Below are 70,291 nucleotides of genomic sequence, written 5' to 3' on the forward strand. Positions count from 1 at the left end.
TTAGGAGGCTAATGTTAGCCCAAATGAGAAATGATGACTTTTTAAAAATAAGTGCCACCTACAATCATTTCAAGCCTTATTTAAACCTTCCCCAGCTTGAGATGTGTCAAAAAAAAAGTGGTACCCAAGTGCCTTTAAAATTATGTTACCTCTAGCACATTTCTTTTGTACAAACTTGGTCAGGTCTAAGTACTCTTCTAGAGTTAATTAACTCTGTTTGCCTCAGTTTCCTCATCCGGAAAATGAGCTGGAGAAGGAAAAAGTAAACCATTCCAGTATCTTTGCCAAGAAAATCCCAAAAGAGGTGATGAAGAGGCAGATATGACTAAAACAACTGACCAACAACATGACCACTTTGCGGATTTGTTTTGCTTGAATATGTTTATTTGTTTTAAAAGGGTTATTTTTTTCCTTTTTTTGAGGGAGTATAGGAGATTATCAATCCTAATTTTAAATTAAAATATGGCCTCTGTATTCCTTTTTTAAAATACATGTTAAAAATAAAAATAAAATAAAATGCACTTAAGAAAACAGAAGGAAGTTCAGAAGAAAGTGCAGAAAAGGACAGTTTTAAAAGTAATATGTGGGTTTATTATATTCTCCCTTAAAAAGCAGCATGAAAAAAAGATTCACAGTTTTGTATATAGTTGTATACAAAGCTTGACTGTAATGTCTTATCATCGCAAGGAAATGATCTCAGGTTCTCAAAATCTATTCCAGCAAAAGTTCTCAAAAAAGTACAAAAAAGTACAAAAGTTCTCAAAATCTATTCTGAAAGGTCCTATCAAGCTGTGAATGTTATGGCCCATATATGAGGCCAACCTAGGTAAATCTGAACAGGTCCATGACCAGATTGGCTGCCATATGATGAATGTTAGTTGTAGCAACACTTAAAAAGAATTTACTAAGTTGTAAGTAGATTACAGTCTGTGTTTGTTGAGAGTTCCAACATTCATAAAACCACAGATCCTTGAAGTAGTGAATAATAATGTTGTAAATAATGTTGTATAAAATAATGTTGTAAAAAGTGTTGAATAATAATGTTGTAAATATAAGACTTACTTTTCCTTTAAGGATCCTTTCGTAATTGACTAGTGATGAAAAGGGCAGAGTGCTTTTGTGTAAAGAAAAAGATTTATAATAATTGTCAAAGGATGCATGAATTATAAAACAGAGGAACATTTTTATAACTAAAAGGAGTAAGAAAAGAATTTTGTGTGAGGAAACTGCTTTCAGACAGGATTTGAACAGTTTTGGATAGAAAATAGTTTATGGCATAAATATAAAAACTCAAATCCCCTTGTGAATGATGTAGAATGAAGCCTCACTTGTGCAGAAGCAGTTTGACATTTTAAAAAGGAACAGAAAATTTTTTTTATAAAATGGAAAAGCATCAGTATAAAGAAACACATTTTCAAGGGCACAAGAGAGATAGAGAGCCCTATGGAAGCATTCAGAATTGCAAGCATGATGTGTGCCCCAGCTCACTTTCATATACATGTTTTATGACAAAACAAAGTAAATCTACAAGAGAGACAGAGACAAAGAGATAAATCATACAAATACTCAGAGGCTGAGATATGATTAAAGAGGACTATTAACTTGATAGGGGAAACTTAGAGTGATTTTTTTAAGTGAAGAGGAACCACTGAGTAGTAGTTGAAGCATACGTATGCATGTATGGGTTTACATGTATGTATAACACTTATATATACAGATATATGTATGTATGTTTATGTAAACATACACACAAAAATGCTATTTGTCATTCAAAGCCCTTCATAAACTAGCCCCCTCCTACTTTTCCAGCTTTTTTACACTTTACTCCCCAAAAGGTACTATGAACCAGTGACACTGGCCTCTTGGCTGCTCCACAGAAAAGACACTATCAGCTCCAAGTATTCTCTCTGGCTGTCCTCCATGCCTCATCTACTCCAATTACTGACTTCCCTGGCTTCCTTTAATTCCCAAGTAAAACCCCACCTTTCACAGTAAGTTTTCCCCAACTCCTTTTAATTCTAGTGCCTTCCCTCTGTCTAGAAATATCAAGAATTGAGCATTCCACAAATGCAACAAAGTGCTTATAAACACACATCAGGACCTTGAAAGAGGCATGGTACTGACCAGACATGCTTCACAGTGCTCAGGTGCCTAGACCTCCAAGATCCCTAGCATTCTGATATGAGATACTAGAGAGGATCATGAAGATCCAAAACTATGAACTTCAAAGATCCAGGGGACCTAAAGCCAGGAGGTAAAAGTAAGTGCAGGAATCTAGGAGGCCCAGTGCTATATAGCAAACAAGATGTTGGTTTTACCTACAATTGTAAACCATCTTACCCACAAGAACAGTAGGGAGATGGAGCCTGGTCCTGACATAAAGCCCCCAATTCAGGAACTAAAATTGGAGAGACGAGTAAATCAAAGAAAATATCAGCCAAATGAAAAATTATTGCAAATCTAGAGAGCTTCCAAAAGAAGAAAGCAACTCTGTAGCAACTGTAAGCAGAAACTCAAAGGAAAAATGAATTTTCCATAAGAACTACATGGATACCTAGAAGAAATTCAGTAAGACATAAAAAATAAAATAAAAATCTCTGGAGGAAAGAACTAGAAGGAGAATTAATAGATTAGAAGAGAAAGAGGTAAACCTTACCCAAGTGATGGACTCCCTGAAACTAGAATAGACCAAATAAATCAATAATGATGCAATAACAATAAATATTAGAACAAATTCAAAAGATTGAAGAATTAGACAAAAATGTAAAATGTTTGATAGCAAAACACCTGACCTAGAAAAAGTGATCATTTAAGAATCATTGGATTCCCTGAAAACCATCATTTAAGAAAAACCAAACCTGGACACTGTATTCAAGAAATCAAAAATGAAAACTGCCCAGTTCTGTTAGAATCAGAGGGCAAAGTGACTATAAAAAGAATCCATCTATCAACTTCTGAAAGAAACTCCAAAAGCCAAAATCCCATGAATGTCATAGACAAAATATAGAACTCCCACATCAAACAAAAAAAATACTGCCAGCATTCAGAAAGAAACAGTTCAAATGCTATGTGGATCCATAGTCAAGCTCACATAAGTTCTGACAGCTTCTACTATAAATGAAGGGAGATTTTTCAAATAAAAATATTACAAAAGGAAAAAGAGATGGACTTGCAAGCAAAAAATAACTTACCCTGAAAAGCTGAGTATAAATATATAAGGGGAAAATTGATTCTTTAATGGAAGAGAGGACTTTCAAGCGTTCCTGATGAAAGGCTATAGCTGAGTAGGAACTTTGATAGGCAAACACAATAGTCAAGAGAAACCTATAAAGGCAAATTTATTTGAGCAAATTGGAAGGAACTCAATGATGATGTAGTGCTAACATCCTAATGGGAGGGAGGGAAAGTGTCTCTCTCTGGAACCTTAATGTCTTCAAAGGGTATTGAAAGATATAAATAAGAAAATCAAAGGACCGGAAGTTGAATTGGTTCTGTTATGAGGTGACAAGAGGTTTTTAAAAGGGGAAAGAGATGAGAAAGTAGAAGAAATCTACCTGTATGGAAAGGAGGAAGAAGAGAATAGAACTTCCTATTGGAGTGCATGAAAAGAATATGCAAAAATGGAGGAATGGTTAGGGAGAGCGAGCATTAGATAAACCTCACTCTTATCTGAAATGAACAAATAAGGATTGAATACACACATATATACATATACATATACACACACAAAGAAATACTTTGGTGTCATAATATATCAGATTTAACAGATAAACAAATGAGAATGGGAGGGTAGGTAAGAGGGAGGATATTGCCAGGGAAGGGAATAGTAACAAGGAAAACAAACCTCCTGATCCTGAAGGGAAAATTTAGAGGAAAGAAATAAAAAGAAAGAATTAGAATTTAAGGGGGATGCCCAGCAATTATGGTATATGAATGTAACATAATATTATTGCACTATAAGAAATGACAGGGGAGAAATTTTAATATTTATGAAATGAATGTTGAAAACTGAAAAAAAATAAATTAAATATTAAAAAATGACCAAAAAAAGATTATTTCAAAGACTCTTGAGTTAGTACGAACTGAATCAGAGTGAAAAGAGCAGAACCAGGAAAACAATTTATACAAGGACAACATTATAAAGAAAAACAACTTTGAAGAACTCTGATCAATGCAATGACCAACCATATCTCCATAAGAACCATGATGAAGCATGCTATCTAACTCTTGACAGAGAGGTGATGGTCTCAGGGTACCGAAAGAAACATACATTTGTGTGCATGGCCACTGAAGCAGCAGATAGAGTTGTGGTACAGTACATAGAGTGCCAGGCCTGGAGTCCTAAGTTCAAATCCAGCCTCAGAGATTTACCAGCTTTGTGACCCCGGGCAGGTCACTTAACCTTGTTTGCCTCAGTTTCCTCATCTGGAAAATGAGCTGGAGAGGGAAATGGCAAACCACTCCAGTATCTTTGCTGAGAAAACCCTAAATGAGGTCACAAAGAGTAGGACACAACTGAAATGACTGAACAACAACATGGCTGATTTGCAGATTTGTTTTGCTTGACTATATTTATTTGTTAAAAATGATTTTTTTCCTTTCCTTTTTTTTGAGGGGAGATAGGAGGATATTATCAATCCCGACGCTAAATTAAAAGATGGCCTCTGTTTCACTTTTTCAAAATACACATTACAAATAAAAATAAAATGCACATAAAAAACAGAAGGAAGTCCAAAAGAAAGCACAGACAAGGAAGACAGTTTTAAAAGTAATATATGGGATTTATTATATACTCTTTGAAAAAGAAGCATGAAAAGGAGATTCACAGTTTTGTATACAATTGAATACGATTCTCTTTTTGTGTTCTGCTGTGTATATGGATATGCTCTCTTTTATGTGCTTAAGTTTTAAAAATTAATTTTAAAAAAGATGTCACATGAGGTGAACCTTGAAGGAAGAGAGGTATTTTAGCAAAAAGATAAGAGGAAGGAAGATATTCCTAAAATGACAGACAGTTTCTACAAAGGCAGGAGATTGGTATTACCTTAAGTGTCAGGAAATACTCCATAGAACAAAAGAGAAATCATAAGTTTTAAAGCTGAAAGGAGATTTAGAAATTCTCTAGTTTTACAGAAGAATAACCTGAGGCTCAAAGAGGTGAAAGATTAAGAGACCTGACCAAGGTCACATCATAGGTTAATGTGAGAGACAAAACTAAAGTGCCCGTATGCTCCTAAAAACAGAACAGGCATTTCCTGAACTGCCTAAATAAGGTTTCTCTAATCGATCGCATCTCGTGATAGTATCATTAATGCTTTATAACCAAACAGTAAATGCCTAGCTGTAACCTCCTTTGGCCCAATGCCCATTTATAATATCATTCCTCTGGAGCTAACTACCCTAAAAATGTTGTTTCCACTGACCAGTTAATGATGTGAGATGGTCTATGCCTAGAAAAATAATTACTCCTATTTTATAGCACTTAAAATTTTATTATTTACATTATATCATTTTGCAATTATGATTTCTTCATAACATCTCTCTGAAGTAAGCAGTTAGTATGAATGTTATGCTCTCTACATTTTTAGGCAAGGAAACTTCACAGCATGCTCCAGTTGTTGGGATTCTTTCCTGACTCAAATTACCTTTTATTTTATTTTCTGAATATCAGTTGTTTCTTCAAATAGAATGCAAGCTCCTTGAATGTGGTAATTATTTCATTTTTTTTCTTTATATCCCCACTGCCTAGACCAGTATAGGTCTTTGTATGTAGTAGGCACTCAGTGTTTATCGCGTTGAGCTGAATTGAATCTGGTGAGCCATAATGCTATTTTTAAGAAGCCTAAACCTAAAAATGGTGAAGGACAAACACAACCCGCGAGTAGACCCAAAATTTGTTGGCCAGAAGCTGCTCACTTAACTTGGGGTTCACTAGCTAGATCTCTCTCAATATCTCTCTCTCTCTCTCTCTCTCTCTCTCTCTTTCTCTCTCTCTCTCTCTCCCTCTATCTCTCTGTCTCACTGTCTCTTTCTCTGTCTCTATCTCTGTCTGTATGTCTCTCTCCCCTTTCACAAAACCCAGCTCACTCTGAAGCTCATAGATTGGACCACAATAGGCCCCTGCCCAAGCTCCACTTAATGGTTGTATTTTGGGCCCACCTGGCTTAGAGTAAATGTCAATGGTAACTGTTTCCCTTTGGAACAGCAATCCTGAGGGTCTTCCTCTCCCAGTTTGATTTTTTTCCTTCTTTTCTAATTAAAGGGCTATCCCTTGACTCATTTCTTAAAGAGGCCTTTTCACTGAATAGGCTTTACCTCACTCTAAGTGAGTACGTGAAAAGGCTTTAGCCTATGTGGTGCTAATGTGATCAAAGATCTTTCCCACCCATTCAATAGGCCTCAGGTGGAGCTAGTTAAGGGGAGCTTGATTAGGAGAGGCTAAAATGGAAATGATATCTTCCAAGGTCCCTTCCAGATCTAAGTCTATGAATCTTTTTTGAATGTACCACCAGTATATTGTCTATAAACTCTATAAAGTTCTATTTAAGTAATGTGTGGCTGAATTTCTATTTCTTGGGGTCTAGAACTAGACCAATTAAACACTTTACAAGGTTGTTGTAAGAATCAAACAAGATGGAAAGGATTCTAGGAAGATGGTGGAGTAGGACAGAAAATTCCAGGCTCTCAAGATTTTTCCCCACAAAAGAGATAACATAACTCCTCAGGGCAAACACAGAGCAGTGAAAATAAATATGTGTGGGGACAGAACAGTGGTCCTCTTGGGACAATCAGAGAAGATCTGGAGAAAAATCCCAGGGTAAAGTTTGGTCCCTGTGAAGAGTTAATACCTCCACGCTATGCTAAACAACAAGGAGCAAGCCCTGGGGTTAGATGAGCTGGGAGGCTGCCTTAGCCCCAGCTAGGGGAACTTTTATCCCTATGACAGGAAGGGAGTGTGTTGGTGACTATGAATCTGTATTGGGTCTGTTTGTTGATGTTTATAATTTGTTTGTATGTTGCTCTGAAGTTCAGGGTGCTGGCCTTCTGCCCTGAACTAAGTGACTGATATTTGTATGCTGAATTAAAGTGAACTTGTCAACCCCTTCCACTTGCTTTCCTTCATTAAGCAGATCAAAAGAACCTGTGCTGTTGGCAGCTTTCTGGGTGCTGGCTGTGGGTGGATCTTATACCCCCACAGAAGCTGCTAGCCAGATTGTTGAAACAAATGGTGTAGTCGGCAGGATTTGGCAGGAGGGGCTGGTGAGGAGAAAGAAGAAGCAGACAGCGGCTGCTGAAATATTGATCCAGACAGAGCATGAGACTGCCTGCATGGGAATTTTGGAAAGTTGAAAGCGCTGAGCTGCCTTGGAACTGACTTCGGAGAGAGGACCAAAATGGTGGAGAATTGCTTACATTCCAGAAGAAGCCAGGTGAGGCCAGCTAGAGTTGGAACCCAGGAGCTTGGAGTCCAGCCCTGGGGCAAGATGGAAACTTTGCAGCAAGACACTGAGTGTGCTTTTTCCCTGCCTTCCCCAGCCAGAGCAGAGAACTTTGAGGTGAGCAAAAAGGTGGAGAATCACCTACATTGCAACCCATATTCTGGCAGAAGCCAGGAGGGGCCACCCAGAACTAGACAACCAGGAACCCAAGGGCTTGGAATTCAGCCCTGGGGCAAGATGGAAACTTTGCAGCAAGGCACTGAGTCTGCCTTTTTGGTCCCTTCAGCTTGGGCTGCTTGGGATCCAGAAGTGAGACATGGATTTGCTTTTGTTGGGGTGAGGGAAGTGCCTTGGACCCCCCAGGGACCCCACCCCATTGGCTTTTATCGTCTAGTCACCCCTCAGGACTTGGAACCGGGGACTGGAACATAATGGGGAGAACAGACCCTAAAAGAACTTTGTTTGACCTCTTTCTTTGAAATTGGGACTTTGGGTGCCATGTGGAAGCCTGCAAGGGCAGTTTGGGGAGGAAACATCCCCAAGAGAACTCTGTTTGTTTGTTTGCTTTAGGACTTTACTAACTAAAGCATGCCTGCACCTCAGGGTACTGGGAAAAAGCCTGCACAGTGTGCTGCTGAAGAAGTACTTTATTTGGACACTTTGTATTAGCTAAAGAGATTAACTTGCTTTGACCTAGGGGTGGACATTTTAATTGTTAACAAGTATTTTGGGAATGATTAATTGAAGAGATTATCTTGCTGGGACCTAGGGGTGGGTCACATTTGAATTGTAAACCAATATTTGGGTATGTCACTGAAAGATATGTTTTGCTTTATTATGAATGATATGTTTTAGTTTCCTTCGTAATTGGATCACAATGTATGTTCTAGGATACATGACTGATTAGATTATGTATCCTACAACAATGGGTGGAGTGTGTTGGTAGGCAAAATGGGCTCCTTAGCACTTAGTTCAACAAGTGCCCTTGAATAGTTTGGCTTTTGTTCCATTTGAGTAATTTAGTGTATTTCATTGAGCCTTACTAAGTGCTAAGTCCCAGGCCCAAACCCCTATTAGGTGTAAAACCTATGTGGGTGTGGATTGGCAACTAAGGTGGGGCTCAAGGTGGGGCTAACTCCAGGGAGGGCCTAGTTTACATGTCTGGGACAGCAGAGGCTTTTAGACCACGTGGGTTTAAGTCTCCTCTTTGTGACGATTTTAGGTCACGTGGGTGAGTCGCATGTGTGACTCACCCCTGATGCTGAAAAAGATATAAAAACCAGGGGTTGGCTGTCTCTTCCTTGGAGCTCCTCCTTACAGCAGTGGTGGCGCGTGACTCTGGGCCAGCCCTTGTTCTGAACTCCTGGGCTGAACCTAGATGTTGGTAACCATGAATCTGTATTGGGTCTGTCTGTTGATGTTTATAATTTGTTTGTATGTTGCTCTGAAGTTCAGGGTGCTGGCCTTCTGCCCTGAACTAAGTGACTGATATTTGTATGCTGAAGTGAGCTTGTCAACCCCTTCACCTTGCTGTCCTTCATTAAGCAGATCAAAAGAACCTGTGCCGTTGGCAGCTTTCTGGGTGCTGGCTGTGGGTGGGTCTTATACCCCCACAGAAGCTGCTAGCCAGATTATTGAAACAGGGAGTTGGGTGTCTGAGCTGGGGAAAATCTAGGGAACCTCTGCTGACAAGGAACACCGGACCCAACTGTATTGCAGGACTTGGTGGGAAGGAACCAGCACACACTGGTAAGTAAAGAAGTGGTGGGGATGCTACTGGCTGTGGGCACTTACAAGAGGCTGGAGGTCTTGATTTCAATTCCAGGCTAAAGGGGAGAACTGAAGGAAGATTGAAGGCCAGAGGCACCCTCCTCCATACCCCAGGGCTAGAGATGATTACAAAAACTAAGCTATTACAATTTTTTTTTTAAAATGCACAAACAGAGGAGAAAGAATCCAGACATAGAAAGTTACTATGGGGATAGAGAAGGCCAAGGTTTGTCTTCAGAGGAGGATACTGAAGCAAAGAAACCTTCTTCTTCCCCAAAGAGTGACTTTAGTCATCTGCTCAAAAAGAATTCATAGAAGAATTTTTTTAAAAAAAAAACCTTTAAAATCAAATGAGAGAAGTTGAGGGGAAAAAAGAACAATCCAAGAAAAACAAGAAGATTGTGAAAAGAAAGTCAACCAATTAGAAAAGGAGATCCAGAATCTCAAGAAAGAAAATGACTCCTTGAAAATCAGAATTGGGCAAGGGGAAGCCAGCAGAGTTATAAGAGATCAAGAAATAATAAAACAAAATATAAAGAATGAAAAATAAAAGAGAATGTGAAACATCTCATAAGAAATAAAACTAATCTGGAAGAGAAAACATAAGAATAATTGGACTATCTGAAAGCTATGATCAAAAAAAGAATCTTAATGCAAGAAATAATTAAAGAAAATTATCCTGAAGCATTAGAACAAGAGGAGAAAATAGAAATAGAAAAAATCCACTGATCACCACCTGAAAGAAATCCTATGAGGAAAACCCACAGGAATATTATAGTTAAATTCCAAAACCCCCAGCTCAAGGATAAAATATTACAAGCAACAAGAAAAAAAAACAATTTAAATATGGGGGTGCTACAGTTAGAATCACATAAGACCTAGCAGCATCAACATGAAGAGATTGTAGCTCTCAGAACACTATATATCAAGGAGCAAAAGAACTGGGGTTTCAGCCAAAAATATCATACCCAGTAAAGCTAAGTATAATCCTGAACAAAAAAAAAAAAGGATATTTAAGGAATTGTCAGACTTTCAGGACTTTGTTTAAAAAAAAAACTTGAGCTTAATAGAAGATTTGACATACAAGAGCCAAGAGAAATATAAGGTACATACCAAAGACTAATTACAAAGGACTCGATAAGGACAATCTGTTTATTTTTTTTTGTACGTAAAATGTAAAACGTATGTCTAAGATTGTTATTAGCAATTGGGTAGTTAGTAAGAAAGATTGGGGTAGACCTGAGTATGACATGACTTTAAAAAGTAAAACCATTTAGGAACAGCTAAAAATAGTAATTATCTTATATAAACGAGGCATGAGAGGAAGAACCAACACAGAGGAATTAGATGGGGAAGAAGGGCTGGTAGTTGTGGAACCCTACTTTCATCAGGTATGGGTTCAAGAGAGAATAATACATACACATCTAGAAGAGTAGAAAAGTCATATAAATTCAGAAAGAAATAAAATGCTAAGGGGATAGGGAGCGGGGAGAGGATAAGGGAGGGATCTCTCACCCTCACTCTGGATTTCATGGATTGGACAACAATAGGTCCCTGCCCAAGCACCACTTCGTGGTTATTTTGGGGGCCCTCCTGGGTCAGAGTGAATGAAAATAGTAACTGTTTCTCTTTTGACCAGCAACCTTGGGGGTCTTCCCTTCCCAGTTTTTGTTTTTTGTTTTTCATTAAAGGAGCCTTCCCTTGACTCACTTCTTAAAGAGGCCTTGGGGAATGGATATTGCCTAACTCAAAGTGAGAACCTGAAAAGACCTTAGCTTAAAAGGGCCAAGGTCCCCCACTGCATTCTAGACCATCTCCAGTGGTCCTGATGAATACCTGGCCACTGGACCCAGATGGCTCCAGAGGAGAAAGTGAGGCTGGTGACTTTGCACAGCCCTCGCTAACTCAAATCCAATTCATTTGCAAGTCATGCCATCATCTCCCTAATGTTATGATTCTCTTGGAGAATGGAGGACAAAGCACAACCTATGAGTATTCCAAGCTGCCTGAATGGGGACCCAGCTGTCCAGTTCCAGTTGGGCAACTCAGTTCTTATTCAGCCTCCCTTCGCCTCCCTTCTCCTCTTTCCCCTCTCCCCTCTGCTCTCTTTCCTCTTCCCCTCCTCCGTTCCCCTCTCCTCCCCTCCCCTCCCTCTGCTCTCCTTTTCCCTGAGGGTGTTATGCCCAAAGGAAGGTAAATTTTGATGGCCAAAACCTGTCTAGTTAACTTGGGGTTTACTGGCTAGATTTCTTTCTCAAAGACCAAGCCTTAAACACAATTCAGCCTGGCTAAGCAATGAAGAGAGGAAGAATGAGCAGACTTCCCAGCAGGGTGCTCCCCCAAGCTCCCACGTGATGTTCAGCACAGTTTCCCTTTTTTTTAAATTACCCATACCCTCAGCTTTTTCCTCTTATCAGCTGTTTCCAAAGCTTTGTAGGCATTAAATACGATTAAACGGTCATAAATTTATGGGAAAAAAGCCCTACGTGGCTTTCTCAGGGAATGGAGAAACAGTGTATGAGTCTTTCTTCCTTCTTTTTTTCCTTCTATTCTCTACGGGAATAAAGAAGTCATCTCCCTAAAGGGAGCTACAAACCCCAAAGAGGAGTGAACATGTTCTCAAATACTTTCTCAGGTTCTGAAGGACTTGTAATATGTTCAGACTATTACTTCCCAACCCATTTAATTCCATGTCTCCCAAGAAAATTCCTAAATTTTCTATTGTGTGCCTGGGAGCATGTAGAGAAAATGCTATACTCCTGATGAAAACTGGCATGCATAGAATAGGTTATTTTAAAAGTACCTGACTATAATGATAAAGACAGAAGAAAAAGAAATTAAAAATAAGGAAGAACAGGGACCTAGCAGTGTTAAGGGTAGGGCAATCAAAACTTAGGTTGGGGAAGCTGGAGAATTTTCCCAAGAGCTGGGGGAAGGGAGAAGGGCAAACATCCTTCCTCTATCCCCCACCCCTACCCCAAGTAGTGCCTGCTGCCTGACCAGCCCAACCCCTCATCAGGCCGCTGGAAAGCCAGACTCCAGGGTTATGGTTATTCATACCCTTCTCCTAGGGTACACCTCTACAATTAGGTCACAGTTCCCCTGACCACACTACTAGCCTGGGGATCTGTACTACACGGGACACTGGGGATCAATGTGAGATCAATGTGGGGATAGATACTGAAGGCATTTGGTTGCTGTTGCACCTCCCCGTGCCCCTATCATAAACTCAGCCCTAGCTGTCTCCCATCTTACCCTCCTTTACCCTCCACTGTGAGCTCTGGAACTTTCCTCCATCATTAAGCTTGCTTTCATCCCAGATCTCCCCCTGTCAATTTCCTTCTATCTTCTGGTGCTCATTGAAACTAGCTTTATTGAAAACCCCAACGTCTCTTGGCATCCTTTCCAAGGCTGACTGCTCCTTCTTTCACATACCCTCAGTACCCAGGGCCGAGAGGAAGAGCTGGCAAATGCTTTGATCCTCACTGGCACTTTCAGACCTTTCCTTTGTCAACATCACTGAGGAACCACCTCTGCCTCCCTCAAAGTTTACTTCATCCTATCCAGATCCTTGCTGAGGTCATCTACAGGCCTCCAGGTCACCCTCCTTCTTCCCCAGGAAGTCTAGTACCTTTTTATCCACCCTAAGCCCCTGTGGTCATCATGTCCAACTCTCTCATTTTATAGATGAGCAAGAGGCTCAGAAAATTTTAGTGATTTACCCAGGGTTAAACAATTAGTAAGTGTTTTGGGCACAATTTGAATGTTCTTGACTCCTGACTACGGCATTGTGTCACCAAGCTGAGTTTCGTTGGCAAAAAGAAGGATAAATAAAGATTAATTCAATTATGTCTGCTTTGTTTTCCTTTGCACCCAGATGTATAGATCTGGTAAATATATATTTGATGTTTCCATTTATCATGTCTGGAAATCAGCTTTGGTCCCAGCATACCTATTTGAATTTGTCAATGGCAATTGTTTCTTTTGACTAGCAGCCCTGAGCGTCTTCCCCTCCCAGTTCGATATTTTTTTTTTAGTTTTGATTAAAGGGGCCATCCCTTGATTAACTTCCTAAAGAGGTCTATTCACTGAACGGGCCTCTCTCAATGTTACCTCCCTCAAAGTGAGAATCTGAAAAAGTCCTTAGCCTAAAAGACCCAGGGTCTCCCAACGCATCCTGAGTCATCTCTAGTCATCCTGGTGAATGTCTAGCCACTGGACCCAGATGGCTCTGGAGGAGAAAGTGAGGCTGGTGACCTTGCACAGCCCTCCCTTACCCCAATCAAAGTCAACTGCAAGTCATATCATCATTTTCCTGATGCCATGGTCTTCTTGGAAAACAAAAGACAAACACACAACAACCTATTTAGCAGTGACTCAGAAGTCTCTCATGCAGTTGGTTCCAAAGGATTTGTTTTTTTCACGTACATCTATCTGTATGGCCTGGCATAGAAGTCACTAACTTCTCAGTGCCCTAGACTTTCTCAATGCCCTCCTCAGTGTCTAAGACTTTAAGACACAGAGATAAGCTGCTGGTTTGCATAGATCATAGACCTAGAGCTGGGAGGGACCTAAAAGTTCATCTAACTCCAACTCCCTAATTTTACAGATGAGAAAGCAGAGGCCCAAGGAAGTTAAATGACTTGCTTAGGAACCCATTCAGGCAGCTTGGAATACTCATAGGTTGTGCTTTGTCCTCCGTTCTCCAAGAGAATCATAACATTTAGGGAGAGGGTGACATGACTTGCAAATAAAGGGGAGATTTGAATCCTGAACCTCTGGCTCACTCCACAGCCAGTATTCTTTCCATTAGAACAGGCTGCCTCCATGCTGATGATAGTTTCCACATTGGGAGTCTCTTGCATCAGTGAAGTCACAGGAAAGCAATCATTAGAGGTTTATTTTATTATATTTGATTGTAATGAAGGGAAATAAATATTAAACTTTTACAACTTTCCCATGGTTAAAAAGATGAGTTAAAAGCAGACATTTACAGCCTGAGCATTTACAACCAAGCCTGGAACACCATGATTTATTAGACCAAGATGAACAAACTATGGGCTGCTGTTGTTTAAACTGGAGATGGAGCTGGCTAGGTTCCACCTTTCCTACAGTCCTGACAAAGTTATTCATATACACTCCAACTGCAGGGAACTTGACAATTGCTATTTTATGATCCATTTCTTAGCGTACTATTGGGAAGTCAGGGTTATTTATTTTCTTCATTCTATAGCTGAGAAAACCAGGCATAGAGAAAAACAACATGACCTCCGCACGCTCAGTCTACAAGCCAATGGTTGGGAGTATTAAAACCTGTTGGCTGATTAGACCACAGACCCACAGTCACAGGCCATCCAAAGGTCTATATTACTTTCTAAAGAGTCTGTGTAGATCACATTTTTAATCTCACCTCTATTGTAAAATTACATTCACTATCTTTTCTAAAATTACTGTCATTGTGGTCCTGACTCAAAGCAAATTCTAGGGAGGGGTATATTTAAATCCAGCCCTTTTTGCAGCCTCAGTTTTCAGATTTATTTTTGAACTGGTTCAGTTAAAAAAGGATTTTTTTTAGTGACAGTTAAGTAATAACCTCCACTTCCTTCTTCCTTTGGAAACTTCTGCAAATAACAAAGCTGGTTCTGCTGCTTGCAAAGGAACTAATTTCTGAAAGTGAATTGGTTTGCTTTCTCTCAGTGTTCCTTCAGTCTTCACAATCCTTATCCAACAAGAAGCTCCAGGGATGTGAAAACATGTAAAGAACATTAAGGAAAAAAACCCCAACATGGTAAGTCTCCTCCTTTATTTCAATATTAGCAATATGCACATTGTAATTTCTTGAATGAAAATATGATTCTGTCATAATACAAACTATGTTAAAGATACATGGTGAGTGCTTAGACAAGAACAGTCTAAGTGTTAGGAAAAGTTAAGAAGATCTCAGTTCAAATGCTGTTCTTATAAGGTCTACCTACAAATTCTCTTTATTTTGTATGAGATCCTGAGACTAAATTTTGAAATTCAAAATGCTGTTGATTGTGGTCTTTTTGAATCAGGAAGACAGTAAAATTTGCAATAATGCGGTATGAATGAACTAGCCATTGCTAGTTTCATTTCAGCCTGGATAAGTGAAGATTTATGGGGGTACAAGGTGATGGCTGTCTTCAGGTGTCCGAGGAACTATCTCATGTGAGAGGGATTAGGTTTTTTCTCGACTCTAGAAGGCAAAACTGAAAACAGGGAGAAGAAGGGATTATGAAGAGGCAGATTTAGGATTGATGTAAGGAAAAATTTCCTAATGTTAGAACAAGCCGAAAGTAGAATGGAAGGTATATTCAAGAAAAGGCTGGCTGCTTATTGGATAAGCTGCAGAAGGAACTCCTGAGCAGTTATGAGTTGGAGTAACTGGCTTCTTTCTGACTCTGAGATTTTGTGGTTCTTTGAAAATTACAGTAAAGAAATTCAGCTTGATTCTGCCATTTTCGTTTCACAAGGTATAAGAACACCCCTTCCAGAGCCATGCAGGGGAAATTTTGTTATCCCTATGATAGAAGACAAATTCTCCCTACTCTTACTGAGATCTGACTAGTATGCCAAGGAACTTTAACTGAGCATGTAAGCCAGAGAATAAGGATAAAGGTTAACATTTAGCAATAGCATTCACCATTTATAAACTATTCATTTGATGCATACATGTTAAATGTTGATATCAATTCATTGTTTATGGTACCTTTAAACAAAATACAGTTTCCCCATTTATCTCTTCTAAAATCAAGTTTATTTTTGCTTTTGCTTTGTCTGAGGTAATGACTGCTACCTCTGCTTTTTGAGTTCATCTGAGGCACAATAGATTTTTCTCCACTCCTTAATTTTAACTCTGTGTGAGTTTTTGATTTTCAAGAGTTTCTTGTAAATAGCATTTTGCCTGATGATGCTTTGTAATCCATTTTGCTCTCCTTGGGGGTTTTCATCCCATTCCCATTCAGCTATGATCATGAATTGTTTGTTTTTCCTCTATCCTATTCTCTTAGATTTTTTTCCCTCTTTGCTCCCCATCTGCCTCTTTATCACAGATACTTGTCCTTCCTTCCTTTTCGTTAAGTCTTTCATCATAATTCACCTTCTGGGTTTAGAGTTTGTTTTATGACTAATCCCTCCTTAAGTCTTCCTTTTATTCCTTCCTTTCTCCTGTTCCTTTTAGTTAGTTTCTGTGATTAATTGAATGTATGTGTGTGTGTGTGATCGACCCCACTATGACCAGTTTAGATGAATGTGAGGTTCAAACAACACCCACTTTCTATCTTGTTCTCTTCATATAGACTTCAACTTGTACAACCTGATTATCCACTACTTTTCTTCTACTTTTATTAATAATAATAATCTCCTACTTTTCCTCCCCTTTTCATAATAATAATAATAATAATAATAGCTAGCATTTATATAGTGCTTTAAAAATATCTCATTTAATCCTCACAATAACTCAGGGAAGTAGGAGCTATTACTATATTGATTTTGCAGATGGAGAAACTGAGGCAGATAGAGTTTAAGTGACTTGCCCAAAGTCACACAACTAGTATGTGTCTGAGGCTAGATTTAAATTCAAGTCTTTCTTCCCTCCCTCTCCCTTCTTTCCTTCCTTCTTTTCTTGACCTCATCATCATTTCCCCCTTTGAGCAATGAACTAACACTAAAAGAAAATATTCTCACCATTTGACACTCTATCCACTGAGACCACTTTAGGAAGTTATGGGGAGAGGACCTGAGATTAGGAAGACCTGAATTCAAATCTAGTCTCAGATACATATTAGCTGTGTGACCTTGGGTAAGTCACTTAAACGCTATCTGCCTCAGTTTCTCTATAGTGAGGTCTATGTAATTTTAAAATAAGCACATTTAAACTGTAGGGATTTCTTAAACAAAATTGAGAGGTTTATTTTGTAGCAAGACAAATCTATGAATTTAAGCATAATAAAAATATTTTGAAAAATATGTCAGTGTAGCAACAGTCTGGCTAGTAGCTGCTGTGGCTGTGAAAGACCAACAGTAACCAGCACACAGAAGGCTACTAACACAGGTTCTTTTGATATGATTTACTAAGGAAAGTAACTTTATGGGGTTAACAATCTCAGTTTAATCCAACATACAAATATAACTCACTTAGTTCAGGAGGGAAAGCCAGCAACATGAACTTCAGAGCAAATACAAATTACAAACATACATTATAAAACAGACCAAATACAAACCAACATCTGGGTTAGCAAAGCTGGTGGGGCAGTTACAATGGCTTGCCCAGAGTCACTTGCCATTCTTCCAGTGAGTGAGAGCCCCAAGGGAAGATGCCAACCTCTTGAGTTTATATATTCTGTTCAGGCTCAAGGGGCATCACAACATGCCACTCATCCGCATGACCTAAAAGCATCACAAACATGAGACTTAAACCCACACAGCCTAGGCTTTCCCTTGAGGCAAGGAGGTCATCAAAGACTCCTGATTTAATCAAAGAAACAAAGGCCAGACTTTTCAGGGGCACTCGATTAAATAAGCAATAAAAGAGAAAAAACCCGTAAAAGAAAGTCCCACCTTAATTATTGCTACAGTCAGATTTCAATGGATGAGTACAATGCCTCTGAATCATGATTAGTCAGTGAAACTTGTGATATGTGTTAGCTTTCAGGTGGTTTTAAGTAGTTGTTTTTTTGTATATGAACTTTAAAACCAGTGTGTTTTAAGCTATACTCTTGAGATGAATATCTTTGTAGATTGAACAACCAAATCTGGTTAATTTAATCAATATAGGCAGGTAAAGTATATAGCATACTCCTCTTTGAAACCTAAATTATCTGGGAGATGGGGAGGGGTCCAGATTTATTATTTCATCAGTATAAGGAACTCTTGGTTTGAATACTAATCTTTGAATACTAACCCTGCTATGCAAATTGGCAACTTTTCCACAACTTAGTCTTAAAGAGTTGTCTAAGCATTGCAGTGAGAAATTGAATTCATATCACGGAAAGAATACATGTCCAAGGCAAATTTGAGCCTCGGCCTTCTTGACTGCACATCTGGGAATTTCTCCATTACTCCACATTACCTCTTATTTATCTAATAAGCTGGCCACTGCCAAATCTCTATTTTATTTAGCACCACATAAAGGTAGTTTGACTTTTGTGGAAATATTGTCACTGGACTCTAATGACTCCCCTCCTTGGATTTATCTCTTCTCAAATGCCCACGCATAAGTTCCAGCATCCAAGTGGCCAAACTGATCTATATATCTATATATCAAATGTCCCATGAGAATCACTTGCATGTTTGATAGATAAGGGTAAAAGGCCAAATAGAAGTCACATATCTAGCCGTCTGTTGCTATACCTAGTTCATGCCTAAACATTCAACTGGGCAGCACCAAAAAGGGGAATAGCAAGGGGGAGAATTCTGGAGGAGAGTCAAGCTTTCACTTGGCATCATATTGAGATGTGTCATGACACAGTAGATAGGAGGCTAGACATAGAATTGGGAATACTTGGGTTCCAATACCACTTCGGACACAGGCTGGTTGTGTGATCTCAGGCAAGTCACTTAATTTCTCTCAGACTCAATTTCTTTGTCAATATAAAGCCCTATATCACAGTCCTGGTGTGAGGACCAAACAAATACATAAAGTACCTTTTACAAACCCTAAAAGTGTGGAAGAATGTGTACTACTTCTGTACCAATCAGAACTATCATAGCTCCCAATACAGACTGGCTACTCTTCTATAACATACAGTTGCTGGAGAGCATTTGTTGGGGGATTAGGAGGCAGAAGGGTCTGCAACCTGGGTCTTCCTGACTCCAAAGCCACCTCTCTAGCCACTAAACCAGAGTGTCTCTCAAAGAATTGTTTATGTTGATAAAAAGTTTAAGGAAATTGTTTAAGAAAAAAGAAAGAAAAAGAAGAAAAAATAAGACAACTCAAATTAGGTAATAATTATATTTGTAACTAGTAGCAGCTATACAGCTGTATTTTAAAGAAGTTACAGGGTTTTTTCCCCTTTCTGTATGCATTATCATTTCCTGAAAAAAAAAATGTTTTCCTATGCATGCTAAGAGAGTCCCTAATGTGTTGAAACAGAACTTTGAAACCTTTGATTGTCTAATGTATTAGGACACTAAAGAAGTATAAGGTTTTCTTCTGGGGTACGTTGAAATGAACAAGATTTCCTGGTGGCTCTGGCTCCTTCCCTAAACTGTCTTTAAAAATTATACTATTTAGAGAACTAAAGAATCCCAATGAGCCACCCAGAATTACAGAATCTTAGAGCAGATAGGAAGGAAGGAGGGAAGGAGATAGGGAGGAAAGGAAAAAAGAGGGAGGAAGGAGGGAAAAAGTAAAGGAGAAAGGCAGGGAGAGGAAGGGAAGGAGGGAAGGAAAAAGGAAACAAGCTTTTATTAAGTGCCTACTATGTGTCAGGCACTGTCATAAGAGCTTTATAAATTTCTCATTTGATCCTCATAACTCTGGGAGGAAGATGCTATTATAACAATAGCATTTTACAGTTTACAGTTGAGAAAACTGAGGCAGGTGGTGATTAAATTATTTGCCAAGGGTCACATAGTATGTTGGTAAGCAAAATGGCTCTTAGCACTCAGTTCAACCAAGTGCCTTTGAAGAGTTTGGCTTTTGTTTCCTTTGAGTAATTCAGTGTATTTCATTGAGTCTTACTAGGTGCTAGGCCCCAGGCCCAAACCCCTATTAGGTGCTAAGCCTATGTGGGTGTAAAGCTCCCAGGGTACTAAGGGGAGATGCTAACTCAAGATCCAATCATAGGAGCCTAAGTTCTGGTCATTCACATGATGTTTGATGACGTCTACTATAAGAAGAGAAGACAGAGCCATTTGCGCAGGGCTCTCACTCTTGATGGCGCTCTAATGCATGATCTGAAGACTCCTTGCAAAGACTCCAGGCAGCTGTAGCTAAGAGCCCTCCAGCTTGTAAACCTGGGTGCTGGGTATGTATTGGGATTTGAATCAGACAAGGTCTGTCTGTTGATGTTCGTAATTTGTTTGTATTTATTCTGAAGTTCAGGGTGCTGGTTTTTTCCCCTGAACTAAGTGAGTGATATTTGTATGCTGGATTAGAGCAAGCTTGTCAACCCCTTAAACGTTGCTTTCCTTACTAAAACAGATCAAAAGAACCTGTGCTTTTGCAGCGTGCTGGCAGCGTTTTTGTTGTTGGGCTTGTGTTGGTCTTTCACCGCCATAACAGCTGCTAGCCGGATTGTTGAAACACATAGCTAGTAAAGTTCTGAGGCCAGATTTTAAATCAGGTCTTCCTGACTCCAAGCCCAGCACCTAGATACCTGAGGGGTATCCAGTTCAATCCAATCACCTCTGCTTGAAGATATCCAGGGTGGGAAACACCACAATGTCCCAAGGCAGGCCATAAACTTTAGGACACGTCTCCATGCATCCTGTATCCTTCCTTCTCTTCCATCTTCCTTTTCCCTCATAAACAATTCAATTCACCCTACATTTAACATGCAGCTGTTACATCTGCTGGGCAGCTAGGTGGCTCCATGGATAGAGCGCTGGGCCTGGAGTCAGGAAGACTTATCTTCCTGAGTTCAAATCTGGCCTCAGACACGTCCTAGCTGTGTGACCCTGGGCAAGTCACTTAACCCTGTTTGCCTCAGTTTCCTTATCTGTAAAATGAGCCGGAGAAGAAAATGGCAAACCCCTCCAGTATCTTTGCCAAGAAAACCCCGAATGAGGTCATGTGCTGGGCACTGGGGATACAGAGACAAAAAACTAAGTAGTGCCTGCCTTCAAGGCCCCTACATTCTATTAATGATATGCAATATGTACATAAATGAATAGAAGAAGGAATCAGGAAAGGATTTATGCAGGAAGTGACACCTGTGCTGAACCCCAGACTCTTAGCTACAAATTCTAAGAGGCAGAAATGAGAAGGAATAAATACATACATGGAGGAGGGCCTACATAAAGGCACAGCAATTGAATATCAAATTCAAGACACGCTGGTACAACTAACACCCTATCTTTTATTGTAAGCCTTCCTTCTCGTTGTTGTTCATTTTTCAACTCTTTGTGACCCTATTTGGGGTTTCCTTGGCAAAGATACTGGAATGGTTTGCCGTTTCCTTCTCCAGCTCATTTTACAGATGAGGAAACTGAGGCAAATGGGGTTAGTGATTTGCGCAGGGTCACACAGCTAGCAAGTGTCTAGGGCTGGATTTGAATTCAGGAAAATGAATCTTCCTGACTCCAGGCCCAGCACTCTATCCACTGAGCCACCTAGCTGCCCCAAGAAACACATAGTTCCAATTTCTTTAGGTGACTTTGGTTCTAGTTTACCTAAATAAGATCATTCACAGAAGAATATACACTAAAATTTTACTTACTTTTCAAGTTGCCCACTTATTTAAACAAATTTCTCTCTTCTCATGTTTGAGAGAAGAGTTAACAAACTACCTTCAGTTCCTCTTTTGATTTTCCCTAAAATAAACCGCAAATTTATTCACTTTGGAACTTCAGTTTCTTATCATTAAAATCACCTTGCTCCCTTTTACTAACACTTTCACAGAGTTTTATTCTTAAAAACAAATTCACTAAGATATTTTAGCATTTATAAAATTTGTAAATTTACAGTAGAGAATTTTCATTTCAGTCACAAATTTAATTTCTAATTAAATTAAAATGCCATAAATTCCTGAATACTGGGAACAAAGATTCTCTTCCTTCTTATCTGAGTGTCTGCTCGGCCCTTCCACCTAGATCAGAGTAAAAAAGGCAAAGAGAGAGAGAGGTTCCCTTTTGGGGGCTTTAAAAGTTCCTCAGAAAACAATAGATTCTTTTTCCTTTGGCCAATCAGGCCATAGAAAGAAGTTACACAGAAAATATCACGACAGACACATAGATGTTCTTGCCTGCCAAAGTTTTCCTTCTTATTTTCTGTTGAAAGTTTAATCAAAAGTAAGTGTATGGGGGCGGAGCCAAGATGGCGGCTGAAAAGCAGGGACTAGCTCCCCGCCGAGTCCCTCCAAAAACCTATAGAAAATGGCTCTGAACAAATTCTAGAACTGCAGAACCCACAGGAGAGCGGAGGGAAGCAGGGCTCCAGCCCAGGACCGCCTGGATGGTCTCTGGGTGAGGTCTATCCCACATGGAGCTGGGAGCGGAGCAGAGTGGAGCAGAGCCCAGTATGGGCTGCGCAGACCAACCAGACCAGGAGCCGGGTGGAGCATGCCCTAGCGCCCTGAATCAGTGAGCTGCAGCAGTTGCCAGACTTCTCAACCCACAAACACCAAAGAAAACCGAGAAGGTTAGTAGGAAAAGCTGCGGGAGTGGAAGGAGTTTGCAGTTCAGCTACCGCCCAGGGGGCAGCGGAGGTGGGGCAGCTACGGCTGCTGCTGCAGTTGCTTCTGGCCCCAGGCCCACCTGGTGGGAGGAATTAAGTGGTGGATCAGAGCAGGAGTGAAGAGCCTGCTGAAGATCTAAGTCCAGTCCAGGTTGGGGGTTCTTGGGGAAGGAGGAGTGCTGGTGTGGCAGAGCTGGTGCATCCCCCCAAGCTTGGAACATAGAACTCTTTAGTCTACAAGCAGTCATACCCCACTGAAAAACTCAAGGGTCAAGTTAGTTGGTTGGGAATATGGCCAGGCAGAGAAAACACACCCAGATTCAGTCTTGGACTTTGGAATCTTTCTTTGGTGACAAAGAAGACAAAAACATACAGCCAGAAGAAGTCAACAAAGTCAAAGAGCCTACACCAAAAGCCTCCAAGAAAAACATGAACTGGTCTCAGGCCATGGAAGAGCTCAAAAAGGATTTGGAAAAGCAAGTTAGAGAAGTAGAGGGAAAATTGGGAAGAGAAATGAGAAAAATGTGAGAAAACCATGAAAAACAAGTCAATGACTGGCTAAAGGAGACCCAAAAAAATACTGAAAAATACACTGAAGAAAACAACACCTTAAAAAATAGACTAACTCAAATGGCAAAAGAGCTCCAAAAAGCCAATGAGAAGAAGAATGCCTTGAAAGGCAGAATTAGCCAAATGGAAAAGGAGGTCCAAAAGACCACTGAAGAAAATACTACCTTAAAAATTAGATTGGAGCAAGTGGAAGCTAGTGACTTTATGAGAAATCAAGATATTATAAAACAGAACCAAAGGAATGAAAAAATGGAAGACAATGTGAAATATCTCATTGGAAAAACCACTGACCTGGAAAATAGATCCAGGAAAGATAATTTAAAAATTATTGGACTACCTGAAAGCCATGATCAAAAAAAGAGCCTGGATATCATCTTTCAAGAAATTATCACGAAGAACTGCCCTGATGTTCTAGAGCCACAGGGCAAAATAGAAATTGAAAGAATCCACCAATGACCTCCTCAAATAGATCCCAAAAAGAAATCTCCTAGGAATATTGTCGCCAAATTCCAGAGCTTCCAGATCAAGGAGAAAGTACTGCAAGCAGCCAGAAAGACACAATTTAAGTATTGTGGAAACACAATCAGAATAACCCAGGATCTAGCAGCTTCTACACTGAGAGATCGAAGGGCTTGGAATACGATATTCCAGAGGTCAATGGAGCTAGGATTAAAACCAAGAATCACCTACCCAGCAAAACTGAGTATCATGCTCCAAAGCAAAATATGGATTTTCAATAAAATAGAGGAATTTCAAGCTTTCTCAGTGAAAAGACCAGAGCTGAATAGAAAATTTGACTTTCAAACACGAGAATCAAGAAAAGCATGAAAAGGTAATCAAGAAAAAGAAATGGCAAGGGACTTACTAAAGCTGAACTGTTTTGTTTACATTCCTGCATGGAAAGATGATGTGTGTGATTCATGAGACCTCAGTATTAGGGTAGCTGAAGGGAATATGTATTTATGTTTATGTATATATATGTATATGTGAGTGTGTATGTATGTATATATGTATGTGTATATATATATCTATAGAGAGAGAGAGAGAGAGCGGGCACAGGGTGAGTTGAAGATGAAGGGAAGATATCTAAAAGAAATAAAATCAAATTAAGGGATGAGAGAGAAATATATTGAGAGAGGGAGACAGGGAGAGATAGAATGGGGTAAATTATCTCACATAAAAGTGGCAAGAAAAAGCAGTTCTGTAGGAAGGGAAGAGAAGTCAGGTGAGGGGGAATGAGTGAATCTTGCTCTCATCAGATTTGACCTGAGGAGGGAATACCATACATACTCAATTAGGTAACTTACCCCACAGGAAAAAAGGAGGAAGAAGGGGAAAAAAGGGGGGGATGATAGAAGGAAGGGCAGATGGGGGTGGAGGTAATCAAAAAGAAACACTTTCGAAAGGGCACAGGGTCAAGGGAGAAAATTCAATAAAGGGGGATAGGTTAGGAAGGAGCAAAATATAGTTAGTCTTTCACAACATGAGTATTGTGGAACGGTTATACATAATGATACACATGTGGCCTATGTTGAATTGCTTGACTTCTTAGGGAGGGTGGGTGGGAAGGGAAGTGGGGAGAGAATTTGGAACTCAAAGTTTTAAAAACAGATGTTCAAAAACAACAAAAAAAATTTTTTTGCATGCAACTAGAAAATAAGATACACAGGCAGTGGGGTGTAGAAATTTATCTTGCCCTACAAGAAAGAAAGGAAAAAGGGGATGGGAGGGGAGTGGGGTGACAGAAGGGAGGGCTGACTGGGGAACAAGGCAACCAGAATATACGCCATCTTGGAGTGGGGGGGAGGGTAGAAATGGGGAGAAAATTTGTAATTCAAACTCTTGTGAAAATCAATGCTGAAAACTAAATATATTAAATTTAAAAAAAAGTGAAAGGAGGAGAAAAAAAGAAAAAAAAAGTAAGTGTACACATTTTCCGAAAAACAGTCTCAAAACTTCTAATTTGACAAATAAGACTAGGCCCTTTTAAGGAGCAGAGGGCATGACCCTTTAGACAGGGTATCCCAACAAACCAATAGTTCATTTGATAGAGGTTGCTCAATGGCCAATCTCAATTTCGTTAATAAACACTAATCCAAAGTGCCATTTTTAGACTAGAATAATTTATAAACTGAATCCCTTGCAGTTTTAGACAAAATTTCACACAAGTTAATAGTACACTTTTTTTGTTATTCCTTTTTGAACCAGAAGCTCTCCCTGATTCCAAGATGTGAGAAATTTTTATAAGGGAGTTCCTTTCAGTATGATACTACTGAATCCTATTATTCCCACAGCACCTTTCCTTGGCTTTATTCCCTTAAGGGACTCCCCCACTAATTATTCTCTTAAGTACTTTCCTTTGGTTCTATTTCCTTAAGGGACTCCATCACTGTAGACCCTACCTGTAGAAGGGATTCCCTTACCTATGGAAGGAATTCCTCTTCCCCAGGGATTACCTTAGTTTGGAAAACTGACATTGGGATTGAAGGGGAGTCTGACCTCTGGGAGAGTCCTTCATGGAGAACTCCCTCAATGCACTCTACAGACTTCTTCTAAGAGGCTGTCTTGAGGGTCAGGGTCCTTCTCCTCACCTACTGCATGGCTTGCCAGTTGTCACAAATGAAATCAATTAGGACTGAGGCAATAAAATCTGAGCATATTGATTTAGGCTAGCAGTACAACAAATTGGATCCGAGGCCCCTCACTAGGCACAAGGATGCCATTTGGCAGTTAATAAGGCTTTCTTACAGGCAAAAATTGGGAACTAATCAACTTACACAATCTTCAGTAATGTGGCATTCTCTCTAATTGACCAGAGTTTTACAAATTTTGCGATTATTTCTAGACCATTCTGTGGTTATTATAAAAAGATACCACAAGATGTACAGAACATGTTGTAGTCAGTCCCCATTACCCCAGTTTTTCAGAATTGTCTCAACATCTTAATTCCCCATAATCATGATTTTACAATAAAGCGAGGCCTAACTTACAAAATGGAAGACAATCACAAAATGGAAAGAATCAAGTAATATTGAGTTTGTTTTGGATTCCGGTTTCTGATGATTGTTGCTTAAACTTGAATGGAGGGGAAAAGAATGACGTTTTGGTAACTATATTTGCTAGTAAGTGTCGCATTGGTGATATTTCTGAGATTTGTTTTAAAGCCATAAAAGTAACCAGTATTTTCTCTTCTGGCCCTGTATAAGAGTAAGAATAGAACGATATCATACAGTATTTTTAAAAATAAACTTGTTTTTTTTCTTGTTTTTGTTTAAAGGAGAAAAAAAATGGCTTGGCAGCTGAATGAATGTGAGCAATGAGGGAGAGAGTATTCCAGGAACTGATAACTAAAAGGACATCAGAATTGGACAGATAACAATAGTTGTGAATTAGCTGCCTATAGCTTCCTGTTTCATGAGAAGGTAAGAGGTCTATAATAGGGCAGTGAACTTCTTAATCAGCTTTCTCAACTGCCCTTGTGTCATGTCTAGGTCAGTCAGTCACTCAATAAGCATTTATTATTCACCTGCCAGAACTTGTGGTAAGTTTTGGAAATACAAAAAAGGTCAAAGACAATCCGTAAGGAACTCATGTTCTAATGAGAGAGACAATGTGTAGGCATATATGTACATACAAGCTACATGCAGGATAAATTAGAAAAAAGTCACAGAGGGAAGGCATTAGAATCAGGAAAGTCTTCCTGGAGAAGGTGGGCTTTTTAGTGAGGACTTGAAGAAAGCCAGGAAAGCCAGGAGGTGAAGACAAGGACATAGAGCCCTTCCTCCTCTTTTCTGGCAGATTAGCCTGCCCTTAAAGCACGAAATTCAGTCACTTAGCTATGGCATAAATTCAAACCCCTCCATCTTGCCACTCATGGCGAAAATTCTCCCCAATGTGATTTTATTTTAAAATCCATTTGTAAGTTAAAAAAAAATTCGGAGTTCTATATCTAGAATGACAACTATGTAACATATTTATGGAAAGTATATTGTATTTGTAATATAAATTTAATATTTGAATGTGTAGTTACAAGGAGGTTTAATCGCTCATTTCAATAAACATTTATTGGACACCTACCCTATGCAAGACACTATCTAGGCATTGGGTTGTCATTCAAGTCTACTTATGTAAATTTGTTTTTATAGAATTTTCTTTTAACAGAAAACAAACATAATTTAAAACATAATTTTCACAGTTTTCTGGAACATGTCTATTGAATAAATCAGTTATATAGAAATTATGTTTTTCCTTGGATTGGCCAAATTCTCTGTACTTAAATTGTTTTCTAGAAATGTGATTATATAAAGATCTGTTTAAAGTCTTTTTTTTTCTTTAGGAGAGATAAGGCATGAAAACTGATCAACAGCTGTCCTTTGATTAGCAGAGGAAGATACCACAACAGATAGTCAAGAGAGGATCCTTTTTCTTCCCTCTCCTACTTTGTTTCCTCAACAGTAAAATGGAGAGAATTATAGTACCTAGCCCCCAAGGATATTTTGAGGATCAAATGAGATCATATTTGTAGTGCACTTAGGACAGCGCTGGGCACATAGTAGGCACTATATCATTGTATTCTTGTTTCTGTTCAGAAAAACAGCCTATTCTGAAGCAAGTGGCTGATAAATCAAACTAATTATTTCTCTCTTTGTCTTAAGGTGTTTCTTTGAAAGAAAAATACCACAGACTCAGAAATTGGGAAAGTCTTAGAGGTCATCAACAAAATTTCAAGTTACTCCAGTTTTTCCAGGTTCCAAAACGGTATCACCATCATACCTAGATTTAATGATTCTGGGCACCAGTGGGAATCTCTTACAACCACATAATTTCATGCTGATTGGAGAGTTCCAATAGAAAATCAAAGAACTTTTTTTGTTTTGTTGTTATTTATTGTTTCTGCGAGGCAATCAGGGACAAGTGACTTGCCCAGGGTCACACAGCTAGTAAGTGTCAAATGTCTGAGGTCACATGTGAACTCAGGTCCTCCTAACTCCAAGGCTGGTGCTCTATCCACTGCACCACCTAGCTGTCCCCTGTTTTGTTTTGTTTTGTTTTGTTTTTAAAGTTCTTTTCCGGGGAAAGAAATTTAACCTCTCTGGATAGTTTCCTACTTCTACAAATCCGTGAACTCATCATTGTGGCTGTTTTCTCCAATAACACAAATCACACCGTCTATACCTTTTCATTGCACATAACTTTTGACCATGTCCTTCGGTGAATCCTCATGGAGAACCCGGGCAACATTCTGATAGACTCCCACTAGCTCACTTGACATGACTAGATGTATGGCAGTGGAACAAGAGGGCTGTCCCCTGGCCCTCTTCCTATGTCTAACCCACCTCCTCATTCATTCGTACATCATTCTGATGGTAATGACCTCTCTGGAAAAGGTATTGCTTGATACCGGTGAATCTGTACTGAAAACGCTGGAACTAACTGGCTTTTAGCATAATGCCTGGTACACAGAAAGCACCATATAAATATCAGCTGCTATTATTTTGGAGAAGTGAGGCAGCACAGTGGAATATACAGCACCAAGCCTGGATCCAGGAAAACTTGAGATTTCCCAGGCCTCCTTAACCTTAGTGTTTTCCCTTTGAGATTATCCCCAATTTATCCTTTTTATTTCTTGTTTGTACATTGTTTGTTTTTTAAAACTAATTTTATTTTCAACTGCATTTGGCCTATAAGCTCCTTGTGGGCAAGGCCTTGTCTTTTGCTTTTCTTTGTGTCCCTCCCTGCCTCTTAGCGCAGTGCCTGGTACAGAATAGGTTCTTAGTAAATACTTTCTGACTGATTTTGCATGGATGTCCCCTGAAGCTCTATTCTGGGCCCTCTCTTCTTTCCTCATGGAACTTTCTTTCTCTTTCTGAATGATTTCATCATCTCCCACATGTCAATTATCTATTAGTTCTCTGTGGTTTGCTCACAAATGTACACACCTAGCTTTCATTTTACTCCTGAGCTCTGTATGACTGCCTTCTAGACATTTCCATGGATGTGTCCCACACACATCTCAAACTCAACATGTCCAAAACAGGACTCACTCTCTTTCCTCATCCCTACCTCATGTACCTTCTATTCCCTTGAAAAAAAATCCACTCCTTTTTCTAACTTCCCTCTTTCTGTGCAAGGAACCATCATCTTTCCAAGCACTTGGATCACAACCTCAGAGTCATCTGCAAATATTCCCTCCTTCACCCCTCCATACCCAATCAATTGCTACGTCCTGGTGGTTCTACCTTCATGACATCTTTCATATGCACCTTCTCTTGTTTTTCCTTTTTGTAAGTTAATTAGTTAATTTGTAGTTTTCAACATTCACTTCCACAAGATTTTGAGTTCCAAATTTTCTCCCCATCTCTCCCCTCCCCCACCCCAAGACAATGTGCATTCTGATTACTCCTTCCCCCAATCTGCCCTCCCTTCTATTCCCACACTCTTCCCCTTTTCTTATCACACTGCCTTCTATTTTTCTGTAGGACAAGACAGATTTCTATACCCTATTGTCTGTATATCTTATTTCCCAGTTGCATGGAAAAAAATTTTTTAACATTCATTTTTAAAACTTTGAGTTCCACATTCTCTCCCTTCCTCCCTCCCCACCCACCCTCACTGAGAAGGCAAGAAATTCAATATAGGTCATACATGTGTAGTCATGCAAAACACTTCCATAATAGTCACGTTGTGAAAGACTAACTGTATTGCCCTCTATCCTGCCCTGCCCTCCATTTATTCTATTCTCTCCTTTGACCTGTCTCTCCTCAAAAGTGTTTTCTTCTGATGCACCTTCTCTTTTCTACTCACACAGTGACCATCCTAGTTCATGACTTTATCCCCTCTCATCTGGACTATTGCTATAATCTCATAATTGGGCTCCCTGATTCTAACCTCCCCAGTTTTTAATCTAGCCTCCATACAACGGATTTCTTCTCCCCAAAATTACTCTTTCCCTCTTAACTTCTCTTTCTCCCCCCCACCTCTTTCTATACACACACGCATATATGCAAACATACATATATATGTATGTGTGTGAGTATCATATATGTGTATAAATATACATAGATACAGATATTAACACAGGTATAGACGACACAGATGTGTTGTGGTTGGTTAGGGGTTTTCTTCACAAAGATTCTGAAGTAGTTTGCCATTTCCTTCTCCAGCTCATTTTACAGATGAGGAAACTGAGGCAAACGGGGTTAAGCGACTTACCCAGGGTCGCACAGTTAGTATGCATCTGAAACCAGATTTGAACTCAGGTCTTTCTGCCTCCAGGCCTGGCATTCTATCCACTGAGCCACTTGGCTGCTCCATCCATTATTCTAATTTAGTTATTTGTAGACATACCTCATCTCGACTAGTAGCTCATCCTCTTATTTCTCTGGCCTAGTGGAAAGACAACTAGATTTGGAATCAGAGAGGGATGAGTTCCAATCCTGGCTCTGGAGGGAAAGCCGCTTAATCCATTCCATCTTCAGTTTCTTCATTCATAAAATAAGGATGATAACACCCGCAGTGTCTACTCACAGGGTTACTCTGAGGACCAAATGAGATAGTGAATGTAAAGAGCTAAATTAATGTTGACTTCTTTATTTATCTTTATCTCTTCCCTGAATCCTTGAATAGTTTGTTGTGTACAGGATCATAGATTGAAAGTTGCAGAAAACCACAGAGGCCAGCTGAACCAACCCCTCCGTTTGACATATTAGGAAACTGAGACCCAAAGACTTTAAGTGATTTGCCTAAGCTTACACAGCCATTGAACATTAGAGGCAGGATTTGAAACCAGGTTTGTGACTCCATAGCCGACATTCTTTTCCAAAGCACCAATGCTGCCTTCCTACATAAAATTTTCTCTTAAAAAATGGATGAATGAATGGCATTACAAAATCTGCCACTAAAGCAATGCGGCTACGTCAATAATGGGTAAGAAAAAGCCATATTGCTTCGATAGTCATTACAGAGGAGAATAAAGACTTACCATCATTTCAATGTCATATAGTTTTCATCTTAGTCTATTTTCACATGTAAGAGTTCCATGAAGTAAAAATTAAGGAGAAGCATTATAGACCTAATTTGGTATAATTCACTGAACTTCAAAAACAGAGATGCTTTAAGACAAATACTTGGGACTAATCTACATGGTGAAATACTATGGAAATATTATCAATTAATTCACTAGTTGGGTATTTTATTTTTAAAAAATCTCGTTTCATTTTTAAGCTTAACTTTATTCTTTTAATTAACAAAAATCCACCTGGTCTCCCTCCTACTTCTCCCATGCACATATACACACACATCTCCATTTGAAAAGAAAGAAAAACAAAGCCCTTATTTTAAAGCCCCTTCCATTTTTCTTTTTTCCTCAGGTAACCATGATTCTCCAGTCCTTAACTTTCACCTGTTTGTGCCTTCTGGTGGCTTGCAGTCCGGAATTCCCCAGTCACAAAGTCAATCCTAGGGGCTATCCCTGCAGTATCAGAAGGAATTCTTCCATTATTGCCGACTGCCGAGCTTGTCGACTTGGCGATGTTCCTAAAGGGCTAGAGCGGAATGTGACAGAAATAGATCTTTCTTTCAATTTCATCATGAATATAACAAATGAGTCATTTGCAGGATTGATCAATCTTACCAAAATAAACTTAAACAGCAATGCAGATTCCCAGGTGGAGGACAGGAATGTTGATGCCAGTAAAAGAGGCTTGAAAATTACAGATGGGGCCTTCTTTAACTTGACAAATTTAAAGGAACTGCAACTAGAAGACAACCAGTTACAGAAAATGCCTGTTCGTTTGCCACCCTCCCTAACAATGCTTAGCCTTGTGCTAAATAACATTGACAACATCACCAAAAGCAGCACTTCTGGACTTACTCAGCTGAAAAGCCTCTATTTAGGTTGGAACTGTTTTTACGGCAATGAATGTAAAAAAAATGTTTTCATAGAAGATGGAGCCTTTGAAGATCTTGCCAATTTAAATGTGTTATCGCTATCTTTCAATAACCTTTCCAATGTGCCCACCAAGCTTCCTCCATCCCTCAAGGAGCTTTATCTCAGCAACAACAACATCAAAAGAATCCATCAAGATGATTTTAAAGGTCTGGAAAATTTAATGGTTCTGGATCTTAGTGGGAATTGTCCAAGGTGCTTCAATAACCCATACCCTTGTAAACCCTGTGAAAATGGTGATTCAATCCATATACATGATAATGCTTTTCAGAATCTGGCCCAACTAACCCACTTGAATCTCTCCAGCACTTCTCTGAGAACCATCCCTGCTTCCTGGTTCAGCAACATGACAAATCTAAAGGAGTTACTTCTTGAATTTAATTACTTAGTAAAAGAAATAGCCACTGGGGACTTTCTAACAAAATTGCCCAATTTAGAAATTCTTGACTTCTCTTACAACTATCTCAAAAATGATTATCCACGCTATATTAATATTTCAAATAATTTCTCCAAACTGGTCTTTCTCAAGACAATACACCTTAAAGGTTATGTGTTCCAGGAACTCAGGAAAGAAGATTTTCAACCCCTAGCAAAGCTTCCAAACCTACAGATTATCAACTTGGGTGTTAACTTTATCAATCACATTGATTTCACTTTATTTGAAGAGTTTCATAATTTGAGTGTGATTTATTTGTCAGAAAACAGAATATCACCCCAGGTAACAAATAGCTTGGGTAAAAATAGCAACTCTCTGTCATTCTCTAAACATGTAATTCATCAACGTTCAATAGATACTAATAATGAACCATTAGTTCGTTATACGATAGACCCACATAGAAACTTTTACCATCATACTACTCCTTTAATGAAGCAAGAGTGTACATCTTATGGTAAAGCCTTAGATCTCAGCTTAAATAGCATTTTTTTTCTTAACCACAACCTATTTGAAAGTCTTCATGACATAGTCTGTCTGAATTTATCTTCCAATGGTAATGCACAAGTTTTAAATGGCAGTGAATTTTCAACTATAAATCACACCAAATATTTGGACTTGTCTAACAATAGGCTGGACTTTGATAATGATGGTGCTTTTCAAGAATTACAGGAGCTGGAGGTATTAGATCTCAGTCATAATGAACATTACTTCCGAATAGCAGGGGTAACCCACCGACTGGGATTTATTCAAAATTTAACCCAACTAAAAGTTTTAAACTTAAGCCAGAATGACATTTTCACCTTAACTGAGAATCAGCTGATAAGCAAATCCCTGAAGGAATTAGTTTTCAAAGGCAACCGCCTAGACATCTTGTGGAAGAAGGAAGATAAAAGCTTCATTGCAATTTTTAAAAATCTCCACAATTTGACCCGGCTTGACCTATCCTTCAACAGACTTCATACGATCCCAACTGAGGCATTCCTAAATCTTCCCTTCAGCCTTGAGGAGCTGAGGCTAAACAATAACCACATGAGTTTCTTTAATTGGACATCACTCCAATACTTTCACTCCCTCAGACTGCTTGATCTATGCTCTAATTCACTCTCCACCATAAGTTTTGATATATCTAATTTTTCAGTGCAGACCCTATTGCTGAGTCGAAACAAAATTTCATGCCTCCCTGATGACTTACTTTCTAATGCTAAGAGACTTCACCAACTTGACTTAGGTTATAATGACATAAAAATGATCAGGAAGTCAACATTTCAAATGAAGGCCTCAAATCATCTTCAGATTTTAAACTTAAAAGGAAATCCTTTCGATTGTACTTGTGAAATCAAGGATTTTCGTAAATGGATGGATGAAAATCTTAATGTCACAATTCCTAGATTGGTAGATGTCACTTGTTCCACGCCTGGAGACCAAAAAGGTAAAAGCATTATGGAACTGGAGTTAACAACCTGTGTTTCAGATCTTGTTGCCGCCATCTTTTTTTTCTTTTCATTCATTATTACGCTGACCACTATGGTAATGGCCACCTTTCATCATTTGTTCTATTGGGACATATGGTATATTTACCACTTGTGCTCAGCAAAAATAAGAGGTTATAAGTCTATTTCCACATCCCAAACATTCTATGATGCTTTTATTGCATATGACACCAAAGATACTTGTGTTACTGACTGGGTAATAAATGAGCTCCGATTTCAGTTGGAGGAGAATGAAGAAAAGAAGGTTCTCCTTTGTCTAGAAGAAAGGGATTGGGACCCTGGAATAGCTATTATTGACAATCTCATGCAGAGCATTAATCAAAGCAAAAAGACAATATTTGTCTTAACCAAAAAATATGCAAAAAACTGGAATTTTAAAACTGCTTTTTACTTAGCCTTGCAGAGGCTTATGGATGATAATATGGATGTGATCATTTTTATCCTCCTGGAGCCAGTGTTACAGCATTCTCAGTATCTGAGACTGAGGAGGCGGATTTGTAAAAGTTCTGTTCTTAAGTGGCCTGATAATCCAAAGGCAGAAGACCTGTTTTGGCAAAGTCTTAAAAATGTGGTCTTAACAGACAATGATAGCCGGTACAATAATTTGTATGTCAAATTCATTAAATAACAATAAAGAATGGACCTACTCCAAATGGTAGGAAGAGAAATAGTGGTATAATGATATGGTTTTATGACATAGATTAGCACATTTGTTTTAGAAAGGAGTGTTTCATGCATTTTCTTGCTGCATGGACTTTTGTATCACCATATTTATTTATAGTTTATCAATGAACACATGATATGATAGGACCAGGGTTCACTTATTTCCCTGCAAGAAGGATTAGTTTTGTTACCACAGAGGCAACAAACTTGTCTCTGGGACCTGTTTGACACCTGCCTCTCTTGGCACAGCTTCCTGGACATGTTAAGGGCATAAAATAATCCCACCTACATGAATTGGGGCCCTTCCAACTTGTTAGTTGTATGAAGACCACATGATGAACAGATGCATTTCCATATGGAGACAAAGGGGGATGCATTTATATAAGCTAAATGCCACTGTATCTTTGTTCATATCCTTGCTGTATATTAGGGCAAAGTAAACCTCCTTTTGTTAATTCGCAATGACTTGCAAGTGTCTAATTCCTTCTCACCCTTGAACCTGCATTTGGCATAGTCAGTAATTGGAATGAGATATGATATAGCATCTTGGCTCATACTATGGTTGAGTTAGGAGAAGAGTGGGAATGATGGGATAGTGGGTTACTTCATGGCACCAAGTATAGCAGTAAGGCAAAATTCATGACCTCAGAGAGGACCATGGGCGTGCCTGAATGGTTTGGAATCACGAAGTATAAGGAATCCTCTAGGTAGAAAGCAGAGGAAGTATGACATTTATTTAGACTCCCGAGGATCAGATTCAAGGACCAATGCCCCCAATTTGATATTGTGGCAATACTATTCCAAAACCAATAAGCCCACCTCACTGTAGTAACAAGGAAATTATAACAAAATATTACAGCAAGGAACTAAGCCATATTGTAGCTTCCCCTCAATACCTGGTAGGGCCTTCCTATAAAAGATCAGTCACGAATCCTAACTCTCCATGCTCAGCACTCTCTCCTGAAGCTCTGCTGACTGACGTTCCTTGATCTCCACAACTCTCTCTTGTTCAGCACTCTCTGCTCTGCACTCTCTCAATGCTGGCTCTCTGCTTCTGAATCCTGCCTCTCTCTGCTCCACTGCTCCCAGTTCTTCTCCACTGCTCTCAGTTTTGGGTTCTCTTTTTATACAGTCCTAGCTGTCATCTGATTGACTAGAACTCAGTGCGCATACCATTGGCTCTGGTCTTAGCAAATCCCCTCAGGCCCCTGAGGGCTTCACACTCACATTGGAAGATCTTTGGTCAGATTAATACTACACCAGGTCACAAGAGTCACACAAGTAAAGGGGATGGACAGGCTAGAGACAAGAAACAGGTCTCTGACCCAGAGGTTCCAGTTCCTGTAGGGAAAAGAGCCATCAGCCAGGGGAATGACAGTAAAAGTGAGGAAGAAACTTGGGAACTTTCACCAATGTTAAAAAAAATCCCTAGGATTATTTTATTACTGCGCTCAAGAAGAGGGTGTTTCCCTGCTCTGAGAGAACAGGAAATGTGTAGGTCTTCTCCAACAAGGAGCTAGGAGAGTTGTATGAGAAGTTCAAACAGAAACCTGATGAGTCACTGGAACAATGATTCTTGGGAACATGGTCTAATGGCCAATGCTGACGCTTCCTCATTAGATTTCCATAGTTGGGGATGAGGGGGAGGGAGGAGCTCTCTAAAAACTTACTTTTACAGAGTCAAGTAAATTTATTAGAATCTCCAGAAAGAAGACTTTGTGGTCCTTTCTCAGGTGGCTAAGACAGAAAGCTATTATCACTTTGCACCGTAAAGATGAATTTCCTTTGCAGCCTACTGCAAGATAGGGAGGGGATGAAGTTCCTAAAGGAAATGTGTTGGAGAGACTGGATTTATGTAGGCCCATTCCCACAGATGGCCACACCTTATGACCAACCTGACTCAAGGTTAATTAGATTCTGCTTTCTAAGTAGAAACTCACCAGAAAGCTTCAGATTTTAGTTGTAGGTCTCCCGCACCACCCAACTATATAAGTGCAGGCTGGTCAATTGGTGAAATTTGTATAGGAGGAGACAGGTAAGTGGCACAGTGGATATAGTACTGGGCCTAGAGGCAGGAAGACTTATCCTCCTGAGTTCAAATCTAGCCTCAGACACTTACTAGCTGAGTGACCCTGGGCAAGTGACTTAACTTTGTTTGCCTCTGTTCCTCATCTGTAAAATCGACTAGAGAAGGAAATGACAAACTATTACGATATCTTGGCCAAGAGAACCCTAAATGGGGTCGTGAAGACACACAACTGAAATGACTGGACAGTCTACAACAACAACAACAACAACACAGTTGTGGTTTGGGCAAATATTAGCCACTATGAGAATAAGGGGAGGAATAGTAGAGATAGTTGCCCTGCTAGGTAAGCAGAAGGTAAGGGAGCTTTGCTAGCAGGCCATCCTGGGTGTGCCAGGGTGCTTGCTGTTATATGTGTGTGGTTCCTAACCCAAGGGGTTGATAAGAAGGCAATCAATGGCCAGCCCATGGACATGATAGTAAAACTGTACAGGGAACTAGGAAGCCATCAGCCTCCTGAGCCATCCACTAGAGCCTATAGCTCATCTGATTAATTCAGGGGATGCTACAAAGGGCAGATCATGGAGGGAAGGGGTAACATGGGCTCTTTCAACAACATTTATGCATGTTGCTGTAGTTAGGGCCAAATGGAAACCCACAGAATTACCTGAATTATCCCATGTAATTAACACCAAATGATATTGGGTCCCCAAGGCAGCGAAAGATATTCCTTCTTTAGCAAAGGAAATGAAAGAAGCCGGAGTAGTACTTTGTTATGCCAGATGCTCTTACAACAACACTGTGCTTCCTGTAAAGAAAGCATACGGCACCTGCCAGCTTCCTCCTGGGAAGAAATTCAGTATATCTCCACCATCTTTCCACAGGACAGCCTTAGATCAGATGGGAACCCCAATGAGGGACAGGGTGGGAAATCAATCCTAAGAAAATCTAGGATCCAATCTGCTTAGCCAAGTTTCGGGGAATACCATGGGTTGGCAAAGCCCAAAGGATTCTAGGTACAGTTAAGAATTAGCCCTGACTCTCTTGCTTTCCCATCATCTAAGCAGTAAACCCAGACACTTATTAGATTCTCCAGGTTTGAAGAACCCACACTTACAACCCAGTTATCCTGATGACTCCTCCTACTCCTTACCTCTGACATCTACTGAATCAACTGCAAGTCTCCCTGTTATGGTAATGTAAATTTGAAGATCTTCCCCATCCATTAATAGGCTCATGTGACCTGCTTACATCACAGGAAGCCTAAGTCACACATGGTAGGAGGAGCTTGCTGAATGAGAGGACTAGGAAAGGGTGGAGCAGGAAATGCTCAGAGCAGTTAGAGCTGGGGGAGAGAGACAGGAGGCTTGCTAGCTGTGCTGTGAGCATGTTTGTGGGAAGGCCCCAGCAGGGGGGCAGATGGCTTATGGGATGGTGAGGCTCCATGCTGTGATATTGTGTTTTAAGTTCCTTGCTGTTATGATAAAGTGGGCTTATTGGTTTGGGGAGTTGGTTGCTACTTTGATGGATTGGACTTATTGGCTTTGGGATTTGGTTCTCTTCTGTCTGGATAAATGTTTTACTTCTTCTACCTTCTATATGGAGAATCTCTCATATTTTGTGATACAGAACTACATAGGCATATTCACAATTATTGTCAGTGTTGTGTTTATGGCCTTGCTGATACATACCCCTGTCAAGTAAGCCTAGAACAGGTTACAGCTTTGGAAGCCCTATCCTAGGCTGTTGAGCTGCCTCTATGACCCTGAAAAGCCTGTGTTTCTGGAGGTCTCCCTCCTAAAGACCAGACTTGAGGAGGCTAGAATAAGAAACTTAGCCTTATGGAGCTGCAAGTTCCCCCAGCAGAAGCTCACTATACTACTTTTGAAAAGCGATTGCTTGCCTATTACTAAAGCCTAGTTTCTACTAAACAGATGATTTAGGGTCATACAATTAACCTTTGTCTAGAGTTACCTATTATAGGTTGGGTAATACAACATGGCTCCTCTACCAAGGTAGGTAAAGCACAGGAGACTTCTATGGCTAAATTGAAATTTTGTGGTTCAGTCATTTTCAGTCATGTCTGAATTTTTGTTACCCCATTTGGAGTTTTCTTGGCAGAGATACTGGAGGGGTTTGCCATTTCCTTCTCCAGTGGATAAAGGCAAACAAAGATTAAATGACTTTCCCAGGGTGACTGAGGCCAAATTCGAACTCAGGTCCTCCTGATTCCAGGCCCAGCACTCTATCTACTGAGCCACCTTTCTGCAAATAGAAACTATAGACCTGAAAGTTAAAAATCACAGTTGCCTGGGTCCCTCTTGTGTTAGCGTCCTTCACAAATTGGTGGAAACTAGGCCAAAGACTGAGGTCTTAAGGCCAGATCCTGGAAGCTTGCCTCTTCTGTTGGCCTGGCGAGCTCCCGCCTGTAAGGATGTGGGTCCTGAGAAATGACATTTTGCCTGATTTATCAATTGCTCCATGCATATGAGAAAGGCACATAGTTGGGCTTCACCAGGCACTAATCCGGTAACAAGGTTTACCCTAAAGAATAGGAGTCCTGGCAGGCGGCCTTAGCTCTAGTTTGCATGTGTAGCATGTGAGGTGACAGGAATGATCTTCATCTACACTAATTCCTAGGCAATAGATGTAGGTCTGGCCAAGTATTCTGTGGCCTGGAGAGCACAAGACTAGACAATCAAAAGTTCTCCTCTTTGGAGTCAGAATTAACAAAGTAATTTTGTGAATGTCTTCCACAGCATACAGTGTTTCTTGGATAGATCAGCACCCATCAGAGATATATGTTAAATAACCAGGTTGGAGTTGTTATAAAAACAGCAGAGTTTGGAGGGAGGGGGATAAATCTATTAGCAATATGAACATTGGGGTGGCGATGTGCCATAGTGGGCTGGGCATAAGACCATATGATCCTCTAAGGACAAGGCAGCAGTTCCTACCCACCTAGGATCCTCATGCCAACATCCACCTAACCCTTAACAATCAACTAAGAGGAAGAGTTGACTTTTTCAAAAGAGATGAGACTATAAGTCAAGAGGTGATTTCTACAAAGGAGTGAGATGAGACTAAAAGACTATAAGTTATAGAGAAGGTGCTGACTGTCATTGATAGAGGGAATTTGCTCATGGGGATTTCACTGTAGCAGTAAAATTTTAGCTTGGAAAAGGAATGCTCATACCAAGAAACCCATTTAGGCAATGAGTAAATATTAGGGTAAGAGAAAATAGGAGTGGTCAAATAATCCTCGTCAACCCTCCCATCCCACCTTACTACTGTGTTATATAAATGTGTAAATGTTTGTGTATAATACTGTAGTATACGTACACGTAGGTAATGTGTATGTATATCATATAATGTGTGTATGTGTGTGTGTGTGTGTGTGTGTGTGTGTGTGTGTGTATGGGTATGTATGTGGGTATGTATCTCACAGACCTATAATCTAGACAAAGCACTTTAGGAAAATGTTGCAAAGGTGAGAATACTTCCATCTGAGATAACTAGGGAAATCTGGCTAAGGGTAGGAGGAGATATCTAAAATGGACCTTGAAAGAAGATAAGGATTCTGAAAAGCAAAATGCTATGAATTTGAGGAAGAAATGGGGATTGAATCAAACAGTTTGCCATTATCTCTAACATAATCATTAACCTTCATTTTCTCCTTTTGTCCAATAAGCCTACTTTTATCTAAAGGAGCAACGTCACTAGTTAGAGTATATAGCTATTATGAAGGAAATATATTTTACCACTAGGGTGCAGTATTTCCACACAAATAAGTCCACCGACAACACAATTAGCACTGCCCACAGATGGCTGCACCCTTAACCCGAAAAGGTTTCAGGAAGTCCAGTGACTCAGATTCTAACGTTCTTCTAATGGCCTGATTATAAAATACATTCCCTCAGAAAGCAATACCACTCAGAGATCTTCTATTGATACGTGAAAATAACGCTTTTATGAAAATAAGCTACATTGCACATGCTTTGGAATTCTCCCAGTACCAGAAATTATTATATTCTCCCTTGCACTAGCATTATTTGAGTTATCTGCCTTACAGGGATTTGTCTCATTCATCATTTATAATGCTCTCGATGGTCATGAAGCATAGTAGGCCCACCTTCTACAGAAGTAAAGTGAAAAAAAAGAGGAAATAAGTACTCATTAAGCCCCTACTATATGGCTGGCACTGAGCAAGGAACTTGAGGAGAAAAATACAAGCAAAAAGAAAGACAGTGCCTGCCCTCAAGAAGCCTCCAATCTAACAGGGAAAACCACACACAAATGCAGAAGGGTGGAGGGTGAGAGAGATTTGGAGGGGAGGAGGGATGCCCCAGGGTGAGAAAACTCCAAGAGCTTAGGGAAATTCCAGAGTGAGAGGGAAGCTGAAGCAAACTGGGGACGTCTTGAGAGTCAGAAACAGAACCCAGAGAGGAAGGAAGCATGCTTGTCCTGGTCCTGTCTCCAAAATGCAGGTCCCGAGAGGAACTTGCCAGTGGTAGAAGAGGGCAGGAGAGGGTGAGGTATGTTCCAGGGTGAAAAGGTCCCAAGCACTGAGGAAAGTTCCAGAATGAGGGGGAAACTGAGTCATGGTGGCAAAGTCTTGAGAATAAGTAGTACAGCCAAAAAGGGAACGAGAGATCACCAGACTGTTAGAAGAAGCATCTTTGACAACAAAATACAACCATGTACACAGATAGAAAGTGAAGCTAGGAGAGAAAGTGACAGTTTCTAATCCTTAGTTTTATGGATAAGAAATAGATCACATTTTGTATGTATGAAAATAGCTAATGAACCTTCTGACAAGGGAAATTATTCTGATTATCCACCCACAGGATTATATTTGTTTATATGTGCTTTGGGGTACATTTTTTAAAGTGGTAGGGAGGATATCATATGTTAAGAAGGTTATCGAATCCATCCTTATTCTATTAGAATGTGTTATTGCATATTTACAATGTGGGCTTTTCATAAGCTACTCATAAAAACTACTTCAAATCACCAGGAGCTATATTTTATGAACCTATTCTATCATTTGTTTAAAAGCTATTGTTCAAATTGTGTTTGAAAATGTTCAGGATGGAGAAGAGTAGAAAAAGCATCTTCCTCCGTTCAACAGAAAAGGAGGGGAGCAGGTACCATGAGGGCTGAATGTTGCATATACGTCTAGAAATCTAGATGTATTCACTTGTTAATTAGTTTTACTAATGGTTTTGCATAAGGGGTCAGGAGGTGGGGAAACAGGTGGCATATTTGGGAATAAGTCCAAAAGAACCCCCCAATAAATCTCTTGCTATTTCAGGGCCATCTTCAAATTGCCAAGTTTCCTGTGCTCCAGCCCCCACCTCCAGCTTAGAACTCAAGTTTCAGTCTGGGACTCTGGACTTTTGATTGGTGAACATTCACCTTCTCCTGCCCAGGCTCAGACCCACTGTGCTATTTCTCAGCCGTCTTCACGCTGTATGCCATGTTGCTACTCAGGTGCCAGGGGCACATCCTCTTCCAGCTCTAGGTCTGAGAACAACCATGACAACAAAACCACCATTTTCGGAAATGACACATCAGTTACCCTATGACTAATCACCACATCTTCAACTTTCTTGTCCAAAGTGACACCACTCCCCTCTATGTGTTTTCTTCCTATATTAGGATGTAGGCTCCTTGAGGGCAGCGACTGGCTTGCTTGCTAATATCTGTATGCTCAATATTTAGCACAGTGTCTGGCAAATAGCAAGCACTTCATAAATGCTTTTTCATTCGTCTTGGCGTGCTTGTTGTTCCGTCATTTCAGTTGTGTCCGACTCTTCCTGACCCCATTTGAAGTTTTCTTGGCAAAGATACTGGAGTGATTTGCCATTTCCTTCTCCAGCTCATTTTACAGAGGAGGAAACTAAGGCAAACAGGGTTAATTGACTTGCTCAGGGTCATACAGCTAGTAAGTGTCTGAGGCCAGATTTGAACTTAGGAAAATGAGTATTCCTGACTCCAGGCCCAGCACTCTGTCCACTGCACCACTTAACTGCCCCATTCTATGTGCAGGGGAACATAAATTACTGAGGCAGGTTCTCCTGACTCAAGGGTCACCTAGCTGTCCCTGCTGCCTGGTTTTGTATAGCCCAAGAGCAAAGGATGATTTTTAAGTTTTAAAAGGTTTTTTTTCGGTGTTTAAAAACGTTAAGAACATTCTTAGTTTATAGTAGTACTAAAACAGGCATGAGATGGGATTTGGTCCTTAGTCCAGAATTTGCCTTAGACCACAGGTCTATACAACTTAAAACTTACACTATAATAAACTCAAAATGGATATACAACCTGAATATAAAAGGTCACATCATTTAAAAAAATTTAAAGAGAATGAGGTTAGATACCTTTTGGAACTAGGACTAGGAAAGGATTATTAATTGAATAAAAAATAGAGAGGATCACAAAAGACAGAATGGACGATTTGCATTATATAAGAGTTACATTTTTTTATATATAAGCAGCTAAGTGGTACAATGGATAGAGCACCAGGCCTGGAGTCAGGAAGACTCAGCTTCCTGAGTGCAAATCTGGCCTCAGACATAGAAAATCAGTGAAGACAGAAGAAGAAGTTGTAGACACTGCCTTGATAAATTGCTTTAAATATCATCAGCAAAAGTCTGTTACCCAAGATTTTACATAAATATGTAATACCAAGGGCCATTCCCCAATAGATAAGGGCAAATGATTTTCAGAAGAATTGCAGGCTAAACAATCACATGAAAACACATCATGAACCACTAAGAGAAATGTAAATTATAACAACTGAGATTTTACCTCATACCAACCCAGTGAATCAGCAAAGATGACAAAAAAAAAGTGGAAAGGGTCAGTTTTGGGGGGGAAGCTGGAATCTAGGTATACTATAATTTTTCTGGTACTGAGGTAGCTGGAAAACCTAATTAATAACCAAAGGATTGTTGAGTGAATATAGAATCACAGGAGTTTAATGGTCTTGGGCACTAGTGAATGTTTGACAATTAGCTTTTGGGGTGGGAGGTAATGTATGCATGACACATTTTTAAGTTTAATGTGAATTAACATTTTCTACACCATTTTCTTGCACCTAGAAATAAAAAAAAACAATAAATCAAGCCCTGGTTCATAGAGTCTGTCAGTTTCTGAGGTGTGAATGCACATTAAAAATGTAATGATCTGCTTAGTAGAGCTGGCTCCAACATGCCTCTGGTTAGAATATTTTTTTATAAAGCTATAGTAGCTTGGGAAACTCATTTTCTCTACTCTAGAAACATGCTATCTAAGCTGACTCATATCAGCTGGCCAGGAATCCTCTCCTTCGACAGTGGTGACCACACACTGGAAAAGTCTCCCTAACCCACTCCCATTGTTTCTGCACTTAATGACCTCACCAGAAGAATATTGGTATTCAAAAGGTCTTGCTTTGTTTCAGGGAGATCCTAAAATTATTAAAAGGGCTTCTCAGAGGCGATTAGCCTGTTCTCCTGTTTAATCTTTGCCTGATAGTATGCTTCACTTGCAGTGTCTATACTATATACATATACATACATATATATACACATATATACACACATGTGTGCATGTCTATATATACATATATGTGTATATATGTATGTTGTTGAATCTTTTTTTCAGCTTTTTGTGACCCCATTTGGGGTTTTCTTGGCAAAGATACTGGAGTGGTTTGACATTTCCTTCTCCAACTACAGATGAGGAAACTGAGGCAAACAGGGTTAAGTGACTGGGCCAAGGTCACAGATCTAGTAAGTGTCTGAGGCCAAATGTGAACCCAGGAAGATGAACCTTCCTGACTCCAGGCCCAGCTGTCTATCCAGTGCCACCTAGCTGCCATATATGTATATATGTGTGTGTGTGGGGGGGTGATGGACAAATGTTAGGTTGAATTCTTTTGAGTGATTATGGATTTCAGTTAGAAAGAAATTCAATGTCCCGGGCTTGATGTCCTCAGTTCAATGTCACCCACAGACAGGAGCTTCTGGAGGATCTTGCCTTCCTTTTTTTCCAGTTAGGGCTCTTGTCTCTGTCAGGGGCAACCCATTTTGGTAAGCATTCATCTCTCTGATTTGTGCCTCGCTTGATGTTAATAATTAAAAGGTCCTTAAACAACATTATCTCCATTACAAATTTCCAGGAACCTGGTGTGATATAATGAGTGTACCCAGGCATTATCGTAGGTTCTCACACTGGCCCCTACTGTTGGCCAAAATATAACGAAAACTATATATAGCTCTGGGTTTTAAACAGACTACAACCAATCTTGAGGGCATTTCAAACAATTTCCCCTGAGAATATCAGCATTTGGCTTCTATCTAAGAATGTTCAACCAAGGCAAAAAGGTCATTGTCTCCCATGCACTCAGGCTAACAGAAGAACAAATATAAAACAAACTTTATTTAATCTGACCAAAACAAAAACAAAACCTGCAACGTACTTTCCTCGTTATTCAGTCGTGTCTGACTCTTTGTGACCCCATTTGGGGTTTTCTGGGCAAAGATACTGGAGGGGCTTGCCCTTTCCTTCTCCAGTTCATTTTACAGATGAGGAAACAGAGGTAAACGGGGTTAAGTGAATTCCCCAGGGTCACACAGCTAGTAAACATCTGAGGTGAGGACAAATTTGAACTGAGGTCTTCCTGACTCCAGGCCCAGTACTATTCACTTTGCCACCTAGCAAGGGCTTGTACCTAAGTTAATAAGCAGTCAAGGCACTTCTCTTTAGGTTGTTGGGTCCTACCTTCCCCAGTATTCTATAGCTCTCTGAACTTATAAAAACTACCCTGGGAAGAATCCTCCCCAAAGAGAAGGAACTTAGGGTTGCTAGAGATATCCTTCCTTGCAGTTAGCCTTACCTCCTTGCTTATAGCACAGTATTCTTTTTGGGTCAAAGCCTTTCTTCTAGGGAGAAAGTACCCAGAGTCACTAGTGAGTAGCTGCTATTTCCCAAACCTGCCCAGTACACATAACTCAGAGTGCCAGTGAAGGTCACAGTTTGGCTTTTATCCTTCACATCATGGCCCTGTCCACTTCTGCTCCTCAGCTCTAGTTCTCACTTGATCTAGGAATGTCTCAGCTTGGTTCAGAAACTTCTCTACTGAGTCCAGAAAATTTAGGCTGGGAACTCTTCTGCTGATCTGAATCCTCATCACTCAACCACTGCCATTGCTGGTTCTTGTTGCTGTAATTTCTGACCTATCCCAGGAAGTCTTCACTGGTCTGCCATTGGCTTTGTCTGCAACCATCCGTCGCTGGAACAGCAAAGTTCCTCTTCTCCTGGAGGACACGTGGTTCCTGTGAGTTAAACCACTTTTTATCATCTCTCTCTTCCAGTGGGTGTTCTCTGTCTCTGTCTGGTTGTCTCTGGCTTCCTTCTAAAAATCCAAGTTCATCTTTCTAGACCAGGAGTCACAAGGTTCTATGGGAGAATATGGAGCTAGAGGACCCGAATTCAAATTTTGCCTCCGATGCTTATTATCTCTGAGTCTCCATTCCCTCATCTGTAAAATAAGTTTGAGTTAGATATCCTATGAAAATGAACAGACTATAAATCGATCCTTCTCAATACTGGTACGACCCAGGAAGAGACATGGAATTCATACCTTGTGAGGGCTTAACCTTGTCAAGGGCATTTCGTATCTTGTGAAAGCGACAGCCTAGAAAGCCATAATTCCTCATCAGTGGGCAGCAATGAGGACCTTTATATCTTGTATACAGAGACATCATCAGCACCAACACCTCAGTAACTTTCCATAGAGGTTAAAATTGTTGTTCTCTCCTATAATCTCTTTCACTGTTTTACATTTTTAGGGCTGCAAATTGTCCCTCCTGCTGTACTTTTCAACTCCCAACAGATGACGTTTTTTACCTGCTACAGGGGACCATCTATTTCCGGAATCCCTAGCCATCTATTTCAGAGCTCTGGTTACCTATGTTTCTGAAGCCTCTTCTTATACCATGGTTCCCAGGATGCCAGGCTTCATACACAGGAATGAGGACTATGCTTCCCTTGGGATCTCACACATGGGCTTCTATCCCCTATTTCATGTTGGCTTAGGGTAATGTTGCACTATCTGATGTTCTCTCATTCTCAGCACCCTGATAAGATATCTCCCACACATTTTAGCTTCTCCTATGGGCCTAGAGCCTCAGAAAGGCACCCCAATCTCTTCCCCATGGTCACAATCTACCATAATTCCCCTGGGACAGCTAGGTAATTCAGATTACACAGGGTGCTTCCTGAAACATCTTTGGGAGGGAGGAATTTTAGCCTCCTCTATATCCTCAAAGTCGTTAACTGAGTGGGAAAAATTTTATCATGGACCCCCTGAGATTAAAAGAATTTTAATCTGTAAATTGACAAAACAAATTCACTGATATCTTTACTTATGGGTATACTTCATAAGTAGGAAAACTTTATTTTAAAAATGTTTTCTGTTATACAATAAGATTTACAAAATTATTCATTACCCTTTTACCTAGTGGTTCTATTACCAACAATTGGTGAGTGGCTGAAAAAGCTGTGGTTTATAAATGTAAACTACTTTGGGATAGAGGCTTTGATTTTCGTCTTTGTATCTCTAGCATTTAGTACAATGCTCACGCACAGCAAAGATTTAATAAGTGTGTGTTGACTGAATGATTGATTAATGCATTAATGTAATTATTGTGATACAAGAAATGAAGATAGAGAATTGAAATAAAAATAGAAAGATATGAAGGGATGTAGAGTGAATAAAATGAAATCAATCCATATCTCCATTTATATCAAATCTATATCTCCATGTATGGATATATTCTCCCTGACAGCCATTATGTAAATAACAAAATAGCAACAAAATTCAGAAAAATACACAGGAAAGATTTAAAAATTCAGAAAGGAATCTAGTAACAACCAGGATATTTGTAGCTGCCATGTTAAATATAGGCATCTAACAAAAATAAACCCTAAATAACAGAGGCTTGTAGTGTCATGTAAAATGCTTTTGTTCTTGTCTGCATATTTGAATATTTGTGTTCATTTATGATGTTGTATTTATAATTTTAAAAAATTCTGACTAGAGAAAGTCTACTATATGGGGGTTGAATCAAAGAGACTAGTAGTAACCCATCCTCTATGCTGACTGATTGGTTAATGGACCAAAAAATTTAGCAAATTCATAATTCAGACAATTTCTGGAATGTGTAAATTATTTCAGGAAGATTACCTGTATATAGGAGACAAAAGAAGCTGTATAATATAGAAAGCTCCTTTGCAATTTGCTTTGGAGTGCAGCATGTGTCCAATTAGCAATTTTCTACATGAATTACAACCCTGAATCCCAGTTACTATTGTTTCAGAGATCTCAAAAAGTTATCACCATATCAGGAAAATTCAAAACAAAAACCAGAAAATGCCCACACAGGCACTTCCTTCCTAGTTCATCACAAAGTCTAAAAAGTGAAGAGGATAAAGAGTAGGAAAAGAGGAAGAGTTAGTGCCCCTACTTTGAAGCTGTTAGAGTGAGGTTTAAGATTAAAGTGAAGTGAAGGCATAAACAATACCTGCAAAAGGGTGGGGCCAAAGTTCAGGAAAGCTGCCAGGATAGGGTGTGTAGAAAAAGTGCCATTGGCAAGCAGCTGAGAGAATTCATTTCAATTTCACAAAGATTTATTGATCCTGAGCAAGTTACAACCTCTTAATGATCTAGGCCAGGGCTGTCCAACCTTAGGTTTTTTATTGAAACAATAAACAATATATTTTGATTTGCCACTTTAGTGAGAGGTCTACGGTAGCTCAGCCTCATTTACTAAAGCATTTATGTAAATTTCTATGCTTGTAGGTGGGCCGCATAAATCACACTGTAGCTAAATGTGGCCCCGAGGCTGCATTTTGGACAGCCAAGATCTAGGCCACCCTGAGACTAATGATGTAGCCTTTATAGTTGGGTCCCCCAGAACAAAGTCAACTGTATCTCCCCTTTAGGAGTACCACTAGAACCTAAGGGGATGGGCTGTTCTTTTTTAATACTATCAGACAAGTCCCCATTCTGGTACTTTCTTCCCTAAGTTAATGGCCAGTGATTCATACCCCAGTATCATTTAAATCAACTAGCATCCATTAACTTTGACAAAGGTTTATTTACCGGGAAGATATAGCGAGAGAAGAAATTACAAAGCATTTCCCTTCCCAACATATGGAGGGTATAACAACAATGTTGCTAGCAGCTGCTGTGGCTGTGTAAGGCCAACAACACCAGCACACAGAAGGGCTGCCAACACAGGTTCTTAGATCTGCTTTTCTAAGGAAAGCAACTTTAAGGGGTTAACAATCTCAGTTTATTTAAACGGAATATATCATTCACTTAGTTCGGGGGGGAAAAGATCAGCCCCCTGAACTTCAGGGCAAATACAAACAGAAATTACAAGCATATATTGTAAACAGACCAAATAACACAAACCAGTCTATCCTTAGCAATACATAGTTACCAGAGAAGCACCAACATCTGGGTTATCAAAGCCAGGGGGTGGGGGTAGGGTGGGTGGGTGGGGTTCTTTCAATAGTTTGCCCAGAGTCTTGTCACTCTTTCAATGAGTGTACCCCAAAGTGAAACGCTAATCTTCCAGCACATATACTCTGCTCAGAGCCCTGGGGCTCACCATTTAGGGTATGGGAAATCATTAACACCAGGGTGTGGGCAAGTTAGTTAATCACTAGTACCACATCCTATACATTGTTTCCAATCAATGACTCTCAGTTGTCTTAGTGCCGAGAAACACTCCAAGACAAAAAAGATCCCACTTTACCTGCCCCATTCAAACAAAGGCCAGACTCATCAAAGGCACTTGATTACCTAAGGGCCCCAAAAGAGAAAACAGTAAAAAAAAGTTCTGCCCTGATTACCATTACAGAGGGGAGGGGGCATACTCTCCCCTATACCATCTCAGGCCCTGGGGAGAGTAAGCTCAAACTGAAACTAGTTGCCACAAAGCATTTGTCCCATGAAGTTCCCTCCCAGGTGCAACGTAGCCAATGCATATGTTGCTGCTCTCTCAGCTGCCTTTGATTCATAGCTATGTTGGGTCAACCAGGTCTCTCAGGACTTCACTTCTCAATGGACTCAGCTGTCCACAGAATCTGGCACAGGCTCCAGCTCCCATAACACTGCAGGCTTCGTCTCCCAACTTTTTAAAGCAGGTCAGGTCGAAGCCCAATCCAATACTCCTTTCTCCTAAAAGCAAGAAAGAACAAAACAATGAGTCAAAGGACAGAGGCCTGTATTTGTGGGCCACATGTTGGCCTCTGTGGGGAAGGTCTGAGGTCTCTTTTCCTCTCCTCTTTACTTCCCCATGTAACTTACTTTCTCAGGAAAACCAGCTAAGCTGGAAAGAAGGCCTTAAGATATCCCATGGAGATGTTCCATATGCCTCTCGGGTTCTACTCACCTCCAAAAATCCCCCTCTTGACCATGAAGGAAGTAAACTAGAAACAGAATACCTGTGCATGCTCTCAACTACATGGCTTTCCAGAAGCACGTTCCCCAGGCTCCACCATGGAGGCTGGCAGTAGACAGAGCACGCTCTTCATGCTCTGGGAATGGGGTCCCCCTGGGTCAGTCCCCTTTTACACAGAAATATGCTGATGGGTATACCAATGTATACCGATCTGTATACCATAGATCCAGCCAGTCACAGTTCTAAATAGAAAGAAAGAATTTATGTTTACCTTTTCTAAGGAAGATTTTAATAGTTGGTTATAGGTCTTGTGTTAGCTTTAGAGACACTAAACTATACATTCATTTGAAAAATAATAAATACAGGCATCAATAGTATATTTATGTATATCCAGGTGATCTTCTACTAACACTGATTCACCTGAAATAATTTGCACATTCCAGGTATAATACAGCCATAGAAGGGGCAGGAAGAGAATCTATGCCCCATAACTAGTCCCTAGTCTATCTTTCCTGGCTTGTGGCTCTTCATCTGTCGTGTTATCCTTACAAAAAAGAGAGACAAGGCTAGGTTAGTTGGATATTGAGCTGGCTGAATGAATGGACCCATAGCATGGTTGTAAATAGGTCAATGTCCACTCAAAAGGAGGCCTATAGTAAAAACAGCTGAAAGATCTGTCTTTGCTCAACATGTTCACCAATAACTTGTATGAAGACACAGATGAGATGCATCCTTATCAAATTTGCAAATGGCAGGAACTTAGGAGGAATAACTTACTGAAAGACATGTTGGGAAGGCATCAAAAAAATCAATCATCATTTATTAGGCACCTACTGTGTGCCAGCAGAATCTAAAAAGATCCCAACAGACTAGACCAATGAGCCAAATCTAATAATATTAAATTTAATAGCAGCATATGTGTAGCACCCTCTCTGGGCTCACTCACCCAACCCATACTGATGCTGGTAGGTTGGGGTCCCCAGAAGGCAGATGACTACTTCTCCCCTCAGGTGTTTTAGGGGTAGGGTAATCAATTAATCAACCAACAAATACTTATTAAGTACCTACTATGCTAGGGTCGTGAGAACACAAAGGCAAAAATGAAATAGTTTCTGCCCTCAAGGAGCTCACATTCTATATACATACATACATATATATATACATACATACACATATTTATATATTTATACACACAAATATATACCAAATAAAATACAAGGCACTTTTATTGGAGCAGCCCATGGGATGAAGAAAGGCCTCTTGTGAGGGTAACATTTGAACTTTGAAGAAAACTAGGGATACTTTGAGGAGGAGGCAAGGGGATAATATATTGTAGGCATGAAGGCATGGAGATGGAGAAACCATTTCTCTTCATTCCCTAATTACTCTACCTATCCCACTTGGCACCATGATGAGGAAGGCCCTCATTGTCTCCACTCTGTTGGCTCTGACAGTGGCTTTTCCCTTATCAACATCACTGCCATTAAGAAGGGAATGAGTTTCTCAGGGAGCTCCTTTTTTAGAGCTGAGAAGTTGACTTCTGGGAAAAGAGATCTCTACTTTGGAAGAAATCATTGAGACAGAAGATGGCACCAAGAACATTGTCAGTGAGGTAACTGTGACTGAAGAAAAAAAAATGAAGTTGCTGGTATTTCTCCTGAAAAGTCGACAAGTACACCAGAAAGTTAAGCAAATTATAATATTGATAAGCAAATTCCAGTGCCGCCTGAAGCTGGTGCCTCCTTCCAGGGATCTCATATGGAGGAAATAGGTTTAATGACAAATGACATGCAGATTTTTTAAAAGTAATTTTCTTGGTAAATGGAAGGGATTTGACTTTTTTTGTGTTTGCTTTGTAAAAACTTCAGAAACGTTTATATTAATTTCACACTACTGGCCTGGTTGCCTAGGAGGTAAAAGTATATACTGTCCTCAGGCTCATTCCATCTATCACTTTCTCCCTGCTCACGGCTCCTGCCTCATAAACCCATTTTTGCCCCAATTTTTCACCGTATTCTTGTAGGATAATGTTCATATAATCATAACTATTTTTTTAGTAACAAATATGCATGTTAAGCAAAACAAATTTTTTCAGTGAGTATACATAAAAATACATATTACTCATTTCACACTCTAAATCCATTACCTCTCTGTAATGGGTGGCATAACTGGTCCTCTTGTATCGTGAATGTTCACTATATTGAGCATAGTTCTTACAGCTTTCAAAGTGCTTATTTTTAATAGTGTTGTTAAATAGTGTTTAATAGTGTTGTTTTTAAACTGTTCTGCTTCTGCTCATCTCATTCTTTGTTAATTTATAAAAACTCTCATATTGATATTGGCCCCCACGCACTATTTGTACTAACAAACTCAGCTCTCCTTACAAAACCATTATCTCATTTTATCCTTACAACAAACTTGTAAGGCAGATTCTATTGCTATTCTCACTTTGCAGATGTGGAAACTGAGGCCTAGGATTCCATGTGGCCTGCGATTTCAAATTATGGCACTTCCCTGAATAGGCTACTCCTCTCTATTTAATAGAAATTTAAATTGTTTTAATTAAATTTAAAATTATAAAAATTAAAACCAATTTCAGATACTCAAAAGGGCATATCAAAGAATAGGGGATTTTTTTCTTAATACTTTTATTATTTCTATCTGTTGCATTGACAAGGAATTTTGGCCTCCAAACTATAAGTGTAAGGCTAACAATGTGGAACCTATAGTCACTCAGGGTTAGTGATTCTGACTCACTGGCCATTACCAATCCTTGCCTGTAGGTGGCAGCAGCACCTCTCTGCACAGACAACCAGCACTCAGGCTGCCATTAGCCTTGGTTTTTAGAAAGAAAAAAAGTCTGAAAGTGAAGTTTATTTGTTTATTTGGAAATCTGGAGTCTCATCTGATTGTCACATTTATGTTTGCAACAAATAGTAATAGTGAAAGATAGCGCCCATAGAAACAGGTTGTACCAATGGTTAAGAGATTTATTTTGTATGACTGTGAGTCATACAATATTATCAGCTGAGAGTTAACAAGGCAAATCATGAATTGAGGAGAGCAATCTTAATCAATCAACAAACATTTTTAAAGCTGCCTACTATGCATCAGACACTGTCCTAGGCATTATAAATACAATGAAATAAACAATCCCTAGTTGGAAAACTCCCCCATCCCATTCTTCATGAACTATGGTTGCCTATTTAAAATAAAATGAGTATACAGCAGTCTTCTAATTTAAGAAATTTTGTTTGAGTATGAATGACAAGCCCAAATGGGAATTTCCAACTGACTCTTTGTAACGGCCCTCTGTGCTGAGCAGGCTAACGTCTTGTGACGGTATCTTAAATGGATTGCAAGGTCTTGTGGGATATATGTTGAGGCTTGTCCCCTTTTACCATATGTTTTAACTTTTTGTAACCTTCTTAGAAAACTTGATCTCGTAGAAATGTGCCACTATCTCCTTGTTCCAGGAACATTTCCTTGTTACCTACTGGAAGCTCGAACAATAGAAAAAGTAGATGGAAATTTACAAATATGATAAAAACATATATCCAATATATGCCCCTTACATTCATCATAGACATACACCCATCAAAAATGTTTTGTCTCCTACTACTTCACTACTTTTTACAACCTTCTGTGCAGCCCCGATTATATTTAAAACTAGAACTGAAACATCTTAAATGACCTTTTAACATGCAGATGATAGATACTGAAAATGGATGGATTAGAATCGAATTTAAAGCAAAATCAAAACTCGATCAACTTCCCTTTCTTCCAAGAAAAAAAAACAAATAAATTTTGTTTTAATCTAATCTCTGCTTTGTTTCCTTTCCAATGGGTCACTTTGTTTGCCATTTTTCAAATTCTTTTTAAAGTAAGCAGCCTATCACTAAATCACTATCTAGGGTTTGCAGTAGGTCACTGAGGCAAACAGTGACTTGCCCAGGATCACACATCTAGGAAGCGTCTGAAGCTAGTTTTGAACTCACAAAGATGAGTCTTCCTAACTTCAGGCCTGGCACTCTATCCATTGTGCCACAAAAAAAGTCCCTAAACCTAAGATTCTCCACGTGTAAAATAGGGCTTATCTATTTCACACTTGGAGAATCTTAGGCTCAGGGACTTTTTTTGCCTATGCTAAAATGTTAAATTATAAGCCCATTGAGGGTAGGAATGAAGTCTCATTTACCCTTTTATCTCTCTTAGCACCTAACATAGTTCGTTATCCATATGTACTTCAGTATTTCAAGGACTTACAATCTAAACAGATTATACAATCCCCTTGTCCTTAGCCAGTGGTCTTTGGGAATTTCTGCGGCTAAATACATTCATCACTTGTATCCTTCAAAGTATGTCTGAAACACACACAGAGAACTGACAGTGAATTGGGCCTCGATGTGAATATGAGGAGGCAAGCAGGCTGGAATGAATTTGGAAAGTTTAGTCTGGGGGGGCAGCTAGGTAGCACAATGAATGGAGTACCAGTCCTGGAGTCAGGAGGACCCGAGTTCAAATCTGATCTCAGCCACTTGACACATACTAGCTGTGTGAACATGGGCAAGTCACTTAACCCCAATTGCCTGGCCTCCTTCCCTCAAAAAAAAAAAAAAGTTTAGTCCAGGGCTTTTACAGATTGCAAGTTTTCTCCTGAAACAATGGCCCATCTTTTAAACATCAATATTCTTTCAGTGGTTCTGGATAGCTGGGAGTCATAGATTATTAGTGCAACGTCTTAAGAATTCAAGTTGAGAGTTACAGAAAGGGCAACAGAAGGCACAAAAAAGGCAGGCATAATAGATAACTAGTGTAGAATTGTACAAGAGGGGCATGAAGACTGATATCATCAGAGAGATATAAGCCCAAAGACTAAGATGGGTTGGCAAGAATGAGTTTTAACAGATGGTATCCATGCAAATCAGGAGATTTACAACAGCAAGTATTTTTGGTCTCAGGACCCTTTAACACTTAAAAATTATTGAAGATCCCAAAGAGCTTTTGTTAATGTGGGTTATGTTTATCAATATTTACCAAGCTGGAAGAGGAAACTGACAAATGTTTTAAATACTGATTTAGTTAATTCTTTTAAAAACAATTAATAAACCCATTGCATATTAACATAAGTGAGCTAACTGTGACTTAGGGGAGGAGAGAAGTGCCTGGGGTTGAACCCCTGGATAGAATTCAGAAAATAACAGTAAGGAGGACCTGAGGTCTAAGATGCCTTCACCCACAACTAAGGATAAGCTGCTAAAAATGAAATAAAAATGAGTAACCAAAGGAAAAAGAACATGACCATAGGTAGCTACTGTGGTGTAAAAGAAGATCTGTGTTCACATTCGGAGGAAGATAGTGAGGTTAAAAAAAAAAGCCACTCCTACCCCAAAGAGTAACATGTGATCACAAGCCCCAAAATAACTGTTTTCTAAAACAACAACAGCAGCAAAAAATTAGTGAGGATGGCATTGTTTTACATATTTTTGCAAATGTCTTTAGTTCCTGACTTAACAAATGACAGCTGGATTCTCCTATCTGTTTCTGCATTCAATCTGTTAAGATACGTGATTCGGGTTGAAGCCTATGAAGAAAACCCAGCCTCAGACAGATAGGTGGTTGGAAAACGGAGGGATACTTTAATTTAATAGCCAAGTAATGTCTTAGTACTGTTATGAAAATGGTTTTGACTTTGTGGTTTTGACCCCCTGAAAGGGTCTGTGGGCAGCACTTTAAGAACCCCTACTCCAGAGTAGTACTTAAACTGTGGGTCGTGACCCCATACGGGTTTGCAAAAAATTTGGCAACAGTAAAAAGTTTCTGAACACCCAACAACCAAAAATTAATTCAAAATCAAATGTTTAATCAATCCAAAGTGTTTCTGGCAGGCTTGCCTGTGTTACATCAAGTAACTTCACTGCAGCCTCAGTTCTGAACACAAAGCATGCGCACTTTGCACTGTGTGTGCTCTCAGGCCACTCAACTCCAACAAAAGCTGCCAAAATTGAAAAGGGGTCCCAGGAGAAAAAGTTTAAGAAGCCCTGATCTAGGGGAAGACTCTTACTTCATCCACTGGATGGGCTAAATGAGGAGGATTTAAAAGAGACTATGATAATTAAGGTAGCTCAGGATTAATCGTGGCTGGGTTGTAATCTGTTCTATCAGAGGGAGTGTCCCGGAGTCAGGAAAAGTAATCCTTGAAACCACCTCCTTAGGCATGGAAAATTTGCCCATCTGCATAGGCAGCGGCAGTAACAATAGTGTAGGGCTTCACAGTTGCACTTTGCCCACAACCTTATGAGGCAGTAGTATAAGGATTATTAGCCCTGTTTTTATTGTTGTTGAGTCATTTTTCTGTCGTGTCTGGTTCTTCATAACCCCATTTAGGGTTTACTTGGCAAAGATACTGGAGTGGTGCCCCATTTCCTGCTCCAACTCACTTTACAGATGAGGAAACTGAGGCAGACAGTGTTAGGCAACTTGCCCAGGGTTACACAGCTAGTAAGTGTCTGAGGCCAGATTTGAACTCAGGAAAATGAGTCTTCCTGGCTCCAGCCTGGTGCTCTATCCATTGCCCGTGTTGAAAATCCAGGAATATGATATGATTTACCCCAAAGCCCAGACCTGTGTTTCAATTCAGCCTCTGATCCTTAATAGCTAGGTGACCATGGGCAAGTCACTTTGAGTTTATTTCTTCATTGTAAAATGAGGAAGTTGGACCAAGCCTCTGAGAGGTTACTTTCAGCTCTATATCTGTGATCCTATGACCATGGTTCAAGTCTTGCCCCTGACTCATACAGCTCTGTCACCATGGCCATGTCACTCAGTCCTTTAAGTCCCCACCTCTATAGGGTGTCCCCAAAGCCTATTAACACTTAAAACTGCATTAAGATTTTTAGACACCCTGCATTTGTGGATGGCATTTCTATGCTGGGAGTTCCCATTTGGGAATGAAATCAGGTTCAACTCAAACAATAACAGCAATATAGTAATGATCATTGTATGGCTGGTGCTGGCTGAAAGCAAAAAAAAAAATACTTCTAAATCTGGTTTATTTTCTTTCCTGGAAACATTTTTTCTATAAATTTTTAGTCCTTTGGTTTTATCTGCAGATAACGATAAGGTCCTGATCTGAGCTTTGTTGCCTAGTAAAGAACACAAGAATCCTAGTTTTAATCCCCTCCCAGATTCTCCTTTCTAACTTGTTCTCCATGGCCTCCCCAAAAACCATTCTTTTTGCTGCCTTAACAACAATTTGGAAACACTGTCTTAGGGATGGCAGGGAAAGGGGGCGGGGAGGAGCCCCACATAGCAAGGATCCTGGAGATGAGAACAGATAGGGAAAGTAACAAGCCTAGATTAGACTCCCCTCCCTTCCTCCTGCCTCCAAGGCCTTGAATAATGCTCTCTCCCCATAGTGGAGACCTCAAAAATATGCTGCCTTAAGAAGATTGACTTTGCAGTCAGGATGGAGCAAAGGTACGAGGGCTAGGAAGAAGGCATATACTTATACTGTACAGACATCTACAGTAATCCATCTCCTTCTCATGAGAACTGACATAATAGTGAAAGTGGGTCCTGTCTCTCTTTTTAAAGGCAAAAGCTTTGATTTTCTTTGGGGAGGTAGCATTTACACATGGGTAAAATGAGAGGTGAAGAGATGGTAGAAGGTTTGAACATCATCTAAATCCCTACTTTCCCAGTCTTTAGATTACCACTCCCCTCAATCTTCTTCCCCCATCCCATTCATCTGCTTTTATCCACATGGAAGACTACAAAGCCAGACTAACTGGGAAGGAGGCCTCAGGGCTGGAGCTGGAGGATTAGAAAAGCCTTCAAAGAGTCAAAAAAAAAAAGCTCCAAAAAATGAAATAAAGATTCCAGGTGTGACCTTCAGGAATGAAGAAAGGACACTCTCCCAAAGAACAAGTGGCAAAGCCTGTGGGCAGCCTTTGTTTACTATCAAAGAAATCTTCTACCACAACTAATCAATAGGCCCATACTGCCAAGGTGTCAGGCCACCAGACTGGCAAGGGAATGCCTATTGTCAAATCCTCTTTATTCCCATCACAGAGTATAGGAGCTGAAGGATCAGAAATCATCATTCTTCTGGCCTTTTCCAAGTTGCTTATGATTTGTCATTCCTCAGGACAACCCCTACCTAGCCCCTAAAACTCAAGCATTTTTTCACAATCTCCCTGACAGGTACTCCCTCCCTCCAGTGTTAACAGGGTAATATTAATAGACTTAACCTGTGCAGCCTTTGTGCATCTCCTCCCGTAAATCCTCAATAAAGGAGCTACCCAACTTATTGGAAAACTTTCAAAATAAAAGGAAGTATAGTATAGTAGAAAGTACACCATGAAGCCAAATGACTAGGATTTATGTACTAACCCTACTTGCTATCTATATGTCTTTGGAGGAAGTCATTTAACTTCTCTGAGACTCACTGTCCTTATTAGTAAAATGGAGGTAGAGGGTATAACTAAATGATCCCTAAGACCCCTTCCAATGCTAAGTCTGTGATTTTATGAGCCTATAACAAGTAGGGGAGCTCCCCACCATTCAAATACTAGCGGGAAAAAGAATGTAAGAGTAGTCTTCCTTTCCAGTTTCTTAGGTCCTGCATTTCTTCTAATTTGCTGTAAATCTTGGTTTTGTTTCTTTCTCACTCTGGGCCCCTTCCCCAGACTGTAAGACCATCTGAAGGTGCATCCAGCCATGTGTCCATCTTCTACGAGCGTCCTTTCTCTGGCCAAGCACTAGCTCCCCCAGCGTGTGACCAGCTGTGTTCCCCCTGCCATCTGCTCTGAAACTCTTTCACTTTTAATCAAGGTTTTCCAAAATGCAAATCTTTTTGGGCTTGTGGGGTAGAGGACATAGTGTCTAGGCACTATAACCTGCAGGGATGATTTCTGAAGGGCTGATGGTTTCTCCCTAGGGTGTGGTGATATGCCTAGAAGCCACCATTAGCCAAAGCCAGCTAATGGCACAAATGAAAACATGTGTTAATAGTGTCTATGTACTCAACAGAACCGGGAAGAGTAGTCTCAATGATGATGATAATGATAAAATTATATTTGATAAAAATTTATCTCATTCCTACTATGCAAGCTTTAGTGTAATTTTCAACTATTAAAGCTTAAAACTGCATTAAGACTTTGAGAAGCCCTGCATTCGTAGACAACATTTCTACAATGGGAGCTCCCATTTGGCAATGAAATCAGGTTCAGGTCAAACAATATAGTAATGATACTCATATGGTTGGTGATGACTAAAAGCAGGGCTGTAGTAAAGCTAAAATGAGATAATATATGTCAAGCACTTTGCAAACCTTAAAGTGCTATAAACACGATAGCTATAATTAATACTATTTGTGATGCAAAAAGCACAGTATTGGGCACCGGTAATAAGAGGAAATAATCACTGCCCTTAAGAGAAATGTAACATGCACACAAATGTGTAGATAAAGCATCCATAAAATGATTCAAATGTGGAAGGAGTGATTGTTAACAATTCGGGGAGATAGGGAAAGGCCTTATGTTGAAGATAGCAGCTGTTGTTTTTGTTGTTTGTTCTTCATTCTCGAAGAGGGCCAATGATATCAGCAGGGTGACGTCTTCACTCGAAAGTGAATTGGATTTAAGTAAGGAAGAGTTGTGAGCTGAACCTTGAAGGAAGACAAGGATTCTTGAGTATGGAAGTGAGGAGGTAGTACATTCCAGGCATAGAGGACAGCCTGGACAAAGGCATGGTTTTGGGAGACAAAACACAAACTGCAAGTCAACTAATTTATATGGAACATATACTATATACCAGCTGTTAAAGTCCATCAATGAACAAATAATTGAGTGCCTACTGTGTGCAAGGCACTACACTAGGTGCCAGATTGTCATTCCCATCTCTTTGTACTTCTTCCATATATCAATGTATCCACAATCTCACTGATAAGTACTCCCCCAGTTGTTGCAGGATAATATTAATAGACTTCATCTTGTGCAACCCTTGTCTCTCTTCTTCCACAAATCCTCAATAAAAGGGCTACCCAAGTTATTGGAAGCATGGATCTTGTCTCTTCTTTTCTTTCTTTCTTTTTTTTTTTTTTTGGACAATCTGTCCAATTTTATTGAGTGAGCCAAGTAGAAGGGTACTATGTACAGAGGAGAGAGGGGAAAATCATTCTTTTGGTCTCCTCCTCCTTGAGCAGTCTGGATGATCTCCTCTTTCTTAGCCTGTAGATACTCTTCCCAAAATTCATGCTTCTTTAGTTATGGGCGGGAGAGCTTCAGCCAGTTCAGCCAAGAGCTTCTTCTGGGCCTTGTCTGCCTTCAATTTATGAATATGTTCCATGAGGATCTCTTTATTCTTGAATACATTTCCCTTACCTTCAAGTGCAGGCTGTAGAACATGTGGCAGTCAATCTTTTTGGATTCACAAGATCTTCAGAGTAGACAGCCCAGAATCCTCATTCTCCTCACCCAGGTCACCTTCTCAGGCATACAAGGATTGGCACTATCCTTTCTCTTGCCAATGCCCATGTGCCTGCCCTTCTGTCGAGTCAGAGTATTTTTCTGGCATTGGGCACTAGAGAGGACAGTAACAGGCTTCCAGATGATCAGCCTATGTTTAATCAGCTCCCAGATCTGCTGATGGGAATTGGTGTTGGCAAGTTCATTGGTCTCATTGGGGTCAAGCCATACTTTCTTCTTTCCACACCAAGGGATGCTAGAGACAAGCCTCTTCTGAAGCTTGAACATACACATAATGGTAGCCACAGTGCAGAAAAGGAAAGAGTCTAGTTGTTTCCTATTTCATGGGTATCAGTACAGTACTCAGGCTGACTCATCTTTTCTAACAAAAATAATAACATAGTGCTTTAAGGTTTGCAAAACACTTTACAAATATTGTAAAGTATTATCCTTCCAACTATCCTGAGGTTAGTACTGTTACTTCCCCCATTTTATGTGAGGGAACTGAAGCACAAAGAGGTTCAATGATCTACCCTCAGTCACACAGCTAACAAGTGTCTGAGCTCAAATTTGAAATCAGATCTTCCTGACTCTGGACCCAAAATCTAACTATTGTTCCACCTATCTGCCTCATTTGAACAGCCATCTCTTTGATAATGCCTTTTATATGGAGAAGTCACTGTTCTTTTTTCTCTTGTCTCTTATTTTTTCTTAATTACATGTAAAAAAATTTTAAATTTTTTTTAAGTTTTGATTTCCAAATTCTCTCCCTCACTTACCCTTCTGCCCTTCTCTTATTGCTATAGCTAGCATTTCTAGTACAATATTAAATAATAGTGGTGATAATGGGCATCCTTGCTTCACCCCTGATCTTATTGGAAAGGCTTTTAGCTTATCCCCATTACAGATAATGCTTGCTAATGGTTTTAGATAGATACTACTTATCATTTTAAGGAAAGTTCCATTTATTCCTTTGCTTTCTAGTGTTTTTAATAGGAATGAGTGTTATATTTTGTCAAAAGCTTTTTCTGCCTCTATGGAGATAATCATATAATTCTTGTTGTTTTTGTTATTGTTATGGTCAGTTCTGCTGATAGTTTTCCTTAATATTGAATGAGCCCTGCCTCCCTCATATAAATTCCACCTAGTCATACTGTATGATCTTTGTGGTATGTTGCTATAATACCTTTGCTAGTGTTTTATTTAAAATTTTGCATCAATATTCATTAGGGAAATTGATCTTTCTTTCTCTGTTTTTACTCTTCCTTTTTTAGATATCAGCATCATATTTGTGTTGTAAAAGGAATTTGGTAGGACTCCTTCTTTGCCTATTTCTCTAAATAGTTCATATAGTATTGGAATTAATTGTTCTTTAAGTATTTGGTAGGATTAACTTGCGAATCCATCTGGTCATGGGGATTTTGTCTTAGGGTGATCATTTATGGTTTGCTCAATTCCTTTTTCTAAGATAGGATTAAGTATTCTATTTCCTCTTCTATTAACCTGGCCAATTTATATTTTTGTAAATATTATCCATTTCACTTAGATTGTTTGATTTATTGGCATATCATTGGGCAAAATAGCTCTAAAGCATAATAAATTGGGCTTCAGCCCCTTATTTTTTTACTCTGTGTATGTGTGTATGCGTGTGTGTGTGTGTGTGTGTGTGTGTGTGTGTGTGTTTCAAGTGTGTTTCTTTGTTTCTTGTAAATAACATATTGTCCAATTCTGGCTTTTAATCCATTCTGCTATCCACTTCCATTTTATGGGTGAGCTCATCACATTCAAATTCACAGTTATGATTATTAAACTGCATATTTCCCTCCATTTTATTTTTTTCCTGGTTTATCCTTCTCTCTTTTTTTTTTTACCGTGCCCCTCCTTGAAAGTCTATTTTGCTTCTAACCACTGCCTCCTTTAATCTGCCCTCCCTTCTATCAGCCCCACTGCCTCTTTTATGCCCTCCACTCTTCCCTATTGGGTAAGATAGATTTGTATACCCAACTGAGTGTGTATGTTATTCTTTCTCTGAGCCAATTCTGCTGAAAGTAAGGTTCAAGCAATGCCCATTTTACCTCTCCCTTCCCTCTTCTCCCTGTGCATCCCTCTTTTTCTCTCTTTAATTTCCTTTTTTTTAAAGTCATCCCATCATAGTCAACTCATAGCCATGACCCCTGTCTATATATACTCCTTCCAACTGACCCTAATAATGATAAAGTTCTTAAGAGTTACAAATGTCTTCTTTCCATATAGGAATGTACACAATTTAACCACACCCATGAACACTTGGCCTGTGTTAGTCAATTATTCAAACTAATTACCAGCCACCTGATCTGAAGGTATGTCACAAACATACAATAACAGAGTTTATAGCTAAAAGGGACTTAGGCATAATCTAATCTAACCACTTTGTTTTACAGATGAGGAAAATGAGACTCAGAGAAATTGTGACATTAATAATGATTCTATAGTGCTTTAAGTTTCGCAAAGCACTTTAAATATTTCTTTCAATTGTAAATGGGCAGACTAAAAACCAGTTAGTCAATAAGCATTTATCAAGCACCTACTAAGTGCCAGGCACAGTGCTCAGCACTGGGGATACACAAAGAGGCAAAAGATAGTCCTTCCCTTGAGGAGCTTACACTCCACTAGGGGAGACAACAAGCAAACATATATACAAAAAAAAACTGTATTACAAGATAAATAGGAAAGAATTAACAAAGGAATAGCACTAGAATTAACCAGGTCTAAAGACTCCAGAATCACTATTCTCTATGCAGAATCATTACAATCTGATGCCTCCATAAGTTCTTCTATGGAGTACAGAGCCTGCAAGGTGATATTAGAAAAGCAATGCTTCTATTGTGTTGGGTATAAAACTATTCTTTTCTCTCTTTACTCTGGGCTCTGATAATCCATTTTGTGATTAATGAGGCAGAGAGAGACAGTGGAGTTATGAAGAGCTGGGTATATGCACTCAATAGTTGTGTGACTCTGGGCAACTCACTTAACCTTGAATTTTAGTTTCTTCATCTCTAAAAACCAGGGATAATAATACCATAGCACTTACTCCCACAGGTTTGCTGTGAGAACCAAATGGGAAAATGGATGTAAATAAGATCTTCATAAACTTTGAAATATCATATAAATATCAGTTATTATTTATTATCCAGGCCCCTGTATCTTCCTCATCTTCCTCCCTCCTTTCTTTTATAAAAATTTTAGTTGATTCTGAAAGTAAGAAATAAAACAAATATTTCTATAACATAGAAGAATAGAAAAAAGGATGATTGTACGTGAAACTGCAAATCTATTATCTATAATTTGCTATTCCTTTTATAAAACTATCATGCAACTTTCTTTTTTTCCTTTGTTTTCTTCCCTACTTCCTTTCCCAGAAAAAAATTTATATTCATTTTATCTTTTTCTTTTTGGAATCTGAATGATGCCAATGGGATATTATAAAGTAAAATTTAAATGTAGCACAACTGCATCACATGGTATTAAGGGAAATTAAAATGAACATGCACCTTTTGTTTGCTATCAATAGCTATGGATTTCATCATTTCATGACAGGATTAATCTTCTCTAATTAAAAATAATAATAATAACTGACTTTTTATAGCCAGCCTTAGTTTACAGGATGTTTATACACATATTGGCTTATTTGATCCTTATAACCATCCTCGTAACATTTGGGGCAGACGAGTCATTAGCCTCATTTTACGAAGGAGGAAATTGAGGATCAGGGATTGGTCTCAATCCATGTCACACTGTCAGCGTGGGGCTCAGACGGCATTCAGTTCTCTGGGCCCTCATGGTCCAGTCGCTTTCCACTTTTGTTAGTGTACCCAATCATCCTATTTGTTCAAACTTTTCATTAGGAATCTTTAAAAAGAAAATGGCTTAATAAGCAAAAGGACATTTAATTAATCTCTTCCCATTCCATTCCCCATTATTTCTTTTTCTTGGATTCAGCCCTTGGGCCTGACTTTTCAATGAAGTTTGATAAAAACTGAACTTGTAGATACCCAAAGAGAACTACTTTGAGCTCTGCCAAAGCAGACAACAAAGGTGTTGCTATTTGAGGATTCATCCTCCTTCCAATAAAAAAGGAGAGCACATTTCTTAAAGGAATTGGCTGTGCTATTTATTCCTTTTTTTGTTTTCTTTATTGGCACATTGGTTGAATCCTGGGATGTTACTCAAATAACCTCCTGGACAAAAAAGCTTACAAGAAACAACTGTTAAAAAAAAATCAGACAAATCCTCGTTTCATGTCCCAAGATAGACTAGGTTTGTAGAGGGAGCAGAGAAAATCATTACCATAGATAACTATGACTAATTCTAAACGTATGTGTGGATGAATGAAAGAAGAGTGCTAATTAAGCACTTATTATGTGCCAAGCACTGTGCAAAGATCTGGGGATAGAAAAGAAAGACAGTCCCCAGCGTCAAGGACCTCAAATGCTAATGGGAGAGACAACACATAGAAGAGGTTTCAGCTGCAGGGTTGATAGAAGGGCCTGGTGGGCCATTCATTCCTATCACAGCTTCATGGTGCCCTTTTTAATACCTTTTCATATTCATATTCCTTCTCTATCTTGTTAGATGAATGAAAAACAGTATGAAGGCAGAGCATAAATATATGCAAAAATGACAATATATGCATATATATATAATTATATATCTAATAAATCTTTTTTTCAAGACCTTTTCTTGAGAAGCTTATTAGACCTTTAGATAAACCAGAATTGTTTTCAGTGGCTACTCAAGTAGGAGAAAGACTCCTAAGGAGGTTCAGAGGACGGCCACCACCATTTTTTTTCAAGGCCTCTTTTTCAGAATCTTAGACACTTAGATAAAGCAGAATTCTGTCATGTAGTTGGCTGTTCAGGCATGGGCTCAGAAGACTGAGAGGGGCATCAGCAGGCAGACTCAGAAGGCATGACAGTCAAGGCCTCCAAAGAACAGAAGCTTTTGAAAGAGAAGCTATTTGGATTTACATAACTATACTTCATTAAAATTTGGACTCATACAATGGAGTACCCTCCAAACATGGTAAAAGCATGATTTTTTTGTTTCACATTCTGGCTCTCTAGAAATTAATAGTGTGGATCAGTGTGCTGGAAAATATTTAACAACTGGTTTTCCATAGGGGGAAAAATATACCCATGACACATTTTTAAGTTTAATCAGCACTAAAATTTTTCTCCATCACTCCATCAGGTTTGGACAATCAATAAAACAAATCAAGCCATAATTTGTAGCTTTTTGAGGTGTGGATGTTCAAACTGAAAATCTAATAGTCATAGAGACAGCAGGTTAGAGCTGGCTCTAGCACATCTCTGCTCGTCCTCCTTCCTAATTTCAGACCCTCTGCATTAACTCCGTTTTGCATTCTTTGCATTAATGAGCATATTGACCATATTATATATGCATGTGTTTCTATACAAATATATGTATTATGCACACATGTACACACATGTAGTCATAAAATAAATGCCTATCGAGTTGATTAATTAAATAAAATTAAATAACTGTCACCAAAACATCTTCTAATCTAGGAGTGGGAAAACTGTGGCCTTGAGGCCACATGTGGCCTTCTAGGTCCTTGGGTGCGGCCTTTTGACTGAGTCCAAGTTTTACAGAATAAATCCTTTTATTAAGGGGATTTGGGCTGTGAAGTTTGGATTCAGTCAAAGGGCCAAACTTGAGGACCTAAAGGGCCATGTATGCCTTTGGGGCTGCATGTTCCCTACCCCGTTAATCCTTATAATATGTAAGATGTGTATGTCTCTATTACAGAGATGTCAGTGGAGACAAAGTACTCTGAATTGTGCTTTTTTTCACTTTCAAAATCAAATTTTGAGGAAATCAAATACCATTTAATGTAATATTAGAGATTCTTCTGTGATGTAATTATCTCATAACTTTATATTATTTTTTTAATAAACACATTTATAGATAAATAAAACAATTATCAACTTATCTTCTTTAAGAGTTTTCTAGGGAATATAAAAATGTAATTCCATGATCATCTATCATTCCCTGCCTTTCTTGAAGACAGTTCTACAAAAAGGGCAGGCCTTCCCTTATCTTTTCTAGGCCTTACCCCACCCCCACTTTTTGCTACTCCTTCCTCTAGTGTTGACTCATCTCCAGTCATGGAATATCTGCTCACTCGACCCAGATGGCTCTGGAGGAGAAAGTGAGGCTGGTAACCTTGCACAGCCCTCCCTCACTCAAGTCAAAGGCAACTGCAAGTCGTGGCATCATTTCCTTGATACCATGGTCCTCTTCGAGAATAAAGGACAAATACAAACAACAAAATGAGGTGGAGAAGGAAGGGGCAAACCATTCCAGTATCTTCATCAAGAAAATCCCAAATCAGGTCATGAAGAGTCAGACATGATTACAAACAAGTGAACAACAAATAAAAGCTTGGCATTCTGAATGGATGCTGGTCTTAGAGATCTGAGTTTAAATTCCATCTCTGGCACCTACTAGGACTAGGACTTATCTGCCAGGTTAGATAAGGTGAGCTCTACTGCTCCAGTTGATAGAGAAGATGGGATTAGATGAAGCCATGAATGGGAAATCAGTCTTCTAGTATCTGTTTATTCACCATCATAACAGGGAGCATTTATATAGCTAAGGTTTACAAATCACTTCATTTCTTACCTCATGTGATGGTCATTAAACCAGATGAACTAACTGCTACTATTACCCCCATTCTGAGGGCAGCAAGGTGGTATAGTGAATCTAGCACCAAGCCTCAAGTCAGGAAGACCGTAAAGATCCAAGTTCAAATCAGGTAGTGGTGTGACCCTGGGCAAGTCACTTAACTCCTATTTGTCTCAGTTCCACATTTATAAAATGGGGTCACACTGGAGAAAGAAATGGCAAACCACTGCAGTATCTTTGCCAAGAAAACCCCATGGTCACGCAGAATCGGACATGACTGAACAACAACAATCCCCATTTCACAGAGGAGGAAAATGAGGCCAAATGAGGTTAAGTGACTTACTTGCTCAGGGCCACACAGCTAGGCTGAGACAAGATTTTTACAAGCCCAATGCTGTAATATTTTCATAAAAGGAATGCATTTTTCCACGCACATCATCTGGCATAAAATTTAAAGTTAAAATAGCAAAATATCCTTGTAACTGTAGATATATTGTTGTGCACATGAGCTTTGTTTCAGACCTAATTTATCCTTATCCATCTCCCGAAGGACATCATGTACAGAATGGGAGAAACGGGGAAAAAAAAAAAAGGTGGGAAAGTTCTTGCTGTCAGGGACAGTCAAGTGAGAGCAAAATTTCTCCAGGGGAATGAGTAAGATTTAGATACAGAGTGAGCAACCAGTTGCCAGTAGTTTCAAGCTTGTGAATTGGATTACCAGATAATGAAAATGATGATTGTTTGCAAATGAACACAGCTGCACTCCACTGATAGCTTTGGGAATGCAGGATTTGAGGGGGAATCCTGTCTGCAGATGCACTCTCCCTTTGAAGCTGACTGAGGTCATTCAAAGGCTGATTGGCCCATTCTAAGTGATCCTACATATGGGAAAAAAAAAATTAAGGAGACCTGTAATTTCAGTGTAGGGAACTCCTGGTGAAGAACTCTCTCTACCAATAAAAATCAACCCCTGTTTTGCAATTTATAGTGCCTGGGGGTACTTAGAGTTTAAGTGACTTGCCCAGAGTCATACAAGCAATAAGTATCAGAAGAGAAGGGACTTGACCCCCAACACACACACTCTCTCTCTCTCTCTCTCTCTCTCTCTCTCTCTCTAGGACTCCACAGTCCTTCTCAAGTGAAAGTCTTATTCCATTGACCTTGAATTTCAATTCTCTAGAATTTTTTTCTCCATTGTGCCCCACAGGCACTATCCAAAAAGAAGATCTGACAGCCCTAGAGTGCAAAGGTTGACAATAATAATTAATAACAATAGCTAACATTCATATAGTGTTTACAACGTGCCAGGCACTGTGCTAAGTCCTCTACAATTAACTGACCTGCCTAAGGTCACACAGCTAGTAAGTGTCTGAGGCCGGATTTGAAAGCAAGGAATCTTCCTGCTTTCAAGCCCAGTGCTCTCTTCACTATGCCACCTAGCTGCCTAAGTTCTAGGGCTCATGTAACTCTAGATCCTACGACCTAGATTCTAGTCTTGGTGTTTGCTTATAGCTAGTTGTGTGATCTTGGGAAAAATCACCTAACCTCATTTAAATGAACAAGAATGTATTAAGTGGCTACTGTTTGCAAAGGGCTTTTCATGCCTCCATTTCTTCATCTGTAAGAGGGAAGCAATGATACCTAGTTTACTTCAGAGAGAGGAGTTGAAGATAAAATGACATGATAGCAGAGAGAATGCTTTGAGAAAGTTCAAAGCGTCACACAACTATAAGGCATCACATAAGGTATTATGTATTGTTGTTGGGTTGGGTCCGACTCTTCGTGACCCCATTTGGAGTTTCCTTGGCAAAGATACTGGAGTGGTTTGCCATTTCCTTCTCCGGTTCATTTTACAAATGAGGAAACTGAGGCAAACGGGGTTAAGTGACTTGCCCAGGGCCACGCAGCTAGTGTCCGACGCTAGATTTGAACTCAGGTCTTTCTGACTCTAGGCCTGGCACTCTATGCACTGTACCACCTGGCTGCCCATGGTATTACTAACTAAACACAAAATGGTAAGATACTGTTTATAAGCTTTTTTTTTTAATCTCACTTTTTTCGATTTGTCTTCACTTCCTTGATGACACTCAGTGCCTTCTTCTTAATCTTTCTAGGCAGGTTCAACTGTAGAGTTAGGAACTCAGGTTAGACAGGAAATCCGGTATGCAGAGTTAAATGGTGAACTGAATATCCAAAACAGCCATCATTCAATCATTTCAGGGCTGAGCCAGCTGTAATCTAGACCATTTCTTTTCTGAATCCTTGCTTTGTTGCCATTTTATTGTGTTCATCAACTCTTCCAGCAGAGGGTGGGAAGGGAACACATTCAAACTGACTATATTCCTTTACTTGCTAATGGTTCTGATTTCAGTGGAAAAAGCTGAAGTTAAAACTATTGGCTGCAGGCAGACTGTGGAAATACAGGGTCAATGGATTTCAATGATCCACTCTCTCCTATCCCTTACCAATCACAGACTGTGCAGCAAAGTACCAAAGCTATTTTCCTGATTGTTTTATTTTGCTTGTTGTCTGAGGCAGCCAGATGGAAGGGAAAGAGCCTTCAGAGTCAGAGGACCCAGATTTGGGTCCCATCTTTGAGCACCTAGTACCTATAAACTTCCCTCTGGGCCTCAGTTTCCACAAGTGTAAAATGAGGAGGCTAAACTAAATGATCTCTAAGGTCTCTCTCAGCTCCAAGTCTACAGTCCTAAAAACCTATATCCAAAAGAGCATATTTAAATCTAGTCATCAGTGAGTTAGGGGCTCCCTAACATGTGAAGACTTCCCCTGGTGGAACGGGCCAAAGAGAACAATTTGTTCCAATGGCTGGCCATGAAGGAGGCTGAAGCAGATGCCGTGGAACTTGGTAGAGACAGCAAAGACACCAGATCCCAGGACACCGTTGACTCTGGACGAGAGGGTGAAGCTGATGCCTTGTACAACTCTGCCTCACTTAAATCCAATTCAAGACATC

The 70,291-nt window shown here is 39.6% G+C and overlaps 1 protein-coding gene and 1 pseudogene across 2 annotated transcripts; one reads left to right on the top strand and one right to left on the bottom strand.

Moving 5' to 3' along the window:
• The first annotated feature begins 14,889 nt into the window (after window positions 1-14,889).
• TLR8 (toll like receptor 8) lies at window positions 14,890-34,680 on the top strand. Of its 2 annotated transcripts, XM_036745452.1 has the most exons (4): window positions 14,890-14,997; window positions 26,417-26,561; window positions 27,795-28,079; window positions 31,509-34,680. In XM_036745452.1, exon 4 carries the CDS (start codon window positions 31,515-31,517, stop codon window positions 34,638-34,640), a length of 3,126 nt encoding a protein of 1,041 aa, XP_036601347.1. In that variant the 5' UTR covers window positions 14,890-14,997; window positions 26,417-26,561; window positions 27,795-28,079; window positions 31,509-31,514; the 3' UTR covers window positions 34,641-34,680. The 2 variants fall into 2 exon arrangements, with proteins under 2 accessions (XP_036601347.1, XP_036601346.1); XM_036745451.1 differs by lacking the exon at window positions 27,795-28,079.
• Window positions 34,681-60,311: 25,631 nt separating this feature from the next.
• On the bottom strand, window positions 60,312-60,924 carry LOC118837286 (annotated as a pseudogene).
• Between the last annotated feature and the right edge of the window lie 9,367 nt (window positions 60,925-70,291).

The sequence above is a fragment of the Trichosurus vulpecula genome, chromosome 2 (assembly GCF_011100635.1).
Source record: "Trichosurus vulpecula isolate mTriVul1 chromosome 2, mTriVul1.pri, whole genome shotgun sequence".
NCBI lineage: Eukaryota > Metazoa > Chordata > Mammalia > Diprotodontia > Phalangeridae > Trichosurus > Trichosurus vulpecula.

Excerpts from the sequence above, each read along its gene's own strand:
- TLR8 (XM_036745452.1), top strand. The coding sequence starts at position 31,515 with ATGATTCTCCAGTCCTTAACTTTCACCTGTTTGTGCCTTCTGGTGGCT.